Source organism: Cryptomeria japonica, chromosome 6, assembly GCF_030272615.1.
Source record: "Cryptomeria japonica chromosome 6, Sugi_1.0, whole genome shotgun sequence".
In the NCBI taxonomy this organism is placed as follows: Eukaryota; Viridiplantae; Streptophyta; class Pinopsida; order Cupressales; family Cupressaceae; genus Cryptomeria; species Cryptomeria japonica.
Window position 1 is genome coordinate 266,123,815 of NC_081410.1, and position 72,089 is coordinate 266,195,903.

General features: G+C 35.0%; 1 protein-coding gene across 6 annotated transcripts; it reads left to right on the forward strand.

Annotated features, from left to right (window-relative positions):
- Nucleotides 1–26,715: 26,715 nt before the first annotated feature.
- Nucleotides 26,716–40,152, forward strand: LOC131062604 (phosphatidylglycerophosphate phosphatase PTPMT2). Of its 6 annotated transcripts, none has more exons than XM_057996299.1 (7): nucleotides 26,716–26,985; nucleotides 27,036–27,654; nucleotides 29,210–29,332; nucleotides 35,226–35,319; nucleotides 38,202–38,284; nucleotides 38,981–39,070; nucleotides 39,145–40,152. In XM_057996299.1, exons 2-7 carry the CDS (start codon nucleotides 27,463–27,465, stop codon nucleotides 39,655–39,657), a joined length of 1,095 nt encoding a protein of 364 aa, XP_057852282.1. In that variant the 5' UTR covers nucleotides 26,716–26,985; nucleotides 27,036–27,462; the 3' UTR covers nucleotides 39,658–40,152. The 6 variants fall into 6 exon arrangements, with proteins under 6 accessions (XP_057852282.1, XP_057852279.1, XP_057852280.1 ...); XM_057996296.1 differs by having other exon boundaries at nucleotides 27,121–27,654; XM_057996297.1 differs by having other exon boundaries at nucleotides 27,160–27,654.
- The last annotated feature ends 31,937 nt before the right edge of the window (nucleotides 40,153–72,089 follow it).

Consider the following 72,089-nt stretch of genomic DNA (forward strand, 5'->3'; position numbering starts at 1 on the left):
TTACCTTCATAGCTTATGTCTCATTGTGTCCTAACTCCACTGTTCCTGGTTGCAGATGGTGTGCTCTCAGACAATGCACTGATGGCTTCCAAGATGACATATGAAGAATGGACTGATAACTTGTAGTTAGCTGATACTATGATATGCAATACTACATGATTATGCTAAAATGTTATGCTATATGATATTATATGATAATTGCTATTTGCTTCAAAACTAAAACTCATGGATGCATATGATTAGCTTGCAAAATGCACTTGAAGTCTCTTGAAGTCTAACTCTCTCTCAACTGAAGCTCTTGATTTTATAGACTTTGAGAGGATAAGATGATGTGGCTTATATCAACGGTCATGATCAGATCTATAGATTTGAATGGTTGTGAGCAAAGGTGAAGGTTGAAAGAAAGGGGGAAGGAGAAGACAAGTATCACTCATCTCACCTTGACTAGGTTGCTGACTGAGGGAATCTAGGGATGGTTGGAGAAAATTTAGGCATGATAGGACAAGTGGACTCAAGTCCTTCCTAAAATGTAGGGGGTGTTGGAGAAAATATAGAAATGGTTATGAAATGTGTGTACGTACACAATATTCATTAAGTTTGGAGGTTGAAGATAAATGATGAATTAACCTTAGCCACATGTTTGATGAGTTGGCAAAGGGAAGATGAAGTGGAGATGGAGGGTGAGTTGGAAAAGGGATTAAATAATTTTGAGAATTATTTAATATTTGAGACTATAGGATAGGAGAATAACTATTAAATATTAGATATTTAATTAATTGGAGGAGATAATTAAATATTAGATATTTAATTAACTTGGTTCAAAGAATAATTAAATATTAGATATTTAATTAATTAGAAGAATAGGATAGATGAATTAATTAATAAAATATTAATTAATAGAAAGACACGAAAATGAATTAAATAAATTAATCTTTTCAAATTAACTATTTAATAGAAGAATAATTATTATAAAAATATAAAATATTTATTTAATTGCTCATAGCCAATTTTTATGTCTATACATTTTGCCCCTCTTTGAAATGATGTGAAGACAACATTGTTTCAAAGATTAAATCAAGTCTTGATAATGCGCCTGATAGAGATTGAAAATCCTGATTGTGTGCCCCCTTAGGAGATTGATCGTGAAATTGTCAAAAATTCTGGTTTGAACAATTATTATCATGATAATTTGATAAACTTATGGTTAATTAAATTCATTTGTTAAAAAAACAAAATAAATTAAATTACCCCATTGAAATTAATTACTCTTCAAATAGTAAATATAAAATTAACCAAGGCTAATTTTAATTTCATTGTTATCCTTGTCAGCTTGTGGAGAAAATATTCTTGGTGAGGTGGCAAAATGGTGATTCTCGTGGAGAACCATCGTTTTGAGCATGTTCAGCATTATCAGCGACCTGTCGAGCATGGGTATCTGGTAGGTATCTTATCTCGTGCTGTATTGTCAATTTTTTGTGCAAATTTTCATGTTTTTCATGAATTTTTTAAATCTTTTGCAATTTTTTCGGCGTTAGGTTAGCGCTTTTGCATTTTGTTTTAGCGCATATGCAATTAGGATTAGCGCATTTGCATGTTTTAGCGCAAATGTTTTTTTTGTTAGCGCATAGGCATAGGATGTTAGCGCAAATGTTTCATTTGTTAGAGCTTTTGCTCAATAAGGTAGCGCTTTTGCATGGGTTTAGCGCAAATGCTTGTAGATTTAGCATATTTGTTCAAAAGAATAGTGCATATGCTCTAGTTTAGCACAAATGCCTTTAGATTTATCGCAAATGCTCAATAAGATAGCGTTTTTTTCTCAAATTTGATGTTTTTGATACATGCAAAGGTTAAAAATCACTTTGATGATTAGATTTAACGTGTTTAATATGCATTGATGATGAAATAGGGACTTGATTGAGCGATTACATGATTGATTGATTGATTGATTGATGTGATAGATTGATTGATAGGATTGTTGTGATTGCGTGATTGATAGATTGCTTTGATTAACTTAATTGCTTGATTGATTTGATTGATTGATAGGATTGTTGTGATTGCGTGATTGATAGATTGCTTTGATTAGCTTGATTGATTGAGTAGCTCTAAGAAACTGATTTAGTTTCTGATGTAAGAGCTTACCAGAGTTTTGAGTGAGCTCAGTGATTGATAGAAAACCATGATTGATAGGTTTTAAAATGATTTGATAGCGTAAGTTGCTTCAATTTGATTTGATAGATAGATAGCGATTTGATTCAGTTTGATTTGATAGATAGCTTGATTGATAGATAGATTGATTTGATGATTGATTGATTTCTCTTGATAAATAGGAGAAACTTGATGTTCTCCAGTGTCGAGAGAAATTACCGGCAGTGCGTCATTTAGTGCCAGAGTTGACACAGGCTGAGATTAGACATATAGATGCCTGTGGTTTATGCCATTTGTTGTATATGCTTGAGATTACGCATAATAGAGGATTGTTGACGGCGTTAGCCGAGAGATGGCACAGCGAGCATAACACTTTCCACCTGCCTACGGATGAGATTAGTGTGACGCTTGAGGATGTCTATAGGATTCTACACATCCCAGTGACTGATGAGCTAGTGCAATATGATTTTCAGGATCGTGTTGGTACAGAGGCTTGCAGAGTCATGTTTGCTGATGATAGCATTGGTAGAGGAGAGATCTGATGGGTTGATATGGTGATGTATTACGAGGCTCTTCCTGTTATTCTTGCTGGTCTAATTGGAGGATTTATATGTCCTGATAGGTGATCACGAGGTTTTTCGGTTGGATGGGGTGAGATTCTCCTGAGTATGATGCAGCATCGTACTCGATATACTTGGGGTGTTTGCATGTTGACATATTAATATCATGATCTTCATCAGGTAGTGCATGATGAGAGTGCGAGTTTGTCTAAAGAATGCACTTTATTGCAGATCTGGTGCTGGGAGCACATTGCTATTACGCGGTCTATCCATCATAGAGTTCATGGAGAGAGGCAGCCATATGTATATTTTTATGCAGGTATCCTTGCTCAACATAAGCTGGGTAAGATGGAGTATTGGAGTTGGGTTCTTGATTCATTGAACAACATTACTTGGAGACCATATGTTGATTGTGAGCCATGGATAGATGATGCACAGAAATTACCATTTATTATGCAGAGTAGATATCTCATTGGTCGGACACCTTACATTGTTGAGCGACAGTTGATTAGTCACATTCTGAGACAGTTTCGGATGATCCAACCTATGCCTATTGGTGTGACAATATATGCTCGACGATACAGAGATAGGCAAGATTGGGGACCTTTTTTATCATTTGAGATTGCTCATGCAGAGTTTGTTGCTACTCCAAGAGTGGCTTATGATATGAGATTGCACATTCTTGATCCTGGGGTTACTGCAGATTATACTCAATACATATTAGCTCATCCATTTCCTCGCATTACTTATCCAACAGATCCTCCTCCCAGCTCAGGAGATGAGGATGATGATTCAGATGATCCATATTTTAGGAGACGGAGATAGAGACGAGAGCTCAGAGCTTCTCGAGAGGCTAGGGGAGGTGGAGATGAGGGTGGGGATGGAGGTGGTGCTGGTAGGAGACCTGGACGAAGGGGAGGTCGCTTGAGAGTCCGTGGAGGACCATTTGGACTGGTTGGCACGATTAGGAGACCACATCCTATGGGTGGGAGAGATGTTGGACGGATTGGGAGGGAGCATGGCAGGGAAGGCATGAGATCATCGAGAGGGTTGCCATTGATAGGAGGAGGTAGGGTAACTGGACTGGATGGGGGTTACGGGAGAGGCATTGATTTTGGACAGATTCAACCAGATCCTAGGGTTATTGCAGTTCATGGTGGAGATGATGAGGATCCTGAGGATCATGTTCCCCTGATTAGACGACGGGTTCGGAGAGTTACTCGGACCAAGATTCCAGCAGTTGGACATGGTGTTGGTGAGGAGAGGATTGGGATTCATGCACCACAACAGGATTTACCAGAGAAGGATGCACCAGTGCATGATATGCCAGAGCAGGATGTGCCAGAGCAGGAGACCATTGACAGTCTTAAAGCACAGATTGATCAGCTTTGAGCATAGGTGCACACTCTCATGACTGAGAGGGATAGAGTTGTTAGGAGACAACAAGATACTCAGGGCCTTCTTGATCATATTCAGCAGGAGTAGGTTGGATCAAGTACTCTCTCGGCTGACATTGTTAGAGCATTAGTTCAGGTTGGAAAGGAGACTTCCCACTGGTGACGATAATATGAGGAGGTAGTTGCAGAGAGCTAGAGAGAAGGTAGTTATCATACCACCGTGTTGATGGACACTAGCAGTGGTGGGGTCATGGGACCTCCTCAGAGGAGTGGTGATCGTGGGAGACAGGCATCTGGAGGATCTTCTCGCCCACAGCCACACAGACGGACAAAGTCAGGTGGTAGTGGTACAGGACAGCCGTGACTTGATTTGGAGCATTTGTATTGTTTATTTGATATCATTGTATACTTGGACTCTTATTATTTTATGATGATCTATATGCAGACATGGATTCTATATGATGATGATGATTTATATGCATGTTACTCTTAGTTGACGATGATGCTTTATATGATGATGCTTTATATGATTATATGTTTTTGTTTTGATTTTCGATTTTGATGATCTTGGATGCAAATGAAAATGAATTCTATCTTAAATGATGCAAATACAATGATCTATATGGAATGCAAGTGAATGATTGATGTGGTTTATTTTATGATGATGCAAATGATCTACATGAAATGTTTTTGTATTTTTATATGTAATGTTTATAATCATTATGAATCTAAGTGTAAAGATGCAACTAAATGATCGTTAATGGAATGATAATGCAAACTATAATGATGATACACTATATGATGAATGAAATGCACTTAATTGAATGCACCTAATGTGCAAATAAATGAAATGGATAATGATTTAAAATAATTCTAAAAATGAATACACCTATAATGATTAAATGCAAATTGTTTTTGTTTGTCCAAGTTATACTCAATATTTATTTATAACCATTGATCTGTTAATGAAATGATATGCTTATAATGCAACTGACAAATGAATGCTTATAATGCAACTGAATAATGAGCTAATGAAATGATCTAACTAAAAATTGTACTACCATTCTTCATATGCTATCTTGTAACAGTGCTTTGATTTCATCATTGAGCTTTAAAATGTTGTAAGAAAATACAAGCAACTTGACATAATGATTCAAGATGACCTGAGTATTCCTTACATGGATTTTGATATAGCAAGTTAATACAAGAAACTTGATATAATAGATCAAGTTGACCTGAGTATTGCTTGCAGAACAGACAAGGAGTATCTTCTTTCATGCATGACTTGGAACGTCCTCCTTGATCTTTTGCTGATCATATCCTAAGACAAGTTCATACCATAGTAAGAGATAAACCACAGACAGCAATCAAAGAAAATAATCATGCCTCATCATATCTTCTCTAGTCATGGACATCATTGAGTTGCATAGAGTACATGATTAGCAATAAAATCAAGATATAAACACTGAATCTTGTATGTCATTCACATGTTCTTATGGTCATTAACTGATATAATCATCTTGACGAATGATCTTTGATAATCCTTTATTACTTGTTGATTGATTCTTTTGTGTGTTTTTTTTTCATGATTCAGTTTGTTGATGAAATGCCTTGATTTTCGTTGCTTTGTTTGCTCATTATCTGTTTCAAAATCCTTGGTGTTTTTGGTTTTTCTAAGTTTTTTGAATGTTTTGGATTTTTTCAAAGATTCGAAAGATCACCTTAGCAAAAGAAATTAGGATTTTGCCCCCAGTAGAAACAAAAATTTATTATGGATGTATGAATTGATCAAGATCCAACCATGGAGGGATACAAATGTAGATTCATTGATTATGATAAGGTCCAAGACGGTGACTACGACAAGTATATCAAAGATTGACAACTGTTGGTAAGCTACATATTTCTTGCTAAATGGTTCAAAGCAAATGGATGCGAAAGACAGAATGAATAAACTAAGATAGATGGAAGCGATCGATGCGATAGGATGGAGTGGATAGGTGCACAAAGCGATCTCATAGATGGAGGAACCTACTTCTTAAATAGCGCCTGTTTACTAGGTTTTCACCATCTAAATTTATTGCATTTTTTTTTTTTTTTGATTTTATATGCTTTTTGTTGATTTTTTCAGGACTTTATATGCTTTTTATTGATTTTTTCAGGACTTTATATCTCAAGCATAGAATTGATAGGTTCATCAAACCAATCACCTTCAGGGGTAGATAACTTGTATGCTCCTGATCCATATTTTGCTACTATGACAAAAGGTCCTAGCCAATTCGGTTCAAATTTTCCCTTCTTTTCCCGGTCTTGCTGATTTCTTGGATTCTCCCTTAAAACTATATCTCCAATCTGGAAAATACATGGCTTGACTCTGTGGTTATAGCTTCTTGCCATTCTTTGTTGGTATACTTTCAAATGTTCTATTGCATTTTGGCAACGTTCCTGAATCAGTTCTAGTTCCTGGAGTCGAGAGACTTCTTCTTCTTCTTCTTCTGGTATAAGACCGTGCAAGGATACTCGTAGAGAAGATATCTCTACTTCTATAGGTAATATAGCTTCTGATCCATAGACCAAACAATATGGAGTTACCCCTGTTGGCGCTGGTTCGGTATGCCCAAAGATCGGGATTTAGCTGAATGTGCCAATCTTTTCCAGCTTCATTGACTGTTTTCTTCAAGATTTTCAAGATAGTTTTGTTTGATGCCTCAACTTTACCATTACCTTGTGGATAGTATGGAGTAGAGAACCTATGTTGTATATGAAACTGTTCACATAGCTCTTTCACATCTTGATTTTTGAATGGTCTTCCATTATCAGTGATAATGGTCATAGGAACTCCATAGCGACAGATTATGTAATTCAAAATGAATGATGATATTTGTTTTCCTGTCACTGTTGTTAAAGGCACTGCTTCAATCCACTTAGTAAAATATTCAGTAGCAATCAGAATGAACTTATGTCCACTAGAAGATGAGGGATTGATCTTTCCTACCAAATCAAGGCCCCATTGTGAAAATGGCCATGATCCTGTCATAGGATATAACTCTCGTGCTAGCGCATGAATGAGATTTCCATGGATCTGACATTGTTTGCATTTTCTAGCATATGTGAATGAATCTCTTTCCATAGTAGGCCAAAAGTAACCCATATGAATAAGTTTCTTAGCCAATGTTAAACCACTTGAGTGTGTACCACAAATACCCGCATGAATATCATTAAGAACTCTCTCAGATTCATCTTTTTTCTCAACAATGTACCTTCTAGACCACGCCTATATAGGATATCAGCAATAATAGTATAGCGAGAGGATTGACGGATAAAGTTTCTTCTCTGATTACAAGATAATTCAAGAGGAAGGATATGATCTTTCAAATATTGGTAGGTTTGACCGTATAAGGATTGACTAGTTCCTGATATATGGCAAATTCGATAGGTATGCTGGGATTGGATGGTAGGGGTTAAGATATCTTCCACAAGAAATTCGTAATGCTATTGATTCTCCTTATTTTGCAAGGGAGATGCTATTGTAGCCATTGCATCTGCTACTTTATTTTTGTTTCTTGGAATCTAGGTGAATGTGATTTCTTTAAAGTGTTCTTTAAATTCCTCCACCAATTGTTTGTATGGTGTAAGCTTATCATCCTTTGTTTGATATTCATCATTTATTTGATTAATGATAAGTTGTGAATCACCATAGACATGGAGTTCTTTGATGTTCCACTCAATGGCCATTTTAAGCCCTATAGCTAATGCTTCATACTCTGCAGTGTTATTGGTGCATGGAAATCGCAATCTATACGATTTCGGAATTGTGTTTCCTTGAGGTGTGATGAAAAAGATTCCTGTGCCTGATCCATATTGGGTATAAGAACCATCAAAGTACAATTCCCAAAATTTTGTACTTACTGTTAAGATATCTGCATCAGGAAATTCAATGTGCAAAGGCATGTCATTTTGTAAAGGTGCATCAGCCAATTGATCAGCAAAGACTTGTCCCTTGATAGCTTTCCGATAAACATATTCTATGTCAAATTCACTCAGTATCATAACCCATTTGGCTAGTCTCCCTATCAATGTTGACTTTCTCAATAGATATTTGAGAGGATCTATCTTTGCTATTAGTTTTATGGAATAAATCAACATATAATGTCGCAGCTTCTGAGTTGCAAATACAACTGCTAGACATATCTTTTCAATTGAGGAATAATTTAATTCATAGCCAACAAGTGTTCTGCTGATATAATAAACTGCTCTTTCTTTTCCTTCATCATCATGTTGAGCTAGGAGAGTGCCTAATGATACACTTGTTGCTGAGACATAGAGTAACAATGGTTTCCCTTTGGCTGGTGATATCAATACTGGAGGACTCATAAGATATTCTTTTATTTGCAAGAAAGCTTCTTCACATTTTATGTCCCATTTGAATGGAACATTTTTATGTAGAAGATGGGTAAATGGAAGGCATCTATCGACCAACTGAGAAACAAATCTCCTAATCGATTGCAATCTTCCTTGTAAAGATCGCAATTAGCTTATGTTCTTAGGTGACTCCATCTCCATGATAGTTTGACTTTTCCAGGATCTACTTCAATGCCACGAGCTGATATAATGTACCCAAGGAGCTTTCCAGAGGTTACCCCAAATGCACATTTCTTTGGATTTAATCTCAATTGATATCTTTCCAGCTTGTCAAAAATCTTGCTTAAAATGTTCAAATGTTCTTTTCTTGTGTGAGATTTTGCAAGTATGTCATCAACATAATCTTCCATAAATGTATGCATCATATCATGGGAAATTATCATCATAGCCCTTTGATAAGTCGCTCCTGCATTCTTAAGCCCAAATGGCATGACATTACAACAATATGTTCCCCATGCACAGGTGAAAGTTGTCTTCTCTTGATCTTCAGGTGCAATTCTTATTTGATTATATCCTAAGAAGCCATCCATTAATGAAAACATCTCATGTCCTGCTGATAAGTCCACTATGATATCAATGTTTGGTAGCGGGAAATCATCTTTTGGACATGCTTTATTCAGATCTCTGAAATTTGTATAGACCCTTATGCTCTTATCTGGCTTTGATACTAGTACAATACTTGAAACCCATTCTGGATAAGCAACTGGTCTTATGAAACCTACTTCTAATAGTTTCTTCAGCTCGGTTTTTATAAGAAGAGCAATGTGTGGATGCATCTTTCTTAGCTTCTGCTTAACGGGTTTTGCTTTTAAATCCACATTAAGATGATGCATGATAAGATTAGGATTAAGTCTTGGCGTATCTGCATAAGACCAAGCAAAATTTATTTGTCTTTGCATAAATAACTCCATGTATTCTTTCCTCTCTTTTTCTGAAAATGAGGTAGCAAAATGAAGTATTTTAGGATCCTTTCATGTACCAATGTTTACTACTTCTGTTGGTTCTATCAGGATAATAGATCTCTCTTGAAAATATATAGGAAGAAAGTCAAACTTTCCATCTTCTGGTGCCTCAAGGAGGTTTTCACCATCAAATACGTCCTTTGTTTTCTCTTTTGATTGATCTAATGTTGCCATGAAATGGTTTTCAACAATAGGTCTCTTTCCTTGTTTTATTTCGTTTTTGCGACTGGAAATTTTGGCATTTTCCTGACTACGAGAAACATCACTTAATTCTGCAATGGAAGATATCTTAGGATGGATGGGTTCAACAGCGTTAAGGTACACGGCTAAGTCATGATCATTGGAAAAGACATTCAGTTCGGGGTTATTTAAATTATCCCAATCGATTAATTCAGGATGGAGAAGGGGTAAATCGTAATCACTGTCATCATTAGGTGTTTCAACATTCATGACATAATGATCATATCTTGGCATAGAATAGGTACTGTCATAGATTAAATGTTTTTGAAAATTGTCTTTTCCAAGCGTCTCCGAATTAGTCTTAACAAAATTAATATTAGCATTGTGTAGTTCACACTCAAGTGGTTCTTCAACTGACGTGTGTCCCTTAAATGAAAGGATTATATCCACATGCACATCTTTAACACTGCAAATTCCTTCTTGATTGACCTCATTTGCATTTAGAAGTTGACATATTTGTGCACATGATAAAGAGGATTTTTTTAATAGATTTTGTCTCCTTTCAAACTCAACTTCTTCTAGACTAATAGTCAATCCAACTTGACTATCTCTTAGTTCTTCTAGGGTTCTGCCACATCTGGATACATCTTGTTCCTCTTTTGATGAAAATCTTGTATTTTCATATGCTTGATCTATCCTTGTTTGTACTTCTTGTGGCATTACTTCTTTGTCTTTGTCATTTCCTTTCCTTTTTGCATACGCCTCTTTTCTCTGAATTCTGAGTTTTTATTGCCTTCTTTCTAACTTCATCTTTTGTTCTACAATAGACAAATATTCTTTCGTGATAGCTGCTTGGTCTTCATTGTGCTCCTTACTTGATGTAGTAGATAAGACATCTGGACCCCATTCATACTCATTGGAATCTGTCTTTGAATCCTGATCTAAGATTACTCCACTATACCATACTGGAATGTCGTATGGTACGAAAAGTTCTCTGATTTCTGCCATCTCCATTTTTACTGTTTCTGGAATATCTTGTTCAGACTTTGCATTTGTTTGACAAGATTTTTCTTCACCTTTGATGGTAATCTCCTCTTCTTTCTTTTCATGTTCTTCTTGCTTCTTTTGTTTATTGGTTTTTGTTTCGGCCGCTTGATGTAGCTTTTCTTGCCAATTTTCTTCTTTAGAAACTGATTTCTTTCTCCACTTTTGTTGTTGATGATTATGTTGCTTTTGATTTAATTTTAGATATCCCAACCTGAATTTATCTTCTTTGGATTGTGAGTGCAGACAAATAGGTTCTGAAATACCTTGATGTTGCTTACCAATTGGTCCTTTCCCTCCATATGCCATCTTTTAAATGATTTCATATCTGTTGCCATATTGTTTTATGGGAATATTGACTTCTGTTGTTGTTGCTATAGTTTTGTCTTCATCCTTGTACAACCAACCAAGAATGTCTTTGTCTTCATTTTCTTCTTCAAGAGTTCCAGCACTAACAAATGTTCCTTTAAACATATGGTTTGATCTTTCTGATGGCTTTGATTGAATATCTGTAGGCTTACCATATGACTTAGGGGAAAGTGGAAAATTATGCAAAGAATATTTTCCCATTCCTTCATCATTTAACTTGATTTTTTCTTCAAAAGTTTCCCATAACTTTGCTTGGATTTCTTTGGTAGGATATACTGATTCTCTGTTATGTGGAACTCTTGTATCTTGTGTGGGCTTCAAATTATTGCAATATTGACTGGAATGTGCAATTATAGTGATCTCTTTTCCTTCATGAGAAAATTTCACACATTGATGATACGTAGAAGGAACTGCTTGCATCTTGTGAATCCATGGTCTTCCTAGAAGAATGTTGTAAGAGAGGATCAAATCTAAAACTTGACACAATGTATCCCTTTCCATAGGTCCTATCCTTATTGGTAGCACAATAGTTCCTTTAGAAGAACGTTTTGCTTCATCATAAGCCTTGATGGTTATTTTCTTTTTCGGGTCTACTGCATTCTCTGAATATCCCAAATCTTTTATCAAACTTAATGCACAAATGTTTAAGCCAACTCCTCCATCTATGAGTACATGTTTAACATGAGTTTTATTAATGGAGACTTCAACATGTAAGGGAGCATTGTGAGGATGTTGTAAGGATGCGTCATCATTTTCAAAAAATGATAAGCAATGAGGAGCTATAAGGTGTCCTACCATGTTTTGGAACTGATCTACATCCAAATCTTTTGAAACTGTTGTTTCCACTAAAGCTTTCTCCAAAATTTCCTTATGCATAGGTGAAACCTTGAGAAGTTCCAAAATTGATATTTGAGCGGGTATTCTTTGTAATTTCTCTACTAAATTGTATTGTTGTGATGTGGATGTTGAATCTTTTGCTATACCTGGAAAGGGAACCTTTGCTTTGCTTCTTGTGACAACATTGATTGGTTCTAAAGATGAATTTTCGTTAACAATGATCACATTTAATACATCATCGTATGTATAAGTGTAATTCACTTTGGCTTTTACTTTGTCATCTTTTAATTGGGACGATTCACCTTTGTCATAATTCGGAAGTGGAGTTTTGAAAGCCAAGTGTGATTTGTTTGTCTTATGGCTATCCACTATGATGGTTCCATTATCGATTAGATCTTGGATAAGGCGTTTCAATCTCTGACAATCATTTGTTAGGTGTCCTTTATTCTGATGATAATTGCAAAAATGATTGTCATTCCACCAATTGGGCTTGACTGGTGGTTCATAACTTCTTGCTTCTGGTAAAACAATTAACTTGTTGGCAAGCAGAGTTTTTAGAGCTGATTCCAAAGATTCTCCAATGTTTGTGAATTTCCTCTGAGGATTGGAGAAAAAGGACTTGGCTTTATGGTTTTCTGGATTGTTATTGCTTGGGTTTTGACTTGATAGATTAAAAATTGGTTGTTTTTGTTTTGTAGTACTATTGTCTTCATTCCCTTCATTGTTGACATTCCTATTCTTTGACCAGAACTTGGGTTTGTCATTGTTGTTGTTGTTGTTGTTGTTGTATTAATTATTGTAAAGTTTTAGCTCTCCTTTCTCTACCATTGTGTTCTCTATTTTTAGACCATTCTTGATCATTTTGGCAAAAGAGGGAGGACATTGCATCCTTAGTCGATAACTCATTTCACTGATAAGATTATCAATGAATATGTCCATTTTTTCTTGATCAGGTACATCTCAGGGATACCTATTAAACATGTGTTTCTATCGTTGTAAGAAAATTATAAAGGATTCACCATTATTTTGTTTAACATTGCAAAGATCCAGCATTGTTATTTCATTCCTTATATTGTAGGAGTATTGTGAAATAAACCTATTCATAAGTTCTTCAAAGGATTTGATTTCGAATGGTAATCTTGAAAACCACTCCATTGATTGTCCATTTAAACTCCTAGGAAAAAGATGCATAAGGTAAGTTTCATCATGAGCAAATTCCATGCTCATAGTACAAAACTCCCTAATGTGATCTTGAGGATCAGATTTTCCATCGTATTTGTCATATTTAGGAATCTCGCAATGTTGCAGAAATGGTATCATATTCATATTTTTATCGAACGGATATGGGCATATATCTTCTAGTGAATACTTCTTGGAGCTTGTCCCATTTTGCATGTCTTGCATTTGTTGTTGTAGATTTTGTATTTGTTGAGTACGGTTTGACAATGGATTATCCACATAGTTTCTCCTTGTTTCTTCATGAGTTCTCTTATCACTACGTTCTTTTCTTATGTCATCCCTTTCTTTCCTTGTTTCTTCAAGACTTTCTTTGTTCATGTCCTCGTTATTTGGATCATCTGTGTTTTGGGTGTTACTTGCCTCTGCATCTTGTTTCAAGCTTTCTATGTTAAAGTCTTGTGGTAGTTTAGCTATAGATTTTGCCAACATTAAGAGATATTTTTCTTTTTGTTTTGCCAACAATTTTTCCATTAGCCTATCAAATTTGAAATCTTGCTCAAGGTCTCTAATGGTGCTATTGACTGCTTCTTCGTCAACAACGGTAAATCCAAAAGTGTGGAATACAGGAGTATCTTCTTCCTCTATTTGTTGTTGTTTTCTAAGTTGTTTGTGTTGGGCTCTAGTCCAAACTGGTATGTGATTATTTCAAAGTTGTTGAAAGTTCCAAAGGATAAAGTCAATAGGTGATTATTGGTTTAGGAAGATATGCCTTATTGATTTTACCGCTATTGTTTGTTCGTTGGGATAAAGCGTCTCTTTGTTGAAAAGCACGTCTTTGCAAAATTTCACCGTCAAATTCTGTACCGCAACCACATAGGTAGTGATGAAAATGGTGTAGGAATGTCCTATGTTTCAATAAGATCTTGCGATTCATATACAAGAATCTTATCCTTTTCTAAGTAGCTTTATAACTGGGTTTTGTTTTCTTAAGGTGATACTTAAAAGTCATATAAGCATTTAGCAATTCACAAGTTTGTTTGATTCCAATGTTGGTGCGATTCTAGTTTTGATATAACCTAGATTCAAAATAGGAAAGATATATCCAAGATTAGGAACCTAGTATAGATTGCTCAAGCTTCGTGATAGAGGATTTGATTATCTTGGTGAGAAACTTGACAAGGATGTTGATTTTTGCACTTAAGATGTTTGAATCAATAACTTGTTGAATGTTGATGTTTATAGAACCTTTTGGGTATAACCTGTTGGATTAGTGACCTAGTTGTTTGAGCTAGTTTGAAAATATGTGATGGTTTAGAGACAAATCTACTTCAAGAATTATTTTGATATTGATGTTTTGATACTTTGATTTTGATCTGGTGTTTCAAGTGTTGGAATGCTTTTTGTATTACCCTTTTGATCACACTTTTTTAGTAATTTGTTGGATTTTTTCTCTCTTGTAGATGATAATTTTCTTCAATTTTTGACCATTTGGAACATGTTACAGACATAGAAGACACAATGTTTAATAAACAAAATGCACAAGCAAGTACAATCCCTATGGCAGACTGAGGCAATAGTTGTTGAATCTCATGTGGGGTTTCCTCCGAGGCTATGCTATTCAAAGCAGATATTTAGATGCTTGACCCCACTGGCTCCACCCTCGACACTCACTTATTTGGGGCAACCAAGCACCAGTTTCCATGAAAACTCCCCATGACAAACTTTATATCTTTACTAGGAACCGTATGTATGTGAGCCGCTTTAGAGGTCCGACCTTCTGCACCAACAACTAGAAGGATTTTGACAACTAGTACAAGTGGTTTTTAGCAAAGGCTTCCGGTCATGTGGCCATACATGTGGAACTTTCAACTCTGTAAATACAGAAGGTTCTCAGCCTATAGAGATTACGCTCCATAGGGTTTATGGGGAAACATAGTGTCGGTATGAACTTATCAGCACATGTTGTTTGGGACTTTCATCACAAACACAATTTATTTATAGTGGATTGGAAGGACTTGATATTAGCCCGTTTCCACTTTAGGTCATTCCCCTCTCACTGGCCCCCTCAAGGCATCTCAGGAAGGCAGGCCCTCTAAAGGATTTAATTGCTTGAAAGTAAAGAAGCTTAAAAGAGTGGGTTTGGCTTTTTAGTCACTCAATTAAGGGGAGAGCATATACCTACCACTTTCAAGACATGGAATATAAGTGTTCTTTTTAACCTTTTCAAAACAATTGTTGGCTAAGTCCTATTTGGAGATGTTGCTCCAACAAGCATGGTGTTTATTTTAGCCCTTTTTAAAAGTCTATGTGCAACTATTTTAGAGAAAATACTAAAAATGCGAGTTGTGTGCTGTCAATTCATCTTCTTAGTTAAACTAGACAAACAAGATATGATATATTACTTCCCAAATGAAGACTTTTAATTAACTAGATGAGGAAATGCATAAAATTTGCCTTAAACACCATCCTGCACATGCATGTTAGTAGTCTGAAAATTTTGATTTCTTGGACATTTGGGCTTGCAAGAAATTTTTGTCAGTTTGTAAACAGAAGCGCTAATCTAACACATACGCTACCTTTTTGCTCAAAAGCGCTAACCTGTAGGTCAAAAGCGCTAACCTAGACTACAAAAGTGTTGCTCTGTGGATACAAAAGCATGACTTCTTTGACAAATGCACTAACCTAGGACACAAATGCACAAACTTGAAATGCAAATGCGCAGACTTTAAGACAAAAGGGTTAACCGAAAATGCTCATGCACTAACCTATGGTGTAAATGCGCTACCTAGAAGGTAAATGCGCTAACCTAGGATGCAAAAGCGCTAACATGCAGAACAAAAGCGCTGTCAAAATTCACACATGCGTGAATCTGCATTACAAATGGGTTAATTTTATTATTTGCGAGATTTTTAAAGGTATATGCGAGGTCTATGAGCCCCACGGTGGGCGCCAAAATGTGTCGACTTGAATTTCATCCTCAGAATGTTACCTGCAATAAGTTAGTTTCACAAAATACAAATGGAAATACTACAGGAAATCCAAACTCAACCAATGAAACTACATGAAGTAAAAATAAAATACTAATATTATCTTCATGGCTTATGTCACATTGTGTCCTAACTCCACTGTTCCTGGTTGCAGATGGTGTGCTCTCAGATAATGCATTGATGGCTTCCAAGATGGCATATGAAGAATGGACTGATAACTTGTAGTTAATTGATACTATGATATGCAATACTACATGATTATGCTAAAATGATTATGCTATATGATATTATATGATAATTGCTATTTGCTTCAAAACTAAAACTCACATATGCATATGATTAGCTTGCAAAATGCACTTGAAGTCTCTTGAAGTCTAACTCTCTCTCAACTGAAGCTCTTGATTTTATAGACTTTGAGAGGATGAGATGATGTGGCTTAGATCAACGATCATGATTAGATCTGCAGATTTGAATGGCTGTGAGCAAAGGTGAAGGTTGAGAGAAAGGGGGAAGGAGAAGACAAGTGTCACTCATCTCACCTTGACTGGGTTGCTGACTAAGGGGATTCTAGGGATGGTTGGAGAAAATTTAGGCATGATAGGACAAGTGGACTCAAGTCCTTCCTAAAATGTAGGGGGTGTTGGAGAAAATATAGAAAATGGTTATGAAATGTGTGTACGTACACAATATTCATTAAGTTTGGAGGTTGAAGATAAATGATGAATTAATATTTAAGAAATATTAATTTCCTTAGCCACATGTTTGATGAGTTGGCAAAGGGAAGATGAAGTGGAGATGGAGGGTGAGTTGGGAAAGGGATTAAATAATTTTGAGAATTATTTAATATTTGAGACTATAGGATAGGAGAATAACTATTAAATATTAGATATTTAATTGATTGGAGAAGGTAATTAAATATTAGATATTTAATTAATTAGAAGAATATGATAGATGAATTAATTAATAGAAAGACACGAAAATGAATTAAATAAATTAATCTTTTCAAATTAACTATTTAATAGAAGAATAATTATTAAATAAATATAAAATATTTATTTAATTGCTCATAGCCAATTTTTATGTGTATACATAACCGACTTCATCGCCATGAGTCTTCCCGATAGTGTCTTCGCTCCGCTCAATCAGTCTGCTCCTTCATCGGGTATCGGGGTAATCCAAAATGAAACATACCGATAAGCAAAGTCTTCCCGATAGAGTATGTTCCATCGATATATGTTTCACCGACGATTTCTTTGGGCATCAGGGTGGCTCAAAGTAACACACACCGATCGCTTTGGCTATACCGATGCAACCGACTTCATTGCCATGAGTCTTCTCGATAGTGTCTTCGCTCCACTCAATTAGTTCGCTCCTTCATTGGGTATTGGGTAATCCAAAATGAAACATACCGATAAGCAAAGTCTTCCCGATAGAGTATGTTCCATCAGTATATGTTTCATCAATGATTTCTTTGAGCGTCGGGATGGATCAAAGTAACACATACAGATCACTTTGGCTATACCGATGCAACCGACTTCATCGCCATAAGTCTTCCCGACAGTGTCTTCGCTCCGCTCAATTAGTCTGCTCCTTCGTCGGGTATCGGGGTAATTTGAAATGAAACATATCGATAAGCAAAGTCTTCCCGATAGAGTATGTTCCATCGGTATATGTTTCACCAATGATTTCTTCGGGCGTCGGGGTGGCTCAAAGTAACACATAACGATCACTTTGGCTATATCGATGGACTCTTCTTTTCGCCACTCTTATCAATATAAGTCTTACCGGTACCATCATCGGCTATCGGCAAGACAATTCTCCACTATTGCCACTACTGTTTACTATGTCGATGGGTCATATCGGTATAGTTTTTGCCGATGCATCAATTCTCCTCAACTTTGCTCCTTGATCGGTATAACTTCTGTCGATGAGTACAACTCCGGCTTGCTATGCTCTCTCATTAGTATATGGTATGCCGATGCCTCCTCACCTCAATCGGGTGATCGTGAACTTGCAGAGGAATTGGTGGTGTATTTTGTGGAATAGGTATACAATTGGTAAAACATATAGTTGGTTGTTCTCTCTCGTAGGGTAAAGTATATTTTGAATTTTCATTTTGGATTGGGGCATTGAAATGGGGCTTACTTTTGCAATTTGGAACTGGAGGGCAAGAAATAATGCTTTGCTTCATGCTTGTTCATATGCTATGACTTGATCAGACTAGATGTGGCTTTGGAACTTTCCTGGATGAATAATATGATTGACTTTGTGTTTCCATACCTACTTCAGGTTCTTCAAATATTCTGATGATTCTGTGAATATTTTAAGTTTCTCTTTAATAAACATTTTAAATCTTCTGCACAATTAAATAGCTAATATTCAAAGAATTTATTTTTCAAAGTTCATTCGAGAATACACGACAAAAGTTGATGAGCTTGTTAGGGACAAGTTAGAGTCTGTCTAAGAAGAGAAATCCAAGGAGAAAGAAAAGAAAGATCTTGTTGCTCAGCAGGTATGCATTTTGCTTAATTGAGCCTCTAGGAGCACTTGTTCTACTCTACTGACGGTTTTTAAAAATTCAAATAAATATGTGCCTATTTTGTTTACAGAATATAGCATTGTAAGAGCATAATTAAGGAAATTACAAAAAATAGCATGCACATTTTTAAGATTAAGGAAATTATAGAAAAGCAACATTTTTAAGGAAATTATAGAAAAATTATGTGCTAACATATTGCACTATCTAAAAAGGATAATCTTTACAAGGATGCAATGGAACCTAGTTCTCAATCGGGTGATCGTGAGCTTGCAGAAGACTTGCTGGTGTATTTTGTGGAACAGGTATTTTGTGGAATGAGTTAGAGGTTGTCCAAGAAGAAATCCAAGGAGAAAGAAGAGAAAGATCTTGTTGCTCAACATGTATGCATTTTGCTTAATTGAGCCTCAAGGAGCAATTGTTCTACTCTACTAACGGATTTTAAAAATTCAAATAAATATGTGCCTATTTTGTTTACAAAATATAGCATTTTAAGAGCATAATTAAGAAAATTATAGAAAATAGCATGCACATTTTTAAGAGCATAATTAAAGAAATTATAGAAAAATAGCATTTTTCAGGAAATAATAGAAAAATTATGTGCTAACACATTGCACTGTCTAAAAAGGATAATCTTTACAAGGATGCAATGGAAACTAGTTCTCAAGCAGGTGATCGTGAACTTGCAGAGGAATTGGTGGTGTATTTTGTGGAACAGGTATACAATTGGTAAAACATATAGTTGGTTGTTCTCTCTCATAGGCTAAAGTATATTTTGAATTTTCATTTTGGATTGGGGCATTGAAATGGGGCTTACTTTTGCATTTGAAACTGTAGGGCAAGAAAGAATACTTTGCTTCATGCTTGTTCATATGCTATGACTTGATCAGACTAGATGTGGCTTTGGAACTTGCCTGGATGAATAATATGATTGACTTTGTGTTTCCATACCTACTTCAGGTTCTTGATATACTCTGATGATTCTGTGAATATTTTAAGTTTCTCTTTAATAAACATTTAAAATCTTCTGCAGAAATAAATATGTGCCTATTTTGTTAACAAAATATGTATGCTCAACTTCTTCCCCTTTGCTTTGCCAACACCTCCAATGCCTGGCATGGGAGTGGGCATGGGAGGTTGCTTTCAGCCAAGTATGAGTGGAATGGGAATGCCTCCCATGGCAGCTTATGGTATGCCACCTATGGGTGGCTATTGATGGGATTGAAGGACTTAACATGGGACACAATTCTTCAATCATACATGGTTTTTTGAGGCTGATCTTCGAGTGGAAAGATTAGATTGTCAAATTGTTTTTATTTTTGTTTGGTTGGTTGATACAAAATAATGAATCTTTAGTATTATCGTATTGGTCAATCAGTTCAAATCTTTCCATCCACCAAGCATTCGACGCCCGAACCATCGCATGATTAGATTATCAAATTGTTTTTATTGTCGTTTGGTTGGCTGATACAGAATAATGAATCTTTAGTATTATCATATTGGTCAATAAGTGCAAACCTTTCCATCCACCAAGCATTTGACGAGGATGTTGTATGTCCCACAACATCCTCATCGGATAAGCAGTGAGAGGGCGTCGAAATTCCGATGACTATCGAGTTTTGCCGATGGCTAAGCAGTGAGGGGGCGTCGGCCACCTAATTTTTTTCGACGACTGTCGAGTTTTGTCGATGACTAAGCAGTGAGGGGTTGTTGGAAGTTCGACGCCCACCCAATTTTTTCCAATGACTTATCGAGTTTCGCCGATGCACATACAACATCCTCGTCGGTGCAGATGTCATCGTAGCCGTCAGACATCCGATGACTAAACCATGACGGGGCCATCTGAATTCAGATGCCTGAACTGTTGCACATACAACATCCTCGTCGGTGCAGATGCCCTTGTGCCATCGAAATTTTGACGGCTACACAGTGACATGGTCGTTTGAATTCAGACGCCCGAACCGTTGCACATACAACATCCTCGTCGGTGCAGATGCCCTCGTACCGTCGAAATTCCAACGACTACACAGTGACAGGGCCGTCTGAATTCAGACGCCCGAACCATCGCACATACAACATTCTCATCAGTGTGGATGCCCTGGTTGTCGTTGGAATTCCAACGACTTATTAATTTTTACTGATGGCTAAGTAGTGAGGGGGCTGTCAAAATTCCAATTTATTTTGACGCCTTAGCCATCACAATTTCAAATTATTTTGACGCCTTAGCCATTAGAACATTACTTGTAAGGCGTTGGAATTCCGACGACTTATCGAGTTTTACCGATGGCTAAGCGCAGTCATGGCCGTCGTCAGAAGAGTCTTCGCCTCTGTCAAAATTTCGACGGTCTTGAGCACCGTCATAATGTCCGACTACAAGTTTTCGATGACGTTACTTGTTGACAGTTTGACGAATTATAGTCAAAATCCCGACGAATTGCCATCAGAATTTGAGGTCAAATGTACTAGTGTTAACATCCACTTGATCAATTTCAAAATTATAAGTAGCAACTATAAATAAAATAACTTTGATAGAAGATAATTTAGTAACAAGAGATGATATTTCACCAAAATCAAATCCCTCTTTAGGAGTGGCTCTTGGCCACAAATCTATCTTTGCACCTCTTAAATGAACTTTCTACTCGAAATTCCCTCTAATATATATACATTTACATCCAACGACCTTCCTAACTTTGAGAAAATATACAAGATTCCAATTGTCACAAGAGTCTAAAGCCATCATCTCCTCTTGCATGGCTTTCTATGAAGATTCACTATCATCCACTAGAATATCCTCCTCATAGGATATAGATTCATCATCATTACTAAGTAAATAAAACACACAACATAATTTTGGTGGGCTATACCTACCAATTGGATTATGTTATCTTGTGGATCTTCTCAAGGTAGGAGTAAGGGTCTCTTCCTCTTGTTCATTTGGATGCTCAAACTCTTTTGTAACTTCAAGATCATCTTTCTTAAAGCTCCTACTTGAAAGCTTTTCTTCCACTCGATCCTTTGTTCTTCCTTAAGAACATCTTCTTGCTTTAATTCAAAGTACATTGACTTTTTCTCCTTTTTATCTTTTGGCTATTCAAAATCAAAAGTACTTATAATATAAAACTTTCTTGGTTAGAGGATTCCAAAGCTTATAATCTTTAATATTTTCACCATATCTAATGAAGATACATTTTTGTGATTTTAGATAAATGAAAGAGGATATGGCACAAGGATGTTCTAGGTGACTAAAAATAGGTTTTAAAAATACTACAATTAGTAGCATCTCTCTATGCAAAATAGTGTCTCCTTCCTCACAGTAGTGTATCTTTCACTGCAATAGTTTCCTTACAAATATGTTCTTAGGGGCATGGTGGTGTTCACTCATACTTAATTATGTCCTTTCAAAACTAAGTTAAGTTTGCATCTTGCTTCTATAAGGAAAAGGGGGTGTTTGGAGGTTGTATTTGGGATTTGCCTCCGCCAAATCTAAAGGCTAAATTAATAATTCAAGATTTGTATATTTTTTGATGTTTGAATTCTAGGTGCATGCATGGTTGTTGTTTAGTGTAATAATATGTTGGTGCCCAAAACCACAGATTGGAAAACTTAAGGGTTTGCCAAATCCTCAACTAATCCAATTAGCTTTGGCCAACGAATAGGGATGGTCGAAGACCAAATCCCTTTGCAATTAAGGCTCCACTGAACCTAGGTGGGTATACCTCTCCCTCTCAAGTACAAAAAGAGTCATTTAAAATGAATTTAAACTTTATGGTTAGCAAATGCAAAACTGGCAAATGATTATTCTGCAATTGTGCTTTATTATGTGCTTTAATTGAATGCTTTGAAAATAAATGATTGTGAATGTATATCGAAAATGAAATTGCTTTCAGGATTTAAATGAAATCTGCATAGATCAGTTCATATAGGATTTGGGAAGAATGTTTCTCTATCAAGGACCTTGAATGCATACAGATCAAAACCTTAAAAGATCAATAACAAACCAGTGCCTCTATCCAGAGATATATATGACACTTAGTGGACAAAATATCTTATCAACTCGAGAGACAATTCATTATCAACTATGAAGGTTCAATACGCGTTACACAAACAATAAGAACTCAATCTTTCACTTAATGCAACGACATGTGATTCAAACATATTTATCAAGAGGACAAAGATAATCATCAACACAAAAGTGTACACAATATTTGGAAAAAGAAACAACAAACCTTGTATATTAATCTTTAGGAAATAATTGCATACATAAGCTGCACTTGTAGATACTCCATTACAGATTTCTTGCACAAAATGTCACTTCTTCTTCCTATATACTTCTTTGATACAAAATGATATTCAATCCTTACAACAGTCTGTTGTTCTTATGATTCTTCTCTGATTGTCATAAAACTGACTCCCAATAAGTATGTGAATCAAATGACACATATGAAAGGACACACCCTTTCATACACAGAAGGGAGTTACAGATAGTTGCATTCCAAAGGACACACCCTTTGGTTTTATAAATAATTACAAATGAAACCTAAAATACATACTAAATAAAAGCTTTAATAATGTTCTTTCTAATCTTTCACTTTGATAAAATTCCACTTCCGCTCTTGAACTCCTTGATATTCCTCATCACCAAACTTTGATAAAATATCCCGCACACAAACTAAACCAATCAAATTCAATGATTTAAAAAATTAATTACTCTCAATTAGGTTTTGCTTATGAAAGATTAATAATCCCTTTCCCTAATGCAAGATTAATCCTCCTCAATCAAAGTATATCATCAAGAGGATATTTTGCAAAGTGATATTTATACTTGGGACTTTAAAAACATAAATTCGTATAATAAAACAAAATATTTAATAATCCCTTTCCCTAATGCAAGATTAATCCTCCTTAATCAAAGTATATCATCAAGAGGATATTTTGCAAAGTGATATTTATACTTGGGACTTTAAAAACATAAATTCGTATAATAAAACAAAATATTTACCCTAGTATATATTTCCAAATAATAACAAAAGGTAAAATACTTTATACTAAATAATAATACTTCCCTTGGAAAATGATAACCATAGATAAATATTACAACTTTGCAATACCTTTTCATCCTTTTAAGGCAACTTCATCTTTCTTGGGAATATTTTATCATATAGGATAAATACTTTGCAAAAACCAATCAAACATTAACTATATGATAAAAATAATTTACTCTAATGAACATATTCAATTTATTAACTTAGGGCAAATAATATGCATATGAAAAGATTGCCTCAAAACACCAAAATCCATTTTAATAAATGCTATTCATCATTTTACCTTTGGTAAAAAGAACTTTTCAAAATACATTTTTTCTTTGAACAAAATATAATATTCATACTTTGATCCTCAAATACATTATTCATACGATAAAGAATAATATTTACCCTAATATGGATTCAATTCAAAAAATTAGGGTAAAAGCATGATGAGAGACAATATCATTAGGTCACCATATTGAAAGCACTTATGTATAAATATAATTTCCCCTTTGTCAAAATATATTCTTTAACTTTCATATGTGAGCGTCAATGCAATAATTTTTTTATATTACATTAGGGATATTTAATAATTCGCCCCTTAAAATAGAATTTTAGGGAAAATGTTTACATAAATAAGAATCCCTAACATTCAAATGATTTTCAAAGATATCTTTCAAAAGTTACACTAATCATTTTAAAATTTCTCAAAAATTGTCTATTTACATTTAATAATGTTTAGAGAAATTTTTACTTAATAAATTCTGAAATTTCCAATAGTAACAAATCCCTTTGGAAATATTATTACTCTCTAAATCAACAAAAGAGAAAAATAATAAAAATATACTCATTCTTTGATTATTCATAAATAAAATTTACCCAAAAATATATATTCAACTCATTAATTTAAGATAAAAATATTTATGAAAGCTTAAAAGATCATAACATTAAATCCACTTATTAATCAAATATTATGCACTAAAGAACATTTATATGTAAAATATAATTATTCCTTTTACACAAATATTTCCCCTTCAAAAAGTAAAATAAAAAAATTCAAAGTTCATAAAATGTGGAAAATATAATCTTTAAAATAATGATTTTCCTTTTCTATGGTATTTAAATGAATGGTAAAAAATCATTATGAAAATAAAATACTCTATTAAATTTCTTAGGTAAAAAGATACTTCCTGTACATGCAAACCTAAGAAATATAATTTTGTGTTATAGTATCCTGCACAAAAAAAAAGAAAAATCAAATACCTCAATAAATTTATATATTTCTAAGCATATCTTGAGAAATAGAAACATTGACAACATATCCGTTATGAACAAATAATTTTCCCTAAAGAACAATCTAGCCCTTTGTTCATGGATCCATTGGGGTAGCATACCTTCTCGGGAGAGTGTTATTTTTAATTTAGTGCTTTTGTCAATCTTCCCTTTTAAAACTGCTTCAAACTGGAATGATTTCGCCTTTGCAACCATATACATAGGCATCAGAATAGGCTTCCAGGAGCTTGAAATGGAAAAATATACCTGAACATATGCGTCTCACATGATTTCCATATACTTGAACATAGGCCTCTCACATGATTTCTCCAGTGAACTAGCTGTCCTGCATGAGATTTGGAACTCTAAATTTTGAAAAAATTTAAGGTTCCATCATAATAGATGTTGCAAGATGGTTTAAATAGTGAATTTGTAGGTCTAGTATAGTCATAGAGTCCTAAAAGATGCATGTATTGGTGTGTTCATGCTCTTTTATTAAAGATTTAGTATTTTTTCATTGCAAGGATTTAAGGTTGTGCAAGAAAAAAATGAAAGAGATTAGAGAGACAGAAATCATGTTTGATAAGAGTTGTAAAAGTGAAAGAAGGGTGGGATGATATAAGGATATTCTAGGTGACTAAAATTAGGTTCCAAAAATGCCACAATCAATAGTGTTCATCTTAGGCACAATAAATCGCCTTCATCATAGTAGTGTCTACTTTCTTGCAATAATGCCCTTTGCTTACCCAGATGTTCTTAGGGGCATGGTGGTGTTCAACTACACTTAATTATGTCCTTGCAAAACACTAAGTTTAGTGCTTGCTTCAATGGGTAAAAGTGGGCGCTTAGAGGTTTTTTTTGGATTTTCCCTGGTCAAATCTCATGATTGAGCTAATATTTTAAGACTTGTATATTTTATGATGTGTAGGTGCATATAAAGATGGTAGTAAGTGTAATAATGAAATTTGCAAGATAGTTTCAATGATGAGTTTGAAGGTCTGATATAAACATAGTCTTAAAAGATGCATGCATTTGTGTGTTTATTACCTTTTATTATTATTTTCAACTTTTAAAATTTACTTTTTAAAATATTTTCTACCAAAATTAAATTAGAATTAAAATTGTTAGAATAATAAAACTTTTATATATACAAACAAATTTAAAAACATGTGAACTATTAAATACACTATAATATAATATAATATTAATAATAATGATGATGATAATGATGATGCAATAAAAGAGATGATGTTCTAGAGTCTATAATAGTAAACCGATTAACTTGTAATTTAAATTGTGCATTTTTGTTTTTTGTTTTTTATCATAGATGACACATGACACTAGATAATGTATCATTTACGAAAAAACGCTTAAGCAAATCCAAAAGAAGATAAAAAAGTAAGAAGTAAGGCATCCAAAGATTATCCACTTCAATGGATTAGGGTTGAATCCAAGTGGAGCCCACACCACATGGAAGGAAACCACGTTAGGTATTTCTTTAAACAGAACAAGATTCCCTCTTTGCTTTTAATTTGCAATAAAATCAAATCAATGAAAAATAGGAGCGTAGTGGGAAATGTAAGGATAGCCACAACCCCACATCAGACGCCACGTGTTTCCTAATAGGCTGTCTGGGTGGCAATAGTCTTACGTGGCATGTACTGACAGAGCCGTGTATTGCAAATTTTGTGCGGGTGATAATGAAAGTCAGTAGTGCATGGGATGAGGTGGACAAGTGGATATTGCAATATAATAAAATGTAATATAATATATGCCCCAATTATCTCTCTCTCTCTCTCTCTCTCTCTCTCCATTTTCTTACCTAATATCCAATGCCATTGGGGTTTGTTGAGAGAGTTAGGTAGCTCAAGTTCCTTTTCATTCCATTCATCTTCTGTTTCTGCGCGAACTCAAGCTCTGATTTTGGCGGATTATAGAAAACTGGAATTTGTTCTTCGATTTTGTCTGCAAATCGTTTGAAACTGGAGGTGTGTATGCTTTATCTGATTTTGGCGGATTATAGAAAACTGGAATTTGTTCTTCGATTTTGTCTGCAAATCGTTTGAAACTGGAGGTGTGTATGCTTTGTTAAAGTATACTTTTCTTGCGATTTGGAAATTGCAGATGGCTCATGGAAGTTTTATTTGTTGATCATTATTTCTTGGTTCTGTAAATTGTCGGCTTTTGCTTTCTGTTTGAAAATTGACAGTTGTTATTGTTGGGTATCGATCCTTGGCCGCTCGGGAAGTTTTTGGGATGCCCGTGGATTCGGATGTTACCTGATGGCTGTCAATTGATCGTATAGAATAGAATTTAGGGCTTTTGCAGAGTTGTGATGTAAATTTTGGGGTTTTTAACGTTGATTGGAAAGCGGAACGCGTGAGGGATTACGAAGCGCTTCTAATGGGTGGATATTGACAGGACTGTATATGAAATTTATCAGATTTATCAGATATTGACTGAATATTGACAGGACTGTTTATATTAAGTTTCGGGATAGGTTTAGGGATAGGGTTAGGGATAGGTTGCGGTACAATTGTAAGCAGAAGCAATGATTATCAAGGAAGTTGAAGAGGTTGAGGAGTCGGAGGGTAAAGAAGAAGAGAATGTGAGGATTGAAAGGGTTGCCAAAAGAGCAGTCGTAGGAGCAGGGGCTCGCTTCCTCTTTTATCCAACACTTTTGTATAATATTGTTCGGAACAAGCTTCAAGCGGAGTTTCGATGGTGGGACATGGTTGATCAGGTTATTTGTTACCTATTTTGTATTTTTATCTCATCGATCTTTAGATTAAAAAAGGAATGTTAAATTTCTGGCTTGTGAAGGCATTTTAGAAATTATATCTGAAATGATCTTCACCTTTTTAAAATTTTGCAGACGAATGTTCCTTAATTTTATGAAAGTTCTTTGATGATGTTGTCTTTGCACCAATGGAAGAATGATGCTGTTTTTTCCATAAGAAGCCATTATACATGGTCAATTTTTAAACTCACCGATGCCAAAATTTATTTTGTAAACCTTCAGGTTTCCTTATTTGGTTTTATAATAGGTTCAGCATATTTGTTGTGAATGGCCGCTATGCGACTATTTATTTCGGAAACCTTTAAGCTTCCTTATTTTTTTTTTTTTAATAATGGTTTCTGCATTGTTTTGACAGCATTAAGTTTTTTTTTTTCGATTTGTGGTTTTATTAGAATTATAATTATGTTCTTCTCTTTCTGGATTTGACACTTTGTTTTTTCATAACATAGGTTTGTCATTTTTATTCTGGGATCAAGGCATGGGGGTTAAAAATGACATTTTGTATGGTTGTTCTTTAGATTCCTCTTCTCCTGGGCTGATCTTTTTAAAATTTAATGTGTATTTGCATAATTCACGTTTCCACCATCGTTACTTGGATATTTCTAAAATCACAACTTATATTTTTCAAGTTGCTTTCACCAAGGTTTTTGATGATATTATCATGTGTTCTTGACAAGGTCATCATCATGCATTCTGTTTATTCACTGTACTTTTCACGAATAAGTCTTTTCCGTTTATTCTACTTTGTTCTTCTTAACTGATAAAAGTTTTCTCGCATAATGCCATGTTGTGAAAGGGTTGATTGCTTCATTTATCTGAACTGTCTTGTATTGTTTAAAGCTGTTACCTGGTATTGGCTGTTCTGGCTAGCTCCGATCTCCTATAATTCCGAATTAAATTTAAACTGTGGATCAGATTGGTGTTCATGTAAGATCCATTTAATTCTCATCAGAAATCAATATCATTTCAGCTGCTATGTTCTCCAATTACAGGTTTTCATGACTAATGTTGGCTAAATGCAGCTGTTTAAAATTGCACCTATTGTAATCATCAAAATGTTATCTGGTTTGAAGATTAGTTGCACCTTGCACTTCGTAAGTACCTTAGAGCTATATCTGGGCTTATTCCCCAATGATTCTGTTTCCAATATCAATTTTTATCCATCTTCTGTGCTGAGAGGCACATTTTCGGATCAAATTTTAAATTTGACACCTGTGGGGGTTAATCTATGTACAAGATGGCAATCAGACAACAATATATTTGTAAGATCATAGGTACTGCCACAGTTTTGTTTGGATATCTCTCAAAACATATCAGATCCACGTTAAGATTGCTCTGTGTTAATGGTAAATCCTGTGGTGTGTTTCTGTTAATTGTAGCAGAAGTAAAATAAAAAGTATTTGGATGAATTCAAATTTATGTCTATAAAATTCTGAATGCTTTTGGATCTCTTCAGTATTATGGCCAAAGGAATGATTTGGTCCTCTTTGTGTTTCAGTATCTCTTATTAGGTGCTGTTCCATTTCCTAAAGACGTGCAACGCTTGAAGGAGCTTGGTGTTGGAGGAGTTGTTACACTGAATGAGGCTTATGAGACGCTGGTTCCTTCCTCCATGTATCAGGTGATTTAGTCTTTTTGATTGGCATATTTGTTTTGTAAATGATAGCTAAATTTTTAGAAGTTAGTTAGTAATATGAATCCCTTAGTATGTAAAGGCATGGATTTTTATTATTTGAGGCATAGGATCGTGCTTCCTAGCTATTACATAGAATATTCCAGCCATTATTTCAGTAACTAGCTATCCTGGCTGTAAAAATGAATTAACTGTTATTTGATTTATTGTAGTAAATTCTCATTTTGTTATTATATATGTATGGCATACACACCCACATATGCAGAACATGAAGATTGAATTGCACCTTCACTTATGATTAATTTTATTGGGCATTCTTAATGTTCATATACGTTGTCTTAATTATGAGTTATTATATGTTCCCAACTCAATCTCGTGAGCCTAATAATTACAATGTCTTATGTTTGGGTTCTCTAGTTGTTGCATGATTGACAAGTGTTTTGCTTTCATACGGATCCCTGTACTTGCATACATGTATTAGCTAACTTCCTATGGATGAGAGGAGTTAATGAATTTCATTTATTAATTCATCTGATTATTTGTGCATGCATTTAACTATATGCTTTTTTTGAATTTTACATGGAATGAAAGCTCTATTTTATTCTTCTGGGGTTTGCAGAACAGATTCAAAAGCATTGTGGTGGTTAGGGCATATTTCAGAAGCTGGAAACACATGCAATTCAAATTTTCATTTCCATAGGTCGCTATATAGAGTTTTATATTTGATCGTGCATTTTTACAAACCTGAGATTAAGGCAGCAAATTTTATTTCAATTTGTGTATTTTAAAATCAGTTTAAATCTGCTTTTTCTGCAAATTGGAACTTCTAGCTAGTTATTTCAGCTCTACTCAGTAGAGTGCCACCTACTTCTGTGCATATTAAAGTTGTTATCCTTCTTTTTCTGCAAATTTGACTTTGCAGCCTGATTTTCAACTTTTGATTCATTCTTGTTAGGCGTTTTTGCAAATGTTTTAAATGAAGTGTAATTATATAATTTGGAAATATTTAATTTTTTGATTTAAACATTGGGGTATTAATTATTTAGAAGAGTTTTCTTTAAATAAAAGGCTAAGTTGCCGGTATGGGCTCAGGCACTGGTTCGGGTTTGGGAACCCTGTTCGCTGGTTCAGCAAAATTTTGAAAAGGGGTTTGGATTCATTTTGGGTACGTCACATAGCCTGAATTAAGATTAGAATGTCACATAGAATCATATAAACAACAAAACCACCATAAACTTGTTAGATCTTGCCTGTGACTTACAACTGAAGAAGTGTTGAATGTATACAAATCATATCAGACTACTGATGATCATGAAAGTGTTGTCGAAATAAGAAGCTAATTGCAATTTAACTTATATTTATTTTTGGAGAAGATTGGGACTCTAAATCTGTGTGGAGATGAGCTATTCTATTAAAAGTATTGTGTATATCTCAGATTGTAAGGTCTGAGACAAGTTCAGGGATTTCTGTACTTAGTGAGTCCAATTGCTTAAGTGTGTAAATCATAAGTGAGCTTAGGAAGATGAATATTTTTGTTGCTGTTCATAAGCTGAGGATTGTAAATCAGAATGAACTTATGCATGGGTATTCTGTTGTGATTGAGCACTGCTCCAGTACATTGTATAAGGTTAACAAGTAAGAGGTCAGAATTCAATTGCTTGCTGCTCTGTTCTATCTTGCTTCAAACATAAACAAAATTTGAATAAATCTATCAATTGTCTGTTGTTGTTTTTAATAATTTTAAGTCTTAAACCTGCATGATAACTTGCAAAACAATCACATAACCGCAAGTCTGAAACACATATCTCTACAAACAAAAAACCCTCGTTACTACAAATTTTATAAAATTTTGCAAAAATAAAAACGTAAATTTGGACGCCCAGGCAATCTAGGTTTGCCCTGGGTTTGCCTCAGGTACGCCCTGGATGAACCGGCTTGCCCAAGCATGATCCCTGGCGGAACCCAAAGGTGAACCAGACCAGGACCCAAACCCGAACCAGACCGGACCAGTACCAGGCCTTGAACCTGGCGAATTCTGCAACTTAGATAAAAGGCATTGGAAAAAGGATTTAGACTGTATTTTTGGTTTTAGTTAAAGTGTCTCAAAATGGAGCTTTTAGTTTCAAAGCTATATTGTACTGAGAGCATATGTAAAATATATGCTGCATTAATGCAAAGCTTTCTAGTCATTTTCCACATCTTTTCTGTGATTTGTTTAATCTCAAAAAACCATTTAGTGAATAAAATTTTAGGGTTTGAAAGCATGTTAGTGGATGAAAGCATATTGGATCTTAATGCTTTGCAGGACTGTGTAGAAAGCAATCCATAAGAGTAAAACTGTGTTCGTACCAACTAATTTGTTAGTCACATGCAACATTATAGGGACTGTCAAGGTGCAAACAGCAAAAGCTCCTAAAGCAATATGAGAAACTATCTTTACAATTTCTTAAGGATGCATCAACATTGTCCTGATGTACTCCACAACAACTGGGGTTCTATAAACAAAGAAATTACCTATTTGCAAAAGTCAAAAAGAAACAAAAGGGGGGCATTAAAAAAAATTCTTTACATGACATTGATAATATGAACACCACATATTCATATTTCATATTCATGTTTCAATGTGTTACAGGATTTGGATTTTAGTTTTCATTGGTCAATGATCATTTCTTTAGTATTCATGTTGATGCTAATGTTATTTGAATTTCAGCTCTCGAGTGTTAAATGATGTTTACAATTTTTTCACCAACCTGGAAATGTGTACCCCCTGTTTCATAAACTCAGAGAAGCATAGAAAAATTGATGATGAATGGAATGCCTCAGTTGCTTATAAACTACAAGGCATAAATGTTGAAAATTAAATGAATCTCCTGTACAAAAAGGACAAATGTGTTGTTTGAGATGAAAAAAGTCCAATAATATTTGTTGTTACTTTACTAGTTGGTGGGCAAATCCCTCTCAAGATTCTATACACAATATGCAGATTCCGTACTTTAGGGTTTGAAACAAATTGTCTAACATAACCTTCAATCAGACCTGCAATTATGAGTGCACTAACTTGCATACACAAGCTTCTGAAAGTTCAATCAATAAGACACAAGAAAAGTAAAATCAGAATATTGTAGTAGTTAAAAAATATTATTTAGGCGAAAAATCCAAGTGCAAAGGATGGTTGCCAAACCTATATTGTGCATGGACTTATGTGTAGCCAGTGTGGCTAGCATAACCCTTAATTAAGTTATATGGTTATTTATATATCATATAGGTAGTTAGGTTTGCTTTGGTGGCATCCATGGCATAAGTATGGTATATGGGAGGTAGTGGCTAGTTTATTATTATCACATCATGTATTATGTCTTATTGAAGACTATTGGAGGGAGCCAGCTTGAAGTGGTATTATTAGTCATTTGGAGTAAATTTCCTATATTATTCTTCTTGTGTGCAAATTACTTCATTACAGGTTGTATCAGAGCATGATCTATGCATCCAAGTGGCTAGAAACCAGACAAGTTATTTTTTAGATTTAGGAAGTTAGATTGTTAAGTGCATCTCTCTTTCAATTTGGCAAATGTCTTTTACTACAATTTGGCGTAGGGTTGATCAAAGATATATTGCAGTTGCTGTAGTCTAGATTTGAGATCATTTGGAACCTTTTGGCTTTTTGAAGGATTGGTGAAATCAAGGTTTGCACTAAATTTGCTCCAAAGTTGCAAATCAATGAATACTATAAATGGTGCTTAAATATGCACCTCAACTAAACTCATAAAATTGATCAGCTGAGGAGAAAATTCATTGCACAGCAACACCTAGTGGCAAAAAACTAGCACCTTGTTGCTCAATGTAATTTAAAACGAGTAATTGAGGGATTAATTTCTTGAACATTAGAATTGTCCATCTCAAATTGATGTTCAAATCGAATATGCTGCATCCTTTCATGTTAGTTGCAACTTGCAGGCAAATGCTTTTGTGAAGGTTGTTTAGTAGGTGTCATATGGATATGTTTGTCGAGGGTAACATATGGAAAGCAAGGAAATCAGAGTTGGCACATTTTGACATTTGTGGACAATGCTGGCTACCGTACAATAGGCTGCAAAGTGCTTTGACACTTTCGTGGATGGCTTTACTATGAGAAGTTTGATCCATCTCCTTAAGAACAAGTTACAAGCTTTATGGTGTGTGAGGATTTAGAGTTGGGCACAAAAACAAAAGTATTTGCAAGATTCTAGTCTGAAATGCTAAGAACAAGTAATGAAAGAGCGTAGTTATTAGAAGTCAGCACATTTCTACAGTCTTAATGATGAAAGTAGTGACGAGATCAAAGTTTCAAGAATGAACAATGGAGGCGTGCCGACATTTAAGGAAGCTGTGCAATTTTTCTTCCTCAGTGGGAGCAAGAAGCAACTATATACTAAGTCATCGTGTTCGAATTTGAATTCGAGTTCGGCAACCATGAAATTCGGATGAAGTTCGGGAAGGACAAAAAATTCGAAAAAAAAATTGGGCATTAAATTCGTCTTGTATGTTTAAAAAAAAAATATAAATAATATATACAATAAATTATAAAAACAAAAATTTATATATATATATATATATTAAATTTAAAAACAAAACAAAAACACTAAATTAACAAGTAAAAAATGTTATTTAGTATTTAATATTTTACTCTAGTTATATCAATAAGTAAAATAGAATAATTAAATATACTAAATAAAAAAATATTAATATTTGAATAAAAATTAATTTAAATTAAATAACAATAAAATAGTAATAAAATTCTCACCTGATAAGTTAAAATTCTCACCCCTTAATATTTTAATAATAAAACTCTCACCCACCTATTAAAAAAAATAAAACTCTCACCCACGAATAAAAAAGAAAAACTCACCTGATAAGTTATAAAACAATAATACTTTCATATCTATGAACATCAATAACATATACAAACTGCGGGGGAAACCTGCTGTGCCTGGCCAGGGGCTCACGAACATGCACAAATGAGCACGACGGACAAACTTTAGCTTCAGCTGGAACCCTAGAAAGGAAACGCATATTTCTGCCGTACGAATCTGAGCCAGAACCCTAAAAAACAAATTCATATTTGTGTCGTACGAATTTGAGCCGAACATTTACGAATTTTATAAAAAAATTATAGGTTCGACGAATTTCGAACCTCAAGCCGAAAATTTGGCGAATGCGGTGACAGACTATATACACCACATGTGACTTGGAAAAGTTTTTTAGTAGAAAGAAAGAAAAATAATGTAATAAGATAGACAAATGGACAAGTTTGTTTAAGTTAACCTGGTCGTAGGTGATATTTGCTAGATTTCCTAGATCTTGATGGTACAAAATCATTCAGGTCTCTCTTAGAAACATACGATACATGATCGTATCTATTGGGGGCATGCAAATAATTACCATCATTTAAATTTCTAGAGTTACTACCAAGAAGTATTAACATGACTTGTGATATGCTTGCAGAACACGCATTGGAAAGCTAAATGTGGACTTTGTGACACTGTTTCACAGTTTTCCAAAGATTGAGGTTGACATGTTGCCTAGGCTCTTAGTTATAGCTTCGTTCTTAACAAATTCTGTTCTAGTGCTGCTTATATATCTTGTTGAACTTTAGTATTTAGACTGTGAATAAGAGAATAATTTGAATATTTTTTGTATCATTATTTAAAGTTTAACTCATTTATTGTATCGTTCTAATTATATGTCAATATGTAGTCACTGTGTTTGATGTTATTAAGCTAATTAAAATATGTTCAAAGCTTGTAGATGACATAATTTTCTGCATAATGCTGTTGGAGGTCTCCTTTTTAATAATAAATGATTAATGATACATTTCTTTATTGTACTATGCCGTCTGTTTCAGGAACAAGGCATTAAACATCTCGTGATTCCCACAAGAGATTATCTGTTTGCTCCTTCTTTTGAGGACATACATCGAGCTGTGGATTTCATTCATGGTTAGCAATTATGTTTTCTTTCATTTGTGCACTTATAATGCTCTGTGTCTGGTTAAATCATTTGAATGCAAAACAATCTTGCTTTTAGTCATCTCCCACTTGGAAGGAAACTGGAATGTGTGCATGATAGATTTAACTTACTATTTTTTTCATTCATTTGTGCTGATGTATATTAAGATACATTTTTGTTGGGTCGATTTTTCCCTGTGCAGAACTTGTGCTTTCAGCTTTTTCGAGATTTGTATACTTTATGTATAACTCTTAAATGTTGTAGTAAGTGTGAAAGGTTTTCTTGTTTGTGACTAAACATATAGGGTTTCATTGGCCCTGTGAAACATTTTGAGTTAGGGTACTGTATGGAGTTTCTAAAACTTTGTTTGCAGTTGATCTTAGAATTGATCACTCTCTGCTAGTGTGAAGGCTTTCATAAAGTTTGTTTCAAGTATATTGCTCCTTTGCAAAGGTGGTTGATTTACCTTGTTAACTGCTTTTTAATCTTATTAATTTCATACATGATTGAAAGATGTGACGAAACATGTTACTTGATTTTATGATAGTTTAGTGCATTGTGTACTTGATTTTCATTATAATGTTTTTTTGTTAATGGTGTCAAAATGTGAGTTTTTTTCAACAAATAAGATAGGGTTAACGTGGAGCAGCTCATGGTGCAGAAATGGTTAGTTTTTACATTAAATGGTTAATGTCATGTGATTCATGGTTTGGTGATACTGTTTTACTTTGTAGGTTGTTGCATTTATTTTTCTTTCTTGTGCATTGTAAGATAATATAAGAATGAATAAATTGATTGATGTTTTCAAGAGGTGAAACCTGAAGTGTGCTTGTTTCTTGGGGGACAATATTCTGAGGCAGGCCAACATTACTTTTGGGCACACTAGCTGTGTAGTAAATTCCAAACGATAAAGTTTAATGAATAGTTAAAGGCTGGTAAATGTTTTAGCTGAACTTTATTTATTCTTATCTCACAAGGAGTTGATCCTATATATGGATGTAATGTGCTTACTAACTCATATAAATGTCCACAGGAATAGCATATTGATATGCTTTTATGTTAATATAGCCGCAAAAACAATTTGCTATAGTTTAACGTCTTCAATGGCAGGTTGCACATATAGTTTATTTGAATCACTTTTATAAACTAATTTGGTAAAATACATACCATCGTGATAGTGGTTCATTGACTATAGCCAATCATTAGCCACTTTACTAATAACCTCATTGAGATCTTAACACTCTTTGATAGTTCTGTTTTGGCTGTGTGTGCACACGTTCTCTCTGGACATGGTTTTGTGGACTGTCCTTTCTTGTCTGAACTAGTTTGGACATGCTTTGTGGACTTGCCTTTCTTCTCTTAGTACACAACCCTTTTCCACTGTTACGAAATTTAAGTTAGTGCTCCATGTATATGGGTAAATAATAATTATGTATGTGAATAATTATTATCATATAAATGTTAGTATGTAGTAATATTATTGTTATATTAACAATAATATATATTATGGTTTGAGTTGTGTTCCCTATTAACAACTAAATAGGGAGGTTGTTCCCTATAAAATAGGATTAGTAAATCCTATATATTTTTTATGTAATTTTGTAATTTTTGCTGCTTCTATTCTGCCTGAAATTTCTATTATCCACTGTACAAATAACCTCATTTCATTGAGATTATAACTCATTGATAGTCAGAATTAGGATGTGTATGCAATGCATATTTTTTTTCTCCTTTGATGGCTATGAATAATGAATTGTTTTTCCATTTCACATACCCAACAGTCTTTGTTCTTGTTGCATTTATGCATGTATAACTAGATATGTATGAAGTTTTACAATTGAATAATGAATATTGAATTGTTTTTCCATTTCGCATACCCAACAGTCTTTCTTCTTGTCAGTTGCTTGAAGTTTTACAATCCATGATCATGTTGGTGGGCATATTGGTTTCATTGGAATTCTCTCATGCCATTCCATCTCAATTTGTCCTGTTACTTACTGCTGTTTGTTGCAGTGGACTCCAATGGTTCAGTAATTTGCATATTGTGTTTGTTAGGGTCATTATACTGTTGTTAATAGTAATGGTTAGTACTTGTACTGCTAAATGTTAAAATGTATACTTGTGTTAAAATAAATGGGAAATTGGTGAATGAATAGCATTATTAAAATGATAAGTGACTGGGTAGTGCATTGTGCAGCTATACAGCAAACTTGGAGGTGAATTAAGTTAGCAACATATGGGAGTAAGTTTTAAGTTTTTCCTTAGGGTTAAAAGAATGGTGTTTAAATAAATGGGAGATGGGTGAGTGAAGAGCATTATAAAAATGATAAATGACTGGGTAATGGACTGGGCAGGCCACACAACAAACTTGGAGGTGAATTAAGTCCACAACAATTGGGAGTATAAGTTTTATATATAGTGTTAGATGTGGTTCATCATTGGGCTGAGAAAATGTCATGGATATTTCCTCTTTGATTTTTTCAACGCTAGAGATATGTGGATTTTCCAGGTAGTTTCAACTGCCCAACTCAATGAAGATAAGCCATATGAGTAGAACAAATCCTTGAATTTTTGCTAAGCGATTGATTAGGTTAGCATTTTATTAATGTTCAATCTGCAAAGCACTGGAATTCGCTAGAGTGATATTCAGATCATATTTGATATTTGCATTTTCCTCCATAAGTCTCGTACTTCTGAAAATTGTCATTAGAATGTAAAATTCTTTTCTATTGATATTATGTACTTCTGAAAATTGTCAAAAGAATGGAAAATTATGTCTGCTGATTTTGTGCATTTTCACTGCTGATTGTTTCAAGTTTTCTTTTATCTGAATAAAAGGATTGTATTTTGTTTTCATGTCTTGATTATACAGAGAATGCAATTTGTGGAAAGACAACATATGTTCACTGTAAAGCTGGAAGAGGTCGAAGTACTACAGTTGTTCTCTGTTATCTGGTATTTTTTTGTTGCTCGCTATATTTTAAATCTATATGAAGACCATTAATTCAGCTGCCTTTTTCCTATATTTTTTAGTAGCCTTGTTGTTTGAGTATATGTTTTAGTATTTGATATTGCAATCAGTCAATTCCTTTGGTGGGGAATTTATCCTCAGACGAGCAACACTAGGTTCTTAGACAGTTGCATAATATGTTTGCTCCAATAGTTTTATTTTCCTTTATCTGAATTTCAACGGAATCCCAACTTGAATTGAAGAACTATATGTTAGTTGCTTTTCCTGTCTTTGAAGAAATTTAAAATCTACATGAAGACTATTAAATCAGCTGCCATTTTCCTATATGCTTGTAATACCTTTGTTTGAATATATCTAGCTTTATAGAAATGCCAGTATTTGATGTTGAAGTGACCTCTATCATTGCAATCAGTCAATCCCCTTGGCAGGGACATAAAATGTTTGTTCCAGTAGTTGTACTTTTTATCTTCTGAATTTCAGTGGAATGTCAGCTTGAATAAAAAGATCTATATATTGGTTGCTTTTCCCGTCTTTGAAGAAAATTAAGCCATTGGTTATTATTGTTTTCCAATGCAAGTTGTGCTGGATAGGTGGTTGTGGATTCATCAGGTAGATACAGTATTGACACTATTAGTCTATTACACATGAGCATAAAATCCTTTTTTGCCAAAATGTAACAGGTGGAGTATAGGCAAATGACACCTGATGATGCATATGCATATGTAAGGTCTAAGAGGCCAAGAGTTTTGCTGGCAGCTTCCCAGTGGAAGGTTAGATAAAATATTTTTGGTCATTACTGGAAATATTTGTGTCTCAAAATGAAATCTAAATTTAGTGTTTGCAGGCTGTTCAAGATTACACTAAGCGGATACACCAGAAGCAGACAAAATTGATTGTTCCTGTTAGATTTTCCCTGCCAGAACAGTTTCCTATTACGCCTCTATACATATCCCATACATCATATGAAGGCAATTTAACTGTGAACAAAACAGAGGTGAATGTATGTTATGATGATTCAATCGTGATTGTGACAAGTGCTGATCTTGAGGGATATAGAAGTATTGAAAGCTCTGGTCTCATTGGTAATGATATGTGGAATGAACTTGGAGTGACTTATCGAGTGAGTTTTGTTGCTGCAAGAAGAGTGGTGGGAGTAGCAAGAGCTTCAGCAGCATTTGCAAGGCTCTCCTACCTGTGGCTTGGCTGTCAGGCTGAAAGTAAGTTGTGCTCAAAAGATCTGCCTGTGCCATCACTTAAGGCTTTGAAAACTTTTGAATGCTGTTCATCTGTGGCAGAGCAGTTGCCCGGCATGAGGACTGATGTTCCTGTATGCCCACAGGGTATAGTAAATTGTTGAGGTATTTATTAGGCAAAAATGTTTTATGCATTGAACAGTCTGTATGTAAACAAGAGTTGTGTACAATTTCGTTTTCCATTCGTCCATAGAGCTTTAAATGCTGCCCTTTTTAAAATCTTATGTTAGCTTGCACAGCACATTCCAGGAAACAGGGCTCAGTATGATACTGAAGTTTAATGCTAGTAAGGGAATTTAAGAGCTTGCCCTTAATTCAGGCATTGGCATATGACGGTGTCAGCTTACATGGATATAAGTTGCATTTAAAATAAGACAAGCGGTAGTGCCTTGTAAATAATTGCACTACAAATGAGCATTGACTAAGCATGTTTGAGTTCCCCCTGTTGGAACAACATGACAGTGCCATAGTTACAGAAATGTACATGCTGACAACTAGGAGCATGATGCAACAATGTTTATTATTGCATTATATGTACAGGATTTTATTGATAACTGCAATTTTATTATCTTAATATATACAATGTTCTTGATGGTTGATTGCTATGCTTCTGTGATTTCTGTCGGTAGTTGACAGTAAGCAAAGAGCTGTTGCCGGTCATACATTTTCTATTTACAAACTTGATTAATTTCTCTTACTGTACAGTTCATGCAGGGTGTATACTTTTTAGGTTACACAAGATTATTTTGGCTATTTTTGGCTTTTGCTTTGCCAACGAAAGTTTCTTGGACTTTTAGGGTAAGTGGAGAATTTTCCGAAGTTCTACTTAGTGCAGAGCTTTCTGATGCTCTTTCTTCCTCTGTGGGCATTGTTTTGGACAAGACATGATGTTATTAACAAGGGCAGTGTTGCATTTGAGGTATGTTACTATCATTTGGTGAGGGTACTTGATTTTTTGCGTCCTTCAATTAGTGTTAATTCGTTTTTAATGAGTGTATTTGGACCACTAATTTTTGAATGTTTGAATAGTGTTTCCGTGGGCTTTATTGAAATATGATATATATGCCTAGATGTTTGTAAACGTTTTAAATAAGATTTTAAGCTTCTGAAGTTGATAGTTCTTAATGGAGAGACTTCTGGATAAAAATTATAAACAATGTATTTATAATCCATGATCAGGGTAATTGGTTATTCAGGGTGATGAAGATTTTGATATATATGCAAATTTTTTAATTTCAGTTAAAATATAAATATAGTAACATCTCTTGTTCCACATGCCGGACTTTGTTGTATTGTATTTTTGGCTTTTTGATAAATACAATTATCTCTTTAAAAATATTAATGTCATGATACATTTTTATATTTACAACAAATTGATTCTTAAAGGCAGAATTTGAATGTACTTCCCTTGTTTCTAGAAATTGGTCAAGTCATCGATCTTGTGTTATCATTTGACATGTCACTTTTTTGCCAAATTATCAAGAAGTCACTGGTGGTTAGTAGACGTAAATTGAATATTCATTTCTTTATGCAAGAAATATAGGTCTGGTGGCTTCTCATTACTCGTGGCAGGCATGTTGTGTATTATAACTTAGATTCATGAAGAAGCATTCTTAATTACACTACAACAGCTTGAGGCACATTACACAAGCCTTTCTACTTTATGCTTGGAATTCTGATCACTACGGCGTTGTTATTTGTTTCCATGTCAGGTATTATCTTTATGCTTCGATTAACATAAGAAAGTCATATAAGAACTGAAGCAAGATGTTTATTTGGCTTTTATGCGATCAAGTAGATTTCGATAAATGAAAGTTTTTAAAGTAAAATAAATTACGTAGTTTACATCACAATCTTCAAAGCGTGATAGTTATATGACGAACCTTACTATGGATTAATAATAATGAAATGGATCTTCACCAAGTATTCGGTGAAAGGATCAATGTTGAGGAGATTATTGTCGTATCTTTGAAAGAAATGTTATGAAATGACCACCTTGCCGTGATATTCGTGTTCTGTTATCAAGTAAATGGAAGGAAACATGTAGATCATAACATTTGGGTTACTGTTGCTAATATTAATTAATCTGCCAATCTTTACTGTTAAAAGTATTATTTAATTTCAAGAGTCCATGATGATCAACATATATATGTACATTTGGGAACGAATGATGGAAATCACCTCGTAAATAAAAAAAATGAGAACCATCTTACCAGGGGAAAAATCCTCTTTATCTCTTATTTTAGTTAAGTATGATAGATGCCTATATGTCCGTCTCTTTATGTTTTAGCCAGAAAGAAGACTTAACTACTTTAATGAAAACTAATATATTAGTATATTTTTATATTTAACCCAAGTGCATATAAACAATACCCGATTCGATAGCATAAAGTGAAAAAGACAAATGAAAACAATACCAAATTCGTAACGCAAAGAATGCAAATAATAGAAACTATACACGCAACATACATTTCGAGGATTTATATATATGGAGAATAACCATTGACGTTAACATCTACCAGACTTTGCTTATTGGTTTGTAAATAGCAAAAATTAACTCCTTTAACTTGGCACATATTTGTTAGTTAATGCAAATTTATGTCTAGATTTTTCAAGTGTCGATTAGCAATATGTTGTGTCTTGATGGGTAATTGGTGTCATCCGAGTTTGCTTGGTCAGCACCGCCTCTTTTGTACAAGTAGTTTTGATAGCAATAAGATCGTTAGATCTGTTCATTACACATTTGTTGTATGTTCCAATGTAGGCCATGATGATGGTAATCAAAGGAATTGCTTTGAGGACATTCCCGGAGAATTTAACTTCACACAGGCTACAAAGAGACATGGCTCAAAAATATTCTGTGGATGTTCATCATAAGTTAGTAGTTATGGAGGGAGCTTTGAAGGTTATCATAAGTGAGGAAAACAAGAGTGGATGTTCATCGAAGAATAAAGGAGAGAGGGAAGGATACCTTTTGGAATGTATGACATCCCTTCTCGACGTAATTAATCCAATTGGAGGACCAACAAAGGGAGCACAACATAGACTAATATAATTAGTATGTAGTATTACCATTTTTGTGCCATTTTGTTGTACAAGAGTTGGCCAATTTTCAAGGTTTTTCATATGGTTCTTGATGTGAAAGGAGGATTATAGTGTTCTTGGTGAGCTTAGTTATCAATTTCAATGGGTTTTGACAATAGTTGCTACTTATAGTGAATGCTTGCATGAGACCAATATTAGTTTTTTTTGGGTTTATTCTCTTTGTTCTTTAAAGAACTTTGTTATTTATAGTAAGTGCTTGTATGACACCAATCTTTTCTTTTTTTTGGAAATTTTGACTTTGGTCTTTAGAAAAAATACTATTTATAGTAAGTGCTAGCATGACACCAATCTTTATGGGTTTGTTCTCTTTGGTCCTTGGGGAATATTGCTATTTATAGTAAGTGGTTGAATGACATTGATCTTTTTGGGCTTTTTTTTGGGTATGTTCTCTTTGGTTCTTGGAGAACACTGTTATTTATATTATGTGCTCATGTTGGCATCATTTATCATCTATCAACTTTAGTTGGTTTTGACATGTTCGATTCTCTATTTTTGATGCCTTGGCAAGTTTCCATGAGTTGATGGAAATCATTTAATATTTTCATGTAAGTATTTTTTAAATATTTTTAATATAAGTTAAGTGAATTAATATTTCAAAAAATGTATCTCCAATTGGGATGCCTAGGCTATGGGAAACATAACTTGTTTTTAAAAGTGATATGGGGGCCTTTTTTGAGGGAATATTATATTCAACTATTTGAATTTGCTTTAATTTCTCCTTCCAAGTTAATATGTAGGGATTTGGGCTCTCATTTTGTCATTCTTCTTATGCACACATAACAAAATTTCATTGATTTGGAGAGTTCTTTATATTTTTGAGCGCAAAAACCCTCTTTAGTTAGTTTGGTTTTAGTGGTGCAAGATTCACCATAGGTGGTTGATTTCAATTAGAGTTTGCAAAGTTTTGCTCAAAGCTTGGTGATAAGAGTTTGATGAAGATGAAGATTTATAAGGTATTTTGATTTGGTGTGATTAATGGTTTTCTTGAGCGTTGTTCAAGTCTCAAAAGTTTTTAGAGACATTACCTAGTGCTAGCCATACCATTCCAGCTATATAGAGAATCACATTTTGGATCATATCTCAAATAATAAGGCATATACCAATTTGGGCATCATTGTAAGAGACTTCCTACGACTGAAAAATAAAGTTCATCATATAACACATGGATTTTTGTTGGTTTCTAATTTTTCTATGCAAGTCGTTCATTTAGGAAGGGTCATACAACTTTGCTTGTGGCAAGTGGTCATTTGAGGAGGCATCAAGATTAGTTTGAAGGGTGAGATCTCTTCTTGAGGCATCCAAGTACCTAGGTGGCACATTAAGTTGTTAACAACATATTGGAGGTGATTGAATCAAAACTATCGATTATTTGGCAAGTCACCCTTGCTGTCCAATGCTTCTTTGTGGCAAAGAATAATTTTTTTTGAGTAATATGTTCCTTTCATATCTCCCTATTTCATCTTGGCATCCTAATATATGAATTGATTGGGTGAAAAGACACAAATCTGAGCTAGTGTGGAGATTGGTTATGACTGAGAAAAGCCTAGTTCTAAGCATTATTCCAAGTTTGTAATGTTTGGAAATTATTTAATTTTCAATTGTTTTGAGAACAACAATAGCTTAATTTTTTACTGTATTGAAATTTGCTACTTGATATTACTATTTCCATTACATGCTCTTTAGCAATGATCATGAACACAAATGAATTGAATATGAAAATAAAACCAACCAACAAGCTTATGTTAAACATTGCATGTTATTCCACAAATTTATTGCAAGCCAATTCAACCTAAAAAAATAAATAGGGGTATATATTATAATGGTACAGAGCAAGTTTTTTCTGCTAGCCTGTTGCATAGTGGTCACTTGTTGTAATTCAACAATTGTATAACAAAGCTAAAAAGATGTTCACATTTGACAAGTTAGTGTGTGAGATGATGCAATAACTCCTTAATCTAATGAAGGATCCACACATTAAAGAGTATCTTAAGATAATGACAAGACCCAAACATGTGAAGTCAAGCATGCCAAAAGATAGGTGAAATACTCTATGACAGAGAACTCAAGAGGAACCTAAAAATGAAATAATATAGAAACTAGCAAAAAATAGCTTTTGGATGGGGAAGTTGTCTTACTTCGTGAGGAATATGTGATAGAGCTTCAAGATGATTCATTTGACATGCATGCAACTACTATGGATGAGATTGAGCATGGAGGAAAAGACAAAACAATAGACTTGGATCCTAGATCAAATTCATTTGGTGATGATTCTAAGACTAATGACTTGCTTAATGATTTTAGAGAACTAGATGTGGATGATGAGTTCACTAATTTTCAGATGCAGAGCATGGAGAAAGCAAAAATGATGACGTGTTCAAATCAACTTTTCATTATCCCTTATCACATTCCAATGATGATAACTCAGGTGGATTTTGGTTTGACTTCCAAACCAAGCCTATGGAGAGGGATGTTTATGACAATTTTAATACTAGTAAGTTGGAGAGTAACTTATTTAGGGAGACAACCACTTTTGAGGAACATTGTGAACACTTTTTTTGAACAAATCAATCATCCCTTTAGTATTTGGGATCTGGGTGTGTTGGCACCTACACATGATGATGATTTTGTATGGGATGAATTTCCTTTTGATCGTGATGTCATCCTAATCTTAAAGCATAATGCATGCCTTGCGGATGCTATAAATAAGCTGATTTTGAAAAGTTTGATGATGAACTCGAACGCAAATCTAAAACTTATTACATGGTGTTGATTTTGAGTAGAGGCCTAGTGACTAGGTTGATTTGGATCCATAGCTTATTGTTAAAAATGGTAATAGAGAACCACATGAGACTTGGGACAACCTTGGAGTTACTATTGACAAGTACGATAAAGGGTTTGATTTTGGTATTCATCATAGTAGTAGTACTCTATCCTTGCATGAACATGATTTGAGAAGGAAGTCTTGGTGTTTGTTAACAACCCATTGTTTGAGATGGGTGTTGATATGACATATAATAATCTGCTTTTTGAGTTGGATGATGGAACAACTTTTGGTTGTAGCTTCACACCGTGAAAATAACATGGTATGGGTTTCAAGGGAAAATTTAGGACTTGAGTTGGAGTGTGGTTTTCAGTTTGGTGTTGATCTAAGTTCACTTTATGAGGTGATTGGTTACCCTCTTGGGAGACCACTAGATATTAAATGTGTAAATAAGGAGACAAATGAAGATTGTGATTGGAGTGAGATGACACTAGGAAGCATCATCATTCCTAACTACATGAAGAATTGGAAGGTAAATTGGGTATGCAATTTGATGGTTTCAGTTTAGAGTTATTTCCTTGTTGGTACTCACCTTGAGTTGCATCATTCTAGCATGAATTTTTGTCTTGAGTGTTGGAGTTGGCCAACAAGTGGGGCATTTAAAAAAATACGAGTTGATAAGTTGTAATGCATGCCCATCATATTTAGTTGGAGATGATGTTTCTACATGAGATGTGATGGATCATGGTATCTTCAACATAGTTGACATCAAGAAGTTATTAAAATGTGATTTTGTAGCTGTAAATTTTAATATAACATCAAGGAAAGGAGGTTTCAAACTTGTTATTTATGAAGCTTTAGAGGAAGGACCTAAACAGGACATCAATATGATTGATGATCCATCCTTTAGATTGAGTGATGTTTTATCCTATACTATATTTCTTTGGGGTTGGTTTTGAATACAACAAATGTTCCTTGCACCTTAGTTGTTGATTCTTTCATGGATAGGCTACAAGAAAATAACAAAGAAGTCATAAAATTCTATGATGAGAAAGATGTTATAGATGACACTTGGAGTTATGATTTGTACCTTTCTAGGTATGAATGAGATCATGCTCAGTTGGGTAACCATGCTTTGGATCATCAACAAGGACAAACAAAGCTTATTGAGAATGGTAGGAATGATCTTTAGAACAATATCTTTAGAGATATTTTAAATAGGGATTGTAACAATGAAGGAATGGTTACTCTTGAGAGTGTTCCTTGGCATAAAATGAGTCAAACTTTAAGCCTTGAGCTTTCTTTTTGGTTGCGAGTAAGTTACCTCACATTTTTGTTGGCTCTTGTTTAGGGGAGTTGGTACAATTTTTCTTGTCAAGGAAGAAACGGTTTTTAGTTGGAGATTTCTTGGAAAAGCTACTTAGCCATTTTTGAGTTGTTTTTGTGCAAAACAATGCTCATCTCACATTCTTATACTTGAAAATTTGTTGGTACCACTGTTGTCCCTTGTGTAGAGCGCTAAAATTAGTGTCCTTCACTGATTCCAGTTTTGAAGAGTAGTGATTATTTAGTTAACTTTTCCAACTCAGAGAGTTCATCTTATGAAGTTTTGTGATGTAAACTTTGATAGTTTACTTGGTTCATAACAACAAACTTCCACATGCCTTGGTTCCTCATTCAAAGGCCCTTGGAGTTGAAACAATAAGCTTTTTCACAAATATTCATTGTTGTATTAGAATAGTTTAGAGGAGGCATGGTAGATCTATGTGTTGTTATGACAATAAGTTTGTTGAACTCTTGCTAAGGATCACTCTCCTATGAGCAAGAAGTTTGGATGAGCTCGCATTTGCAGTTGACTCTACATGAAATCATGAGCAGATATACTGAGGGTTATGGCTTTGGGTTGAGAAAACTTTTATTCTCTTGTGTAGGATAGTGTTAGGTATATGGATTGCAGTTATGTACCTTATTGAGATGCTTCAATGAAGTAGTTTCATGAATTACATTTCTACCCTTACATGCGTTTCAACTTTGGTTTCGGTGGGGGCTACTTTTTGGGTTCCAAGAGAGGAGAGTGTAGTTTGGGTACAATGGTTTAACAATATAATCAGAGTGACACAACACCAACATGATGGGTTCTTTATGAGATTGACGTGAGACCTTGAGACCTCATTTTTGCAATTCAAATTAGTTTGGTGTTTTTGGTGATTTTGATGTTGCACAAACATTGCTTGAGGACAAGTAATCCTTGGGGAGGGAGGACAATAATGTTTCTTTTTATGCCATCTTGTTTGATGAGCGTTGGGCAATTATTGGGGTTTTCCATTGGTTTCTTATGCACTAGGAGGTTTCCAATGTTTTTGGTGATCTCAGTTTTTTCAGTTTTAGTGGGTTTCGACAATTGTTGTTATTTATAGTAAGTGCTTGCATGATGCCAATCTTTTTATTTTTTTTCAGGGTTTGTTCTCTTTGGTCCTTAGAGAACATCATTATATATATTAAGCTCTAGCATGACACCAATCTTTTTGGGGTTTTATGGGTTTGTTCTCTCTGGTCTTCAAAGAACACTACTATTTATTGTAAGTGATTGCATGACACTAATCTTTTGGGTTTTTTCTAGGTTTGTTTTCTTTGGTCCTTAGACAACACAACTATTTATGGTAAGTGGTAGCATGATATCAATCTTTTAAGGATTTCCTAGGTTTGTTCTCTTGGTTCTTAGAGAACACTACTATTTATAGTATGTGCTTATGCCAACATTAGTTATCATTTGTCAGCTTTAATTGATTCCGACATGTTTGATTCTTTATTTTCAGTGCCTTGATGAGTTTTCGTAGGATTATGAAAATTATTTTAATATTTTCACTTGTGTTTTAAAAGAATAATATTTTGAAAAATGTTTTTTAATTGGGGTGCCTAGGCTATGGGAGATATAAGTTGTGAAGTTATACGAGGACCTTTTTTTTGAGGGAACATTATATTCAAATATTTGAATTTGTACTAATTTCTCCCTTTAAGTCTATGCATTGGGATTTAGGCCATCATTCTCTCATTTCACTTGTGCAGGCATACCAAAATATCGTTGAAATAAACTTGGAGAGTTCTTTTGATTGTTGAGGACAAAAACCCTCTTCAATTAGCCTGGTATTAGTGGTGCAAGATCCACCCTAGCTGGTTGTTGATTTCAATTAGAATTTGAAGAGTTTTGATTGAAGCTTGGTGATAAGACTTTGATGAAGATGGAGACAATTTTTGGTGCTGCTCGTACCATTTCAGCTACATAAATAGTCACATTTTATTCATATTTCACTAATTACAAAATATATCATTTTTGGGGGGCACCATTTCAAGAGACTTCCTATGGTTGGGTGCAGGCCTGGAATTTGACAGGCAAAATGACCGTTTTTTCACTTTTAGACTGTATATGACAGCTGAACAAATTATTGGACAGTATGTGTTGACATGTTATCTTTTAATAAAACTATATACATGACACTTCATATTATCAATAAACCGTAAAATACTATTGTAGGTAACATATATTATATAGTATTATAATTCATAATATTGATATATATTATTTTAGAATGTATATTATAAAAACTCCATTTATTTAGAATATTATGAAATGGTTGGATATAATTATTTCTATTTTTTATAATATTTTAATATAAATTTTTCAATACTGGAATAATAGGATATAATTTTTAAGTTTCTAACTTTTAAAATATTTTTATATGAAATTTTAGAATAGTTTCTATTTTAATTATAAATAAGATTTTTGGTTATGAATTAGAAACTTAGTAAATTTGAGATTTTTGTAAATATTACTAAATTACTAATTTATTATTGTTTTCTAAATTTTTATATTCTTTTTATCTATATAAGATTTGCATATCTGAATATGAATAATGAAAGGAGAAATATTTTCATTTATATTGAACGAGCATCTATATTTTAGTGTAGTTTCAATCTTCTTTTGTTCATAGGTGAAGCTTAACGTATATAATTTCACCTATTCTTTCTTTTGATTTTTTATCTCATTTTAAAATTTTATATTATCTTAATATTATATTTAAAATAATAAATAGATTACTTGCACATTACATTATTAAAAATAAAAATAGTTTTTAATATTTAATATGTATTGTTGGTTAAATTGATATAAATGTTTAAATGTAAAAGAATTTTTTCATAAATTAGATATTTTTTTGACAATTAATATTTTTCTTAAAACGTCAAATGAAAGGAATTGCAATGACCAAACCATCATAAAAATACTCATGTGACAGGCAGGGGTGATCGTCAAATTCCAGGTTTGGTTGGGTGATATAGTTCATCGTGTGGGTTTTTGTTTGTTTCTGATTTTTCGATGCTAAGTTGCCCATTTGGGATGTGTCGTGCAAATTTTCTTATGGGACGTGGTCATTTAAGGAGGCATCGAGATCAGTTTGAAGGCTACACTCTCTTCCTTTTGAGGTGCCAAAGTACCTAAAGAGGCAGATTAAGTTTTTAACAACAGATTGGAGGTGAGATTGAATTAAAAAAAATTATTTGGCAATTCACCCCTATTTTCCAACGATTCGTTGTGGCAAAGAACAAATTTTCTAAGTGATATTTTAGAATTAATGAAGGTCTAATGTTCCCCTATTTCATCTTGGCATCCTAATGTATGAATTGATTGGGTGAAAAGGCACAAATTTGAGCTATTGTGTGATGTGCACCAAGAAAGAAATTGCAGATTGTTTAAGACATAAATGCCCAATTCTAAGCATTATTATAGGTTTGTAATGTTTGTAAATTACTTCATTTTTAGTTGTTTTGAGAACAACAATAGCTTAATACTTGACTGAATCCCTTCTGAGGATGAGTCCTCCCTCCCGGATGATGTTGTGCCGCTCACCGTTGATGATGCTGCTGTTACTGTCCATGAGGAATCAATTCTTGTTGCTCCTGATTTGCAGATTTGTTCCACTCCTTTTGAATCTGCACCTGATGTTGCTCCTATGCAACAGTCTACTCCTGTTTTGCAACAGTCTGCTATTGTTCTACATCGGCCTATTGCTGTCCTGCAACAACACTCTACTGGCGATTCTCTTCATGCTTCGACGGGGTCCTTCTCGCTTGATCCTTCCTCTGATGGTCCTAACGACAGTATTTCTTGGATTGTGGTTTGTCGTAGGTGAAAGGGAAAGTCTTCTCCCCCTCCCCAAACCTCTCCTTGTCTGGGTTTGGGGGTCTCTCCCCTTGATTGGGCTTTTGGTTGTTAACTGGTTTAACAGGGTATTCGTTTGCTTGTTCGATTGTGTTTTTCTTTCAGGGTTTGCCTTGTCTTTATGCCCCTGGGATGTTGTATTTTAGGGACAACACCCTTGTTTTGTTGCTATTAATATCAAAAACAAAAACAAAAACAATAGCTTAATACTTCATTAGATTGAAATTTTCTACTTGATATTACTATTTCCATTACATGCTCTTTAGCAATGATCATCAACTCAAATGAATTGAATTGAAAATGAAACCAACCAACAAGCTTATGTTAAGCATTGCGTGTCATTACACAAATTAATTGCAAGACACTTCAATCTTTAAAAATAATCAGAGGTATATATTACATAGAAAAATATGTTTTGCATTGGGTGTGATGGAAGTTGCAAGATTGGTTGTGTATGTATAGAGTAGAAGATAAAATAAATTTGAATGGAGGTGTAGTAGAGTAAGGAGGGACACACCATTTTGTGGAAATTTTTTATAGTTTTGTGAGAAGGTATGGAGGTTAGGATGGTGTGTAGGGAATCCATTTTTTGAGTTTTTATTTTGGGTCACTGCTATGTGGAAGGCAACACAATATATTTTAATGCCTACATGAGAACTATCTTTATCATCTCTACTATTAATTCTACGTTCTCCATGGGTCATTCTACCTTTGATCACCTATTAATTGATGTCGACATATCTTTGGACCTCCCCAGGGATGTGGTTCTAATGGTTGGGGATAGGCCTTGGACTCAACCACTGGATTATGAGGGCCTCCCCTTTCGCTGTCGAAGGTGCTTCTTAACGGGTCACCTTACTTCAGACTATTCTCTCTCTCGTCACAAAGGTGCTGCTACTTGATGGAAGGATGCTACAAAAGATCACTTGACAATTAATGCTTCGGACTCTATTTCGGTTGAATCCTCTCAAGATAAGGTGCCCCTTACTGCTGATGAAGCTTTTGCTGATATTACCGTTGCTGTGGATCCACCAATGCCTTTGATGGGTCCCGACCTGGAATAAGACCTGACTATATTGGTTACTCCGAATTGGCCCAGGTGAAGACCCAAGAAAGCAAACGATCTACCAGCAGCATCTGACACGAAATCCGGCTGATCTGGCGGCTATGCTCTACTCGAACCGATGGAATAATAGTTATTTATCGATGATGGACACTTACTGGATACAAATAGCACATTCTCCACACCTTCGCTTTTCTCCTGGTGATTCTGCTCTTGTTGCTGTTCTACAACAACAAACTGCAACATCAGTTTGACAGTGACTTTGCGAGGTCTTCCCAGCCTGATTTTTGTTTGAAAGTTCCTAATGATAGTGTTGCTTGGATAGTTTTTTGTCGTAGGCGAAAGGGAAAACCTACCCCCCTTTCCCAACCCCCCCATTGTCAAGTTTTGGGTATTTCTCCCCATTCTTAAGTTGGGTTGGGTTGTTGCTGGTTTGACAGATTTGTTTGGGCTGTTTGACTTTGTTCTTTTGGGTTTTGCACCCCTGCTTGGTCTGTTTAAAATTGATAGTCTTTGGCTATGTAAAGGGTCAGAGTCCTAGTTAACACTGCTTTTTTAATCAAAAACATCTCTACTATAGCTCTTTTATTAACTATTCTATTGACATGTTGTTATTGTGGTGTTGGCATGGTGCTTATATGGAGGTATTTTATTTATTTTTCTTTTCTTTTCCTTCTCTAGCCAATTGTTATGGTAAAGGCTTGAAAGAAGGAGCTTAAAAAAAATCAATTAATTTAAGTTTGGTTCGATGCACACACACACACACACACACACACACACACACACAAAGAGATATATATATATATATATATATATATTGGCTTTAAAGGTGGTTGATAGAAAATTGATTCTTTGTTTATTGTGTATTCAAGTAGGATAATCTAATTTGTTTTGTGAATGTTGTATGGGTGACATTTAGGTTGAATAGTTTGTGTAAATGTTATGCTTTAAATAATTTGCACATATATAATTGCACATTTTTGTGGATACATATATATGTGTATACTGGTTGATTTTATTATATGGGAGATTTGTGACTTCATAACTAAAAGAGATTCCTATCCTTCATTTCCAATTACAAGTTATGTTGTTAGGAGCAGGATACATTGTTGAATTGGTCTTAGAAAAATGTTAAAAAAGGAAAATTTTGAAAGTGAAAATAAATAGTATCATATTATTTGTAGACTTGCTATGCAATTAAACTAGTTTGAGAGGTGAAAATTCATTTCTTTTATATTGGGCACTCCAATAGGATGAAATGCTCTTGATTTTTGTCACCAGCCTTAGAGATTAACAAGGACAAATCCTAACTAAAATACCTAGTCAATAGTATAGTTCATTTATTTTATTTTGAATGAATGGTTCCCGTTCCTCCTAGAGTGATCGCTCCTCTCTCAATGTTTGCAGGTCCCACAGTGACCGTTGCTCCTGCAATGACTGCTGCTCCTGCAATGACTGCTGCTCCCTCTGTACTTGTGGCATCCGCTGCTGCAGTGACTTTTTCTGGGCCTACACTTCTTGAGGTGCCCCTTTCGAGTGGGGCTAGGTTTGAGCCTAAGTCCTCTTCATCGTTTTTGGTGGGTGGTGTTGCTGCTTCTGCTACTTAAAATGGTGGTCATGCCTGGGTTTTAGATGATGGTGGTCTTACCAGGGCTACTGTGGGTGCTGAGGTCCCTCCTGAACCTATTTCAACTACTAGTGGGTAGAGCTTGTTGATATGTGGTGATTGATCATGCAATGTACTGTACACTCGTAATGTATCCTCATCGACTTTGAAAAAACCATAAAAATGCTGATTTTGTATGTTGCCCTTAAAAATGCATGTTATAAGCGGCTGGAATGTAAAAAGGCATGGTAATGGTGTTGTATTGATTTACTAGATAATAAGAAAATATTAGACGATTGTGTTTTGTGGATGTAGCCCATCTTGGGTGAACCACACAAAATCTCCGTGTTATGTATTTTTCTTCATTTTTTTGTGTTTCTATCTGCATATAATTGTTAATTTGCATTTGCTTTGAAACTGCCTAAACCCTAACAATTGGTATCAGAGTCGTGTATTTCTGTAAATTGGCGGGGACTTTCAATTTGAGTGGGAGCAATGGAAGAAACCAAATTCAAGGTTAAGAAGTTCAACGACCAGAATTGTCAGTAATGAAAAATAGAGGTAGAGGATTACTTGTACCAAAAGGATATGTGGCGACCATTGGAAGGAAAGACAAAGAAACTGATCGCGATGTCAGATGAAGATTGGGATATTCTGGACATAAAGGCATTGGGAACCATTTGGTTGTGCCTTGCACCGTCTGTAGCATTGAATATATCAAAAACAACAACAAATGCAGAATTGATGTCGACACTGGCTAAACTGTATGAGAAACCTTTAGCTTTGAATAAGGTATTTAATATGAAGCATTTGTTTAATAAAAAAATGAGTGAAGGAGGATCTATAACATATCATTTAAATATATTTAATATAGTTACCAACCAATTGACTTCTATAAAAGTTAACTTTGATGAAGAGGTTAGGGCTCTCTTAATTTTATGTTCTTTGCCATAAAGATAAAATAGCTTGGTTATGGCTGTAAGTAACTCTGTCTCTAGTACAAACACTTTGAAATTTGTTGATGTTGTTGGTGTTATTCTAAGTGAGGAAATGCAACGGAAAAGCACAGATGAGACTTCAACATCATCGGGTACTGTTTTGAATGTAGAGAACAGGGAAAGATCAAAGGAAAGAGGAAAAGACCCTAGGCCTGAGAAGTCACGAGGGAAGTCAAAGAAATGACGCTCTCAATCCAGAGGAAGAAATGATTGCTGGTATTGTGAAAAGCCAGGATATTTAAAGAAAGATTGTTGGTATTGGAAAAACAAACAAGGAGACAAAAATGTAGATGACAGTAAGGAAGCTAATGTTGCAATTAATACTTTACAAGATGCTTTGATTATGTGTTTAGATAATGTTAATGATTCTTGGGTAATAGATTCAGGGGCTTCATTTCATGCCACACCCCATAGAAAATATTTTCTAGATTATGTTCAAGATGTTTTGGACAGGTATACCTGGGTGATGACGAGCCTTGTCAAATTGTTGGAAAAGGCAAGATAAAAATCAAGTTGCAAAATGGAAATGATTGGTTGTTGCATGAGCTAAGGCATGTTTCTAATTTAAGAAGAAATTTAATTTCTGCAGGACAATTGGGTAGTGAAGGCTGCATGGTTACATTTACAAACAATGTTTGGAAGGTAACTAAAGGTCCATTAGTAGTAGCTGAAGTTGCAAAGGTAGGCACATTGCATTTGTGTATTGGTAATACTTATTCTACCTTAGTTGCTACAAAAAAGTTGTTGTTGGGACTGCTACTTTATATGTTGCAAGGACAGATTCAAAATTGTGGCACCATAGACATGGGCACATGAGTGAGAAAGGGATGAAAATCCTTCACTCTAAAAATTTTCTGCCAAGATTGAAGCAGATTGATTTAGAGTTCTGTGAAATCTATGTTTAAGGGAAACATAAAAGAGTTAGATTTTTCAAGGTTGGGAAAGAGAAGAAGAGTGAGAATTTAGAGCTTGTGCATTCAAATGTATGGGGGTTGGCTCAAGTATCATCTCTTGGTGGATCTTGTTATTACGTTATTTTTATAGATGATGCAACCAATAAAACATGGGTATATTTCCTAAAACAGAAATAAGATGTTTTTGAAACTTTTAAGAAATGGAAAGCTTTGATAGAGAAATAGACATGGAAAAAGTTGAAGTGTCTCAGATCTGATAATGGAGCCGAGTATTGCAGCAAAACATTTGAAGATTACTATTCTTTCAATGGAATTTGAAAGGATAAGACAGTTCTAGGAACCCCACAAGAAAATGGTGTGTTTGAGAGAACGAATAGGACCATCATGGAGCGTGCAAGGAGCATGAGATTGCATGCTGGACTGCCCTTATATTTTTGGGCAGATGCTGTACATATTGTTGTTTATTTGATAAATAGAGAACCTTTAAATCCTTTGGATGGTGGCATTCCAACAGAGGCATGGATTGGTAAAAAGATAAACTATTCTTTTCTGAAAACCTTTGGTTGTGAAGCTTTTGTCCATGTTGATAAAAAAAACAAAACCAACCTTGATGCTAAATCTCAAAAATGTACTTTCATTGGATATGGAATGAATGACTTTGGTTATCAGTTATGGGATTTTTAAAATCAGAAAATAATCAAAAGTAGAGATGTTATATTCAGTGAGAAGGTCATGTATAAAGAATAGGTGTAGGAAAAGAAGGATAAACATATCAAAAATGAATATGTGGTGCTGGATGAGATTCCTGAAAATAAAATGCCATTGGTACCTGATGCTCAACAAAAACAAAATATCCTACAAAGTCATGCAAGTGTTAGACATTCTACAAGGTTAAGTAGACCTCCTAAAAGATTTTCTCCTTCTTTGTATTCTATTTTATTAATTGATTCTGGTGAATCGGAAGGATATGAAGAATCAATGCAGGTGGATGCCAAACAACAGTGGGAGCTAGGCATGAAAAAGGAAATGGATTCCTTGATGAAGAATTAAACTTGGGACTTAGTCCCAATACCTGCATGAAAAAGAGCCTTGCCAAATAAGTGGGTTTATAGGCTAAAGGAGGAGGATGAAGTACAAAAAAAATATAAGGCTAGAATCGTGGTAAAAGGTTTGGCACAGAAAAAGGGTTATGATTTTTATGAAATATTTTCTCTAGTTGTAAAAATGTCTTCGATGAGATATTTGAAGGAGAAAATCTACATGCAGCAACCACAGGGATATGAGGTTAAAGGTAAGGAGGAGTTAGTGTGTAGGTTGAAGAAGAGTCTGTATGGCCTAAAGCAAGCATATCGACAATGGTATTTGAAATTTGATAGTTTCATAGTTGAACAAGGTTACCATAGATGTCATTCTGATCATTTTTGTTTATTTTAAGAGATTGGATAATGAGAGTTATATTATCCTGTTACTTTATGTTGGTGACATGCTTGTTGCTGGGTCTAATATGCAGCATATAAATGATCTTAAACATAAATTAGCAAAGTCATTTTCTATGAAGTATTTGGATGCAGCTAAGCTAATCCTTGGTATGAGGATTTCATGGGACAAGAAAAAAATAGAACATTAAGTTTGTCCCAAAGTGAGTATTTAAAGAAGGTGTTGAAAAGATTTAACATGCAGAATGCAAAAGCAGTTGGTACACCTTTGGCTAGTCATTTCAAATTGACTAAGGAGATGTGTCCAAAGACACAAGAAGAGGTAACTAAAATGTCTAACATCCCATATTCATCAGCTGTTGGCAGTCTGATGTATGCAATGGTATGCCCATAACCAGATATTGCACATGCAGTAGGAATTGTGAGCAAGTATATGACCAATTCAGTAATGGAACATTGGAATGTTGTCAAATGGATTCTTAGGTATTTGAGAGGTACTACTAGCAAGAAATTATGTTTCAAAGGATCAAATGCTGCTCTACGAGGATATGTTGACTATGATCTGGCAAGTGATATTGATACAAGGAGGAGCACTACAAGGTATGTTTTTACTGTAAGGGGAACTATAGTTAGTTGGATTTCTACACTACAAAAGGTTGTTGCACTTTCAACCACTAAAGCTGAGTATGTGGCTGCTACTAAAGCTAGCAAGGAGATGATTTGGTTACAATGTTTTTGGGAGGAATTGGGCTAGATGCAGGAGGATATCCTATTATATATTGATAGCCAATGCCATTCATCTTGCAAAGAATTATTCTCTTCATTCAAGGACAAAACACAATCAACTCAGGTACCACTTCATATGGTCTGTTAGTTACAACTTGAGAAGATTCACACAAGTGACAATCCTGTAGATATGTTCACAAAGGCAATCCCACGGGATAAGCTAATTTTCTCATCAGTTTCTAATGGGATTCTTGACTGAAAATCATGGCATTAAGGAACAACTGAGTCTAGGAGTTTTATCCAGTGGGAGCTGCAAGTGCAGTGGTGTTGTCTAGGATAAGTCTCCAAGTGGGAGATTGTTGATATGTGGTGAATGATCATGCAAATTAACGTAGTGGAATTCTTTTTTTGCCATTTTTTGCTGAAAAAACCGACATTGAAAAAACCCTAAAAATAGTTGACTTTATATGTTGCCATAAAAATTGCATGTTATAAGCGGCTGGAATGTAAAAATGCATGGTAATGGTGTTGTATTGATTTATTGGATAATAAGAAAAGATTGGATGACTGTGTTCTTTGGATGTAGCTCATCTTGGGTGAACCACGTTAAATCTCTGTGTTATTTGTGTTATGTATTTTTCTTCATTTTTTTGTGTTTGTATTTGCATATAATTGTTAATTTGTATTTGCTCCGAAACTGCCTAAACCCTAAAAGCGCTTTGCTCATGTTGCCAGATCTATGGCTACTTATCCTCCCATGAAGAAATCTCATCCTCTTCCTTGTGCCAAAACCTCCCTCTGTTGTGGTTTGTGGCCAGAGATGTGGTTGAAAATGTTGATTTCTACCAATATTGTGGGTTGGTGTACAAATTTGTTAGGTTTTGGCCTTGTCTCCCCAATCTTTATTGTTGGGTGAGTGATTGCTATAATCCTTTGGTTGTTGGTAACATTGAGATTTTCCCTTGTGCTAGGGGTATTTCATTGCTTCCTTTGCTTCCTTTGATGATCATGATTTGGTGCTAGGTAAGTTGTTGGCCCAGGGAGTTAACTCTCTCTCAGTCAAACCCTGGACAACTTCTTTTAACCCTCTTAATGAACAATTCAATGTGCGTTCGGTATGGGTTCGCCTTCGTAATTTTCCTATTCATTTTTGGAATTCTTGTTACAAGGCCATTGACAATTCTCTTGGTCAATTCTTGAAGGTTGATGATTCCACGTCCTCCATGGGTCATTTTGTAAGGAAACTTGTAGCCAACTTTATGACAATTTCCACATAACCCAATTTTGATCTTAATCAAATCAACACATAGAATCCACATGCAAAGAATAGACAACATACCCATGAAAAGGTGACCCAAGATATACCTTGGGAAAACCTTCATGAGGGAAACACCCATCCTCCAAAAGCATCATCCACCATGTATTATCAACAATGTGTCCATTACAATACAACTACAGAAAGCCTTTGAAACTTAACCATAACCAAGCACTCCATGTGACCAAACATGAATCCACACATCCCATGCCATGCTTCCTCCTTCACAAATGATAACCTGGCTAACCCAAACAACTACCCTTGTGGTTGCTTTAATAAACACAAGCTCCCACAAAACCACCAAGTGGTATTACATCAAAACCATGTGCCCAAAACCACATGATAATAAAATATAATATTTTTCCTACCTACCCTTTACCCACATTTAATATTGGGTACTTCATCACAATTACATTCCCCAATATTAAATAAATACAATATAATAATATTAATGTGTGAATACAACTCATCAAGTGGTTACAAGAATATTTCAAGGGAATCTCTACATGTTGCACGTCCATCTAGGTGCTCCTAGGTGCAACAATACAATATGATATTACAATATAATTCCATGTCCACCTCACACAATAATAAAATAATAGAAAAATAAAACATTATTATGCAAGGTGTACAACACCATTTTCCCAACATTATCCCATTTGTTGTATACATTGCATAAGGGCCAAGAAGTAATCTGTCACACGAACAAGAGATTGATCTCTCCACGCACATTTACCATCATAGAATCCAAGTGCTCCATGTGCTCCATCAAGATACTTGCAACAAGAACAATGTGACCACCATCTCAAACATGAATGCTCCCACCCTTCACCATGCCACTGCCATTGGACATGAAAAAGCCATCCAAAGAGAAAGCCACACAATTTGTCACAACAAATGATAATTCCTGCACCAACTGTATCCGAACACAAACACTAATCCAAAGGTATCCAATGCAAAGGTAGTTGTTTACATAGATGAAATAACACCCACATCAAGTGCTAATACATCAACTACACATGTCAACAAGGCATACAAACCAAGTGAATAACATCTCATCAACATATGCAACCTGTAACATGCAACCATAAGCCCGAAGTGCAATACTTGCCACGTATATACACCAAGGGACTCACACTGCATAGGTAATGTCAATATAAAAAATGAATCCACTAACAACATATCATAGAAGTGTAACCGTGTAGTATCAAGAACATCCACATCAATATGAACATCATGTAAATAGATAACCTACAAGTACCACTTTCACACCATGTCTCTAACATTCTCCCATGTTTTCCATACCAATAAAAGAAAGAGATAAAGGAACCTCTATGCCATCTCCCACATGACAACACATGAACACAAAACCAGTGAGCACATAGATCCAAACAACCTCCAACCAATGTAATGTGAATATGAACATCCAGGAAGTTAACCAAAACAAAGAGAGAAACACTGCAAATCAAATCCTATAGTATGTGTTAGTACCCAGAAGGCAACTGAGAGGGGGGGTGGGTGAATATGAATTTCAACCCAAATACAACTTAATCAATCTTGATACTTAATACCAGTAAACCAAACTTAATGTCAATTAACAGATTAATAGTTAATATGAATACCGATGAAACTTAATGCATGAAACAGAAAGAGAAACAACATCCACAACACATAACACATAGATTTTAACGTGGAAACCCTATAAGAGGAAAAACCACGGTGGGACACCTTACCCACAATTAGATGATACTACTGCAGATAGTATGTGTATACAAATGGGGTCTGCACACGCTGAAAGGCCAACTACCTAGAGCACATTGCTCAAATGAGAGTCGCAATGACTACAGTAGGATAGTTAAATCCTAGAATAATATACTGCTCAAAATAGCATCTCCAATGCTGGATTCAGTATCGGTTAAGCTCTGATAATCACCTTAAAACCTTCCTTGAACCTTCTCTATGGTCTTTTCATATGATCTTCAATATTCGTACATACCATGTTACAATACCATAACCTTACATAGCATGTCCCTTATCCTATACCTCATCAATTGAGATCTTACATATATACAAAACCTAAGACCAAATGTGTAGGTCGGCTCACTAAGAATATTACAATAAAATAAATTTCAAACAAGTTAAGATGTGATGCATCATGTCGGCTCGATACATTTACAACAATATCCAATCAATAAATCATCTCCATAACATGTCGTGGTGATTTGGAATAGATAATGCATATCGGTCCATAACCTAGACCAATTAGCCGGTAACAACAAATATGTCAACCCAATTAGACCATTAACCAAAATACCAAAACCAAGTATCCAAACCGTGTCTTTGACATAACCAAGTGATCTCCAAATGATAACAAATCATCCTCAGTTCCGGTGAACAATGTAACTTGCTGGTGAACAATATAATTGTGACTATGCATAAGTCACTGAACTTGCCGGTGAACACAATGTGCTGGTTCAACATAACCAAAGATCTCCTAAAGGATAAGTGTTGACATCAATGACAAAACTAATGCAACACATCCATAATACCAATTATATGTCCTTCTGCACACACCTCTAAATGCCAACTATGTCAAGTATGATATCCTCCATAAAACCCCAAATGAGAATAGCATAATAACACCCAAACACCGTTCAGTCCCTTGGACTAAACCAACATATATAACATGTAATCAACATGGATGTAAGCCTCTCATAACCAAGAAGATCAAACTAAATATCCATTCCCAAGCCTAGGGAATACGCCCAATTAACCATCTCCCAAACTAATATCAATGATTGCTACCATCATAATAATAACTCATATGCACAAGGAAATAACAAAAGCCACACATCTCTCAAATGAACCCTTCAGAACTAAACATCTCCATAGCTCAAGATCCATATCTATGAAAAATAAGCATAAAGATAATGAACATGAAAGGAAACAATGGGCAATACCTCTCAAGTAGTAAATTACTGAGTAGACCAAGAGTGGGGAATGAGAATGCTCATCAAGCTATCCAAGTCATCATGAATCACACTATGAACAATCTCCTCTCAAGTCCATACCGGGTGAATGCTTCTTGGACTTCCTGCTGAAACAACCGAGCGTCCCAACACATATCTCTAATCACAAGAGAATACTAGCATCACCAATATCCTCCAAGTATCCATGAGTACCTGTAGTCGACCAATCCATGCCAAACTCCAAATGCAACATAGGATCACCATGAAGTAATCAAGCAAATGATCATGTACCCAATACAAAGAGAACTAACAAGATCAATGTCAAATCTCCAACTGCAAAATTAGGAACATAAACATGACAACATGACTAACCATCTCCTCCAAAGAGATAACATGCTCCATATGAACATATTAAATAACCATATCATGCCAAAAATCTAAATGCATATCAAGAGTGTACCATGACATAATATCAACCATCCTATCAAGAAAGGATAACATGTCAAATCAAAGCATAAAACATGCCTCAACCAAGGACTCCTTGAGCCCTCAAGATGTCAACATCCTCAAATATCATGAAGATCACCATCTCCTACAAGTGTACCCACAAATGTGAAAGACTCTTTTGCAGCAACAGGATCTAAGACATCCTCCAAACATCCACACACTAAGAAGATCATCCACCATCCAATGGTGAATACACATCACTGCTATAAGCTCCCATTGAATCGTGATACCAATCTCTTCATAGCATTGTGATAACCATCTCCTAAATGAAGATCATCTAGGTCTACACACATACATCTGAAATGTCAACAATATCAAGTAAACCATGAACTCCATCTCAAGAAGATACAAAACCACCAACAAACAATCAGGAACCAATCCTATACCACTACATCATCAATGTCAAAATCTCCCATTGAAAGTGTAAACAAGCTATCCATGACATCTAGGTTGCCGGTTCGGGTTTGGGCACGGGTTCAGGTTTGAAGAACCCGGTACGACAAAATTTTGAAAAGGGGTTTGGGTTCGTTAGTACAAAAACATGTAAATTCTTTATATATATATATATATATATATCCTATAAGCATGAATTAAAAATTTGCATGTCACATAGCATCATATAAACAACAAAACAAACATCAGTCTTCAACTCCTCTTTGATCTTGGAAGCCAAATTTTGTTCACCCTTTCTTCAACCTACTCTCATAAAACATATGTTTGCAACACAAATGAGGTGAAATGAGTGAATATAATGTTTTAGAAGTCACTTTTAGGATATAAGTTTCACTTTTTAGTAGGCGAAATTCAAAAAAAAATTAAATTTTGCATATAATTTGATTTTTTGGGCCGCCTAGCCGCCTGGGTTCGACCTGAGTCCACCTGGGTTCAACTGGGTTCAACTGGGTTCGACCAAGGACAAACCACCTCTGGGTTTTTCGAACCCTGATCGAACCCAGTCCGAACCGGACCCAAACCACAGACCCGTTCGAACCAGGATCGGTACCAGGGGGGTCCAAGGGCGAACCTGATAACTTAGCTGGAATATGAATTGAACTTAACTTCAATTATTGTTCGTCCATTGGTATGCATTGCCTTGATGGTACTGATGTTCATGGTAGTAATTTGAACATCTGTAACTTTACCTTAGAAGATTGCACTAGCTTTGTGGAGTTGTTCATTGATGTAAAAGCAAAGTCTAGTAGAGTCTCACCAAGTCATTCACTACATCCTACATTCCTAAGGATTAGATTAGACTCTCTAAACCCTTTCCTTTTGATCTTTCTTTGTTAGATGAGGTAGTCCTGAGTTCCAACAATGTCCAAGTATTCAAGCATTCATGTACAATGTAAGTCCCTTGTGATTCTAGCAATATCACATCAACCATTGAGCTTATCCATGAGTCAAGACCTGACATTTCGAAACCTTGGAGTCTTCCAATTGATCACATAGTTTAGCATTTGGGAAGATTTTGTTCAAGAGAGGATAAGATACCTTGGTATTTTATTCTATGTTTGATGTGCATGAAAAACACATCAACATGTTCCTAACCCTAGTAGGATTTTAGGACAAAAAACTAGGGCATTTAAAAAGGGACATTACAGTAGTACAGTACTATGCATATTTTTTGACAAGACGGGAATCTCAATAAATTAACAAAATCCATAATTCATAGGGTATACTCATTTTGTTTCATTTGTCTCTATGATCTTTATTTGGCATGAAATTAAAAAAAGGGCAATTTTTTTTCGGCTTGTAGAAAACCTTTGCACAAAAAAAACACCAGATAAAATGCCTACGATTTTTGATAAAAAAATCATGCGAAAAATGATTTAAAAAAAATACCACGATCAAAACTAGGTCCAAAAAAACCACGAATTTTATTCTATAAAAAATTCCGCCAAAAAAAACCATAATTTTTGTTTTAAAAAAACCAATCAAAAAATTTATAGAAATTTCATGGTAAACAGACCACGAATTTTTTTATTAAAAAATTTGCCAAAAAAAGAACCTATGCTCTGATAAGTGATAACATGAAATGATAATTGATTGTTCTATAAACAGGGAAGAGGAATACTCCTTATATAAGCAATTACATAAGATTTTTCCATAATGGAAACAATTGAGAACAAAAGACATGATAGAAAGATTCTAAATACTAACTAACTGACTTGGAAAATAAAAAGTTACTAAAAACTAAGTACACGACTTAAATGACCATTAAAGCTAATACAATATTACCTAGGTTGCCGGTTTGGGTTTGGGCACGGGTTTGGGTTCGACGAACCCGGTACGGCAAAATTTTGAAAAGGGGTTTGGGTTCGTTAGTAAAAAAACATGTAAATTCTTTATATATATATATATATTGATATTGATATTGATACTTGTGAAGCCTATAAGCATGAATTAAAAATTCACATGTCACATAGCATCATATAAACAACAAAACAAACATCAGTTTTCAACTCCTCTTTGATCTTGGAAGCCAAATTTTGTTCACCCTTTCTTCAACCTGCTCTCATAAAACATATGTTTGCAACACAAATGAGGTGAAATGAGTGAATATAATGTTTTAGAAGTCACTTTTAGGATATAAGTTTCACTTTTTAGTAGGCGGAATTCAAAAAATAAATAAATTTTGCATATAATTTGCTTTTTTGGGCCGCCCAGCCACCTGGGTTTGACCTGGGTCCACTTGGGTTCGACTGGGTTCGATTGGGTTCGACTCGGGTTCGACTGGGTTCAACCAAGGACGAACCACCAATGGGTTTTTTGAACCCTGGTCGAACCCAGTCCGAACCAGACCCGAACCACAGACCCGTTCGAACCAGGACCGGTACTGGGGGGGTCCAAGGGCGAACCCGGTAACTTAGCATGACATCATGATAAAACCATCCTCTAACATGAGAATCAACAAAAACCATCTAACAATCAAAGAACTCAAAGCATGCATCATGAGCTCCCATAAGTCAAAGTAACCATGATCTTCAACACAAGAAGATATACTGCCATAACCAATCAAGAATCCAAATCAAATAATAATTAATCAAATCACCTGCAAATCAAACCATGTCATGCCAAAGTATCTAAATACAAGAAACATCCATAGCACCATGATCATATCCACTGAATCAAGCATCTAACTCAATGTGTCCAACCTGTCAGCATCACATAGTCAACCATGTAGGTCCCCCATCATGACTATACCTGGTAACAACATCTCTCTTCCTCACCATGAGAACAAAATCGGGAAGCCATGTGACTAGACCAAGCCACCAATCTGAATATGCATCAACAATGAAAGGTCTATGGGCATCCCATATCCAATCCATAAATGCAATCCTGTAAGTATAGACCACCTACAACACTGTACAACTTGTAGACCCAACAATGCAACATACATACTCAAACCAAAATTGATAACCATGTCAACACGAGAGGAATGAAGATGCAACATCGAGTTTACAATGACATCAAATCAAAATCTCCAATATGTAACATGCCATAAACTCATTTTGTCACCAAAGTCAAAAGAACCCATAAAAAACTTAGATAAAAATATCAGCAAATAAATCATGTCAAACCTGCTCCAAATCTGAACCAATGTGTAGTTCTCTCCAAGAGCTTTCCATCGACTATTCCAAGTCCAAAATCCGACTTTTATGCTCAAGTTATGACCTTTCAAAGTCATCAAGGTAACTCTGAATTCTAGCTGACATTTCACTGCTCAAACAACAAAATATGGAAAAACTAATCATATAACGATGAAGTACACTGAATCACCTTTCCAACGACTATAAGAAGTCTAAAAAATGACATCATATGCCCAAGATATGCTCCGTCAAAGAAAAACAATCAATTAAGTTATATTTGCAAGCGTGGACTCCAAAAATATTATCCAATGTGCCATAAAAAACCATTTTTCAAATTTTCTCCCTAATATGCCAAAAACAATATTTTATTTTTAACCTCCAGGTGGGTCCCACTGGCTGGGCCCACCAATAAATAACAGTGACATATAAAATTCATGGCATATAAATTTAAGAAATGACATTTAAAATAATTTCAAAGTTTTATATAAAAAACTTTATAAAAAATAAATTTTAATTTTCCATGGCGGAATTTTATTTTATTTTATTTAAATTTACCACCCGGTGGGGGGACCCAACCCGCACCCCACGGGGGGCTTGTGGAGTACACCGCAAGCCCTGCGGTGTACCCACAGTACTGTGGAGTACACCGCAGGCCCATTGCTGCCTGCGGGAGGTGGGGGTAAAGGGGGTTGGTGGCCCCGCCCCCTACCACATAATTATTATTTTAAAATTTTTTTTTTCATTGAAACAAAAAAAAACTTTTTTCACCTCCCTCCGTAGATTAACATTTTTTTTAATTTGGATTTTATTAGGATAATTTTTTATTTTTTGACAGGATATATATATTTTAATTTTTTTAGACCAAATTTGCAGGCGGTACAGTCGTACCGTCTAATTTTTTTTTTCAAACCTAAACCTCCGACATCGGAATAGGGCAAATTATATATCATTTTTCATCTCCCAACCAACCTGAATCCATCCATGAGGTTCGTTTTGTCCCACTGGGCCATTTATGAAAGATCACCCCAAAACCCTCATTCAAAGCATTTTTCAATGATGTCCTAGATTGACCAAAATTCTTCCAACCCCAAATATGCCAACAACCCATCATAATAGAAAACCTAAAAGCCTCAGATTTGCAATAACAACATGCAAAACCATATATCTTGCCTTGTCTTTTCATTCTTTCATGCATTCGTGGCTTCAACCTAGGGTTATAAACACCATTAAACCAATAGCTCTGATACCACTTGTAAGGAAATTTGTAGCCAACTTTATGCCAATTTCCACATTACCCAATTTTGATCTTAATCAAATCAACACATAGAATCCACATGCAAAGAATAGACAACATACCCATGAAAAGGTGACACAAGATATATCCTGGGAAAACCCTCATGAGGGAAAAACCTAGCCTCTAAAAGCATCATCCACCATGTATTATCAACAATGCGTCCATTACAATACAACTATGGAAAGCCTTCAAAACCCGACCATAACCAAGCACTTCATGTGACCAAGCATGCATCCACACATCCCATGCCATGCTTCCTCCTTCACAAATGCTAACCTGACTAACTAAAACGACTACCCTTGTGGTTTCTTTTATAAACACAAGCTCCCACAAACCACCAAGTGGTATTACATCAAAACCATGTGACAATAAAATATAATATTATTCCTACATACCCTTGGCCCACATTTAATATTGGGTACTTCATCACAATTACATTCTCCAATATTAAATAAATACAATATAATAATACCAATGTGTGAATACAACTCATCAAGTGGTTACAAGAATATTCCAAGGGAATCTCTACATGTTGCACGCCCATCTAGGTGCTCCTAGGTGAAACAATACAATATAATTCCATGTCCACCTCACACAATAATAAAATAATAGAACAATAAAACATTATTATGCAAGGTGTACAACACCATTTTCCCAACACATTCTACTTTTGCTCACATTTTAATTGATATTGACATCTCTATACCTTTCTTGAGAAATGTGGTTCTTATGGTTGGAGACAGGACATGGACTTAATTGCTAGATTATGAGGACCTCCCTTTTACTATCATAGATTCTTATTATCTGGCCACTTAGCTTTGAATTGTTCTCTCTTGTCCTAAAGGTGTTGATACTTGGTGGAATGACGCTAATGCTGATCATTTGATTGTCAAGACTCCTGATTTTGATGACTCCTCTCAGGATGAGGTTGTGCCTCTTACTGCTTCTCTGGCCTTTTCTTCCCCATTGTATCCCACTGTTGTGGCCTCCTCAGGCCTTGATGTTTTTCTTCCGTTGCTCCTATTTTGCAGCAACAATATGGTCCAAGTGTTGTTTTGCAGCAACAGTCTTCTCCAAGTGTTGATAGACAGTCTGAGGGGATTTCACTGCTTGTTTCCTCTGGAAATGATGTTCCTAATAATAGTATCGCTTGGATTTTCGTTTGTCGTAGGTGTAAAGATAAGTCTTCCCCCCTCGCCCCCAAAACTCCTTTGTGTCTAGTTTTGGGTGATTCTTCCCACTCTCGAGGTGGGTTTTTCTTTTGTGTTATTGTTGGTTCAATATGCCTTTTTACAGTGGTCTTTTGCTCTATTGTTATTGGCATGATTTTACCTGAACTTGTATAGGGTTAACACCTTTGTTTTGTTGTCTTTGATTTATGCTCCCTACAGGATGTTCGTATATAGGGTCAACACCCTTGTTTTGTTACTTATTTCAATAAAAACCATGACACTAATTTCTATGTGGTTTTTCATTTTGTCTATGTGAATGAGCTTGCAAATACTCCCTAGTTGTTGTCCTCATTTTTGACTGTCACAAAAAATAGAATAACCCTTACAAATTTTGCCCAATTTGTAGCTTATGTGCTCTAAGCACACTTTTTCAAGCTAGTCTTTATTCCCCCTCATGTGTGATTTCAGACCCTCGATTCTTGATTAAGAGGTTCCAATCTTTTTTTGGGTCTTTTAAGTTAATTTTTGTGTTTTGGTGTAAATCGGGTTCACAAAATCGAATTACACCTCTTTTATGCACATAAGTGTAAATCGGGGTTACAAAACCGAATTACACTTCCCCTTCAAAATTTTTAGTTGGTGCAAATCGGGTTTGTAACCCCGATTTACACCACTTCATCACCAAGTCCTCCCATTTTGGTGCAAGTCATAGTTATAACCCCAACTTACACAAAGTTCTCCCTTTTTGGTGCAAGGCAGGGTTGTAACCCTGACCTGCACCAAGTCTGCCCATTCTAGTGTAGATCGGGGCCATAACCCCAACCTACATTGAGTCCTCCCAAAACAATGCATGTCGGGGTCGTAACCCCAACCTACACCAAGGCCTTACCCAATGGTGCAAGTCAGGATATAACCCTGACCTACACCATTTCCTTTGCATTTTGCTAAGTGTTGGTGTGAATCAGGATTATAACCCCAACTTGCACCATGATTCTTTCTTAGGTGTAAATCGGGGTTATAACCCCGATTTACACCAAAGCGTATTTCTTTCCTATCTTTTGCATAAGTACAAATCGAACTTATAATTATGATATGCACTTATATGATTGTTGACCCTCCCCAAGTGTAAATCAGACTTATAAGTCCGAAATGCACTTCTTAAACCCCAATTGGCATCTTTGGTTTTTTTTGTCCAACTCTAGGAATTTTTCAAATCCATTTCTACAACTCTACTCCAGATGTCAGATTCAACACATTGGGACCAGATGATTGTGAAATACAGGCTACCTTGCGACAAAATGAAGATTTCATTGGTGAATAATGTTGAAAACAAGACGAGGCTCCAGACACTTAGTCTCATTTATGCATCTCTAGCCTAGTGTCATTTTTTAATCTCAATCAACACTTTAAGTGTCATTTTGTATTCAAGTTTTTGCATCCAGAACTTGCACGTGTCCTAAGTCAAATCAAACTCTACCTTTGACTTGGTCACAAATTAGTTGTAACTTTTCTTGTTTCATGTTGCACCTCTCCTCTCTATATATGAGGATTTTCATTGTAATAAGGATTTTCTTCTAAGGATCTTTTTGGATCTAGAATCTTTAATTTATATTGCAAAACTCCGTCAAAGTGAAGAGCAAAAGTGAAACTTTGTGTTCTTATTGTGATTTTACAAACTTGATCAAATAAGAAGAAAGCTTTGGCATCTAGACTTTTTGTTGGATTCATTTATGGTTTACGGTGAGAGTGTTCTTATGTCCTTGTTGTAAAACTTATTTTTCTCAAGTAAAGGTGTAGTTGAGATTTTGTTAAAGAGTAGAAACAATTGTTGGATTGTGGACTTTGTGGGCCATATTTCAGCTCTTGTTAATAGAATTAGGAATTAGTGAATGTGATATCATTATGAAGACTTTGAGCTTCATATTGGTATTTTTCAAGGTAAAAGTTAGTTAAATTATAAATAAGATAGCATTTTGAAGATTTTGTGTTTCGTTTTGTCATCTTGGTTGAAGGAGATAATAACTTGAAGACTTTGGGCTTCATATTGTCATTTCAAGAAAAGATTATCAAAAAGGTTGTAATAAGGGATCAAGATAAAGAATTTGTGCTTTACTTTGATTATCTTAGTTAAAACCTTGGGTTACACAAGTATTTGTTAAAAGGTTGATAGGATTAGAGTGATTTCAAAACTTCTTGAACACTATTTTCTTGTCTCAGAGAAATAACAAAGGACTTTGAGCCTTCATGGAAACTTTTCTTCTTTATTTTTTACTATTCATTCACATGCTCTAAGTTGTTTATTTGTAACTCTGAAATTGTCATAATTATTGTTTCTCTATATTGTAAATTCTTTTCTAAAGAAATAGGAGAGAATAACATTTATTTTGAAAAAAGAGGAAAGATGATGTACCACCCAAGTTTAGATTAGAAATCAGAAGAAGTATTTTATTTTATATATAGATAGAGTATTAAGTTAAAGGGGGAGCCTTCCCTTTGAAATTAGGAGAGATTCAATCTCACACACTGTGCTTAAAACCACAATTTTGTAAACTCATATGGTTTGCAAAATTTTCAACCAACAGTTTTTGGCGATTCTACTGGGGATACGATACGCATCCAAATGCCTCATGATTTTTGCTTAAGTACACCAATATCATATTCATTGTAATTTATTTTATTGTAATTTTTCAAGTTTTCACTAAGGACATGTAAAATGGCTACCCAAGGTCCTTGGGAGAATGCTTTTGGTCCATTGAATCTGACTCCACCTCTACATGCTCTTCCTGATGGTGCGTGGAAGAATATTCCCAAGTTCTATGAAGATGGCAAACAACATCTAGACAAAAATCTTGATGCTTTTTGTATTCCATGTGGTGTTCTTGGAGTTGAACATGAAGATGTTTCAGTGAGGTTATTCATTGAGACAATCCAAGGTGTTGCTGCTGACTGGTTCTACCATCTTGCACCACAAACCTTCACCAATTGGCAAACACTCAGGACAAAGTTTGATGAGAGATTCAAGCCTATAGAAGATACTCATGCGTTGTTAGCACAATTGACTCAAATTAAAAAAAGAGTCATAGGAACCCATGTAGGAGTTTATGGCTAAATTTAATAAGCTGTCTAACAAAATTCTAGTGGTGGCGCAACCCACTGCTGAAAATTTGAAGTGCTTCTTCATCAACGCTTAGTTGCTTGAGGTGAGTTTCTTGTTAAGAAGGGCTGTTCTGAGAGACCTCGTAACTGCACAAACCTTGGTAGTTGACATTGAAGATGATCTTATCCTTGTGGGTAAGATAAAGATAGAGCCAAATGGATTTAGAGAAAACTCTTCTATGGAATCACCGTCTACCAAGATAATGGATCCCATTGTGCAGAGGCTGGCTAATGAGGTGTTAGCCATTCAGAAGTAGTTATCACAAGGTTATTTTATCTCTTACAAAGATATCCCAAGGACTTATCAAAATATTTCTTTTAATTATGATGCAAGGAACCAGAACAAGCTTCCTCTAGCACCAGAAAAGCTTGTAGTTGAGGTACCACCAACAATGCCACTATGGGGAATTATAAACTTGAACAAAGTGATCTTGCTAATCTCTTCCAAGAGGATGAAGTAGACATAGCTGGCGACTCTAATATCTAGTTAGTGCATTATCAAGAAGCTGTTGAGCAAGATATCATGGGAAATAAACAAGAGGTTGAAAGCCACTTTGTCAAAATATCAGTAAAGGAGGACAATCATGTCTTGAGATGTGAAAAGATGGGCATGCATGAAGGTACCATTGAACAAAATGAGAAGAATGCATCTATATTTCAAGGTCATGAACTTGGACATATTGTGCATATGGAAGATATCAAGGAACTT

What these genes read in the sequence shown, in the direction of transcription:
- LOC131062604 (XM_057996299.1), top strand. Translation starts at nt 27,463, where the DNA reads ATGATTATCAAGGAAGTTGAAGAGGTTGAGGAGTCGGAGGGTAAAGAA. An exon ending in GGTGGGACATGGTTGATCAG is followed by an intron (nt 27,655 to 29,209) that starts GTTATTTGTTAC and finishes TTTGTGTTTCAG; the next exon opens with TATCTCTTATTAGGTGCTGT. An exon ending in CAGTTGTTCTCTGTTATCTG is followed by an intron (nt 38,285 to 38,980) that starts GTATTTTTTTGT and finishes AAAATGTAACAG; the next exon opens with GTGGAGTATAGGCAAATGAC.